The 71894-nt window shown below is 41.1% G+C and overlaps 1 protein-coding gene across 2 annotated transcripts; it reads left to right on the forward strand.

Moving 5' to 3' along the window:
- The first annotated feature begins 6119 nt into the window (after nt 1-6119).
- Nucleotides 6120-42665, forward strand: GPBP1 (GC-rich promoter binding protein 1). 2 transcript variants are annotated; one of them, XM_051643290.1, is made up of 12 exons: nt 6120-6816; nt 7569-7640; nt 17065-17184; nt 26408-26525; nt 27008-27231; nt 27876-27942; nt 30647-30831; nt 31619-31759; nt 31987-32151; nt 36185-36369; nt 40965-41073; nt 42157-42665. In XM_051643290.1, exons 3-12 carry the CDS (start codon nt 17122-17124, stop codon nt 42313-42315), a joined length of 1416 nt encoding a protein of 471 aa, XP_051499250.1. In that variant the 5' UTR covers nt 6120-6816; nt 7569-7640; nt 17065-17121; the 3' UTR covers nt 42316-42665. The 2 variants fall into 2 exon arrangements, with proteins under 2 accessions (XP_051499250.1, XP_051499251.1); XM_051643291.1 differs by having other exon boundaries at nt 40965-41067.
- Nucleotides 42666-71894: the final 29229 nt, after the last annotated feature.

Here is a 71894-nt window from a genome sequence, read left to right on the forward strand (position 1 = left end):
TCTAAACTGCTTGTGAATAACAGTTGTTCTTCTGAGTTGTTTGTGAAAGTTACAAGAGGTTAGGGTAGAAGCTGAGTACATTTAGGATTTTCTTGTTTATTATTTCAGAGAAGGCATATCACATGACTTTATGCTTCACAGAATAAATATTATGTAGACAGCATTCATCTGGGACATATCTGAAGAACAGCTGCACCCTTTTAAACTCAATTCATTAGCTGGATAACTTACATGAAAGGAATACCATTCAATGGAGATAAACCATTAAAATACTTTTAAATAAGCCTTGGTTTAATACTGCCCAGTGTTTTTCAGATGCATTGTTAAAAGCTTGATTCTTAATAATCTTTTTACCTCCAATTAGCAGTAACAAAAGAACATCTTCTGAGTTCTTATCCTGGCTTTTCAGTAGTGTTACCAAGATTTTTATTCTTTTGGGTGTAAACAGTTGCTATCTTGAGAGATACAAAACTATGAATTGATTTCAATAATATAGGTCAAAATTGTACTTACATGTAATTCAAAATTAATACCTAGATTTTGCTTCAAATTATGTACTGTTACCAACAGATTTATTGAAGTCTTTGCCCAGAATGCTGCTCCTGTCAAACTAAATGCTAATTTGTTATCAAAGTTCTTAATAAAAGAATAAGTCAACAAGCACTTAGGTTTTAATTTTCAGACCTGTTTAGCACTTGCTAGGTGTATTAAAGAGCATTGGTCACGGAGATGCTCAAAACTCTTGAAAAATCTAAGAACTACGGGATATACATCCTATAATGCAAATAATAATTTACTATTCTTTAACATATAGTCAAATCCCATTGTCTTATTTGTGTAGACCCACTGAAATCCTGAAGCAATTTGGAAAGTTGTCTTACCTTCCTTTCCTGGAAGGGATAATAGACATAAATAGACAAGCACAGATACTTCATACTCCTGTTCATCATGCTACTGCAGATGATAACAACTAGGTGTTGCTATGCGCTTCTGTATAATGCTTCCTTTGTTTTAATTTTGTTATTTAAAATGTTACATACTGTGAACATCCAGGTGAAAGTTATTTAAAACTTTGGAACAAGAACTGTTTATTAGAACTATGTTTGTACTGAGGAATTATCATTCTGTTTGCTATCTCATTGTACAAATACTCCTCTGTTGAGAAGAATATACATTAGAATCTAGTTTTTAGTAGTAATATTTGGTGGCCATTTTCTTTGTAGTTTTTAAATATTGAGCTTACTGCTTCAGAATCTTTCTGGATCATATTTGTCTTAATCAGATTTTAAACCTATTAGATAAAAACTTTGTTTTTTTGCCTTCTGCCTGTGTCTTTGGTTCAGACTGATAATATATTGGGCACACTGGGTTTCTTGTACAACATTAAGTATTTTATACATCTTCATGGAATGACACAACATTTAATAGTAAGGAATTAAGTATATTGTAATATTTTTTCTTTAATATTTGCTTACTTAGCAATTTGAGTATGTAGTACACTGGTAGAAGTATCTTGTATTCTCCTCCTAAAAATCAGAAAGCCAGCATGTTTCAAGTGCCTGCCAAAATACACTTTTAACTTTTGGTCTCATACTTTACCCCAAGTTTGTGAAGAATAGAATTCAATTTTAACTTCATTACGAATTTTTAATATTGAAATGAGTCCTAAGAATTGTATTTAAATATGGATGGTTAGTATCTGGTGGGAGTTAGCATTTTTCTGGGTTCATTTCTTATACCTCAGCATTTCTTACACATTTTTCTTTCATTGTATTTATTCAATGATTCCATAGAACAATGTATATAGTTCCTGAATATGGAATAAGCTATCTCTCTTTAGTTATCTCGTGGTCTGTAGTCTGGTATACAGCAAACAAAACCTTAAATTACATGATGTTATTCAGAGTACTCAGTTTGGCTAAAAGTGCTAAGTGTGTTTTCAGTCTGCCTTCATCAAACTACCCAGAGGTATCTCAGTCATTTAAACCCAGTAATTCTTAGCTTTGTTATTATACCTCAACTTTTGCCTAAATTCTGCATGAGTTACCCTTTGCTTGTATCATGGTTCATTGAAATGGCTTTTAAAAACATGTGGGCATCTGTGGCAAAAATCTTTGTACACTTTTCCAAGTCTGCTTAACAAAAGAGAACTGCTCATGGATGCATCTTCCCCCCCCCCCCCCATATTAATTTCCAACATAAATATCAACATAAACTCTTACAGCAATTTTCCAAAACAGGCACATTCCGTTCAGCCTTCCTAGTTTCAGAAGCTGTTTCTGTTAAATTTTCGTCTTCTTAATGCTCGCACTCTTCTGTGTGTTATATACTTCTGAAGATCCAGGTACGGTTAGGATTCAGAATGCCAAGTAACATGATTTACAAGCAAAATATGCTATAAATATTGCTTCACAGATCTGCCATTCTGGCAATTTTCTGTCTTTTGTCTTGTTCTTCATGACAGACAGCTACTATGTTTCTGCTATGATTTCATCATCAGCAATGGAATACATTGGCTGTATCAGCATAGTTTAATTATTCCCCACATATGCAAACCAACTTATTAGAAACACTGTTTTTCTGGTGTAAACTCAGTGTATGCCAGGAGAATCAGCTGGTATAGCTAGGTTGTGCATGGCAGGGACCTCTTCACAAACCAAATTCACATGCCAGGAGGTTTGCATGCTCAGAATGGTCTTCTGACTTCACTGGAACTGCTTCAGTGCTTGTGACATGTAACCTCGAGTGCACTGTAGGAGGAGAGATTTTGATTTGAATTCAGTGTGAAGTTTGCCACTGGTTTTACAAAGTAAGGACAGCACCTTGGCTGTTTGCCAGGTTAAAGCCTCGCTTTTCATAAAGTGGAAATGGCATTAGACCTTCTTTTATGAAACAATTGAAGAGATACGAATCAAATGCATTTCCCATTGCTGCTTTAAAGCAATTTTCCCAATTAATATCACAGCTTTTCCTGTGGTTACTACAATTGATGTGGTTACTGTCACTGGAAGGAAATAGAAGGCTTATACATGAAGCAGCACAAACAGAAACCTATTGGGAGGTTTGATATGGATGAATTTATATTCTCCTGCTACTTACTGTGTTTCTCTTTTGATACTCGTGGTATATAATGTATTGCAAAGCCTGGAGGTGCTCCCAACAGCTGTGCAGCATAGGTGCTCTAGCCATAACTGAAATGAAAGTTTGTTTCAGGTCGTTAATTTTAGCATTATGTGTGTGTTGTCAAGGCAGCCTGGAGATGTGTTATTGACTCCAACATGCTGTTTTCATGGTGCTTTGGGTTCACTTCGTTTTCCTAGACGCTGTTACACACCCTATTTTATGATCCTATATGTTGTTTTGGGACTTGTATACAATTCCTTTGTTCCTTAATGTGTTTGAACCATGCAGCATACTAAGTTCTGGAGTCCTAGATGGTTTGGGGAGTTTTCCTGACAGAACAAACCTATTAGCTTCTAGCTACTGCTGCAGCATTTGTCTGATACAGGTTAAACCAATCAATGTGTAGTCTGTAAATTACTATTTTGAAGAGGACACTAGTCATGAAACTGGAGTGTGGGCAGTTTTGGTGCTATGGTCCGAGCGCCCGCAGGTGGACACATCAGACTTGGCTCCTTGGCTGTCACCGTGGCTCATAGTTGGCCCAGGTGCCTTTCCGGAATCTGTTTCCAGGCTGGTCAACAGCCTGTGAAAGCAACCGAGGGCCGGGGGGTGTGCTGCATCACCCTGCCTGGGAGGGAAGGCAAATAAAGGGACAATCAATTCCAGGATGAGGAGGAGAAGGGAAGTTGCAATGCGGTCCCTGTTGGAATGGGAACCTTCAGCTCAGCTGAGTGTCACCTCAGCAGTGCTGGAGATTCTATCAGCTTTTTAAAGATGAAACTCACATGTATTTCCCCCCTTTCTAAATTTCTCAGCTGTACCTTTTTTTTTTTTTTTTTTTAGTAGTTGTTGCTTTTTAGTAATTTCCAGTAATTTTATCAAATTATGAAAATGGATTATTCTGACAGCATCTATATGCCTGCTCAGTAGATTTTAAAATCCTAGAGTTTGTCAGGACTTTGAGACACTTTTGTAAAAAATGAGTGGTTTCAGTTCCTGCAATAACTCACATCTCAGAGGAAACTGCTGATGAGTGAAAATCCAGAATCAAACGCAAGCTCTGACAACACTTGCCAGTGCCCTTTTTAAAGATATTTAAACTTAATTATGCACATTTTTCACCTAATGAATCGCGAAACAACTCGACTTGCGTTGCAAAGGAGATGACATAACGGCAAAACGTTAATTCCAAGGCGTAGCTCCCAGCCTGCGAAGACTCATGAGGTCCCTTCCAGCGGGCCAGGCTGCGGCTTCGCGCAGCGCATTCCCCGCCTGCTCGTGAACTGACGCGACTCCTGCGGGCTCGGGGCAGGTGCTGCTTTCCGGCTGTTTGCTGGCGCGGCGGGGACGGGCTCCCAGCCCCGCCGAGCTGTGTTCGGCCTCGCTGCTGCGGGGGGACTCGGCTCCCCGCCCCGCCGGCAGCCGCGGGGGCCAGCGCTGCCACCCGCCACAGCTCCCGGGCTCCGGCGGGGCCGGGGCCGCGCTCCCGGGCCGTGCCCGCCCGTGCACGAGGCGCACGGACCCTCGGGCCCAGCTCGACCGACCCGCGGCGGCCGCCGCGCGTGACGGCGGCGCCGGGGACTCCCGGGGGCGGGGCGCGTGGCGGGGGCGGGGCGCGTGGCGGGGGCGGGGCGCGTGGCGGGGATTCCCTGGCCGCCCGGCGCCGAACGTTCGGGATCGTTCCGTGACGTCACGGCCGGGGCTCCCGCCGGCGGGGCGGGGCGGGGCCGCCCCTTGGGCCGCGGCCGGAAAGCCCCGCCCCGGGCTCCCTCGTGGCTCTCGCGAGGCTGGCGCGGGCGGAGCGCCGGGGCGCGCGGCGGCGCCATTTCGGGAGCGCGGCGAGCGGGGTGTGTGTGCGCGTGTGTCCGTGCGTGCGCGCGCGCGGGGGGTGCGCGCCGGCGGCGCTCTGCGCGCCCCGGGCCCCGCAGCTCCGGGCGGGGGCGGGCACGGAGCCCCCCTCGCCGCTCCCGGGCGGGGGGCCCTGCCGGGGTCTGCCGGGGCCGGAGGAGCCGGCGCGGAGGAGCGGGGCTGGCACGGGCGTGCGGGCCGCCCCCTCCCCTCCCCCGCCCGGCGGCCGGGCCCGCCCCCGGAGGGCAGGGAAGCGCTCCCGGGCCCCGGCGGGGCCCCCGCCGCACCCGCGGGCAGGCACGGCGAGCGCCCGGCGCGGGTGTCCGGGCTCGGCTCCGCGCCGGGCCCAGGGCGGGCGCCGGGGCTTCGTCAGGCGCTGCCCCGGGGGTTCCTCTCGCTCTTCTGACGCGGCTCTCCCGGCTGCGCTCTGCAGACCTGCTCACCCTTCCCAATAAAATGAGAAATGCCTTTTACTGGCTTTTTTTTTTTTTTTTTCCCCCCTTTTCTTTCCCCTTCCCGCCCCACCCCCGTCGGGAACGGGAGGCAGGAGAAGGTTTTCGCCGGCGCGCTGCGTTGCCCGGTCAGCATCCCTGCCGTGATTCCCCGGGATGAGAGCCAAGGTTACACCGGGGCTGCCGTGCTCGGGTCCGGATCCCCGCTTGCTCGTGTTCTTACTGGGGGAGATTCAGGTGTGTGTGTGTTTGTCCGACGCCGGTTCGCATTTCAAAAGGGAAACCTGATTGTTCTGGTTCTTTTTTTACCGTAGGCTGTTTGCGTTGCAGAGAAGCCGGGCTGTTGGCAGCCTTTCGCTTCAGCGGGTAGGGAGCAGACATTGCGGAGATCGACCTGCAGCAGTTGCTTCTTGTGAAATACCGGGCACTGTCCTGGCGTTATTTGGCCGAGTGCTTCGTCCTGAAAGGGCTTCTGAAACGCATCAGTAGGCATCCGAGGAGTGAACGGGAAGTCTGTGAAGTCGTGAGCTTTTTCTTCCAAGCATTGCTGCGCGCCTCACCCTTGGGCGCTTTTGTCCGCATGGCATGGATACAAGGCTAAATTTGTCGAGTTCCGAATACTTCATAGGCCAAAATAAAGTGCTTTCTTGCTTTTAGGTACTTTTAAAAAGTTGTGGGTTTTTTTTTTGTTTTTTTTTTTTTTTTCCGGTAGGCAACGTTCTGTCTGAGTCGTAGGCATAACCAGTTTTGTTAACTGGCTCCAGTTTAGGTGCTGCTTGAGTCACTGTGTAGACACTGCTGAACAGCTTCATGGCAGATATTTCCCCCCTTATTTTATTTTTTAGATTTTCTGGCATACCCTTGTCTGATTTTGCAGTGAGACCTATTTTCTAAATGAAGAATCTAATAGACATTTGTTTATCATTTTTTCTTTTATATTTTATGTAATGTTTTTGTTGAAAGATGTCATTACCAGTAAGCAGTATGGCGGTCTCCAGATAGCTGTTGTTTACAAATGCCTCTGTTACCTGAAGCTATGAAACGTTCCACAGTTCAGATGTGAAATTTGGATTCTCAGTTCGTGGTGTTAAAAGTATTTATTTCACCTGGAGCTGATGCTTCTTACAGTGATAGATAAATGGAATAGACAAGACAAGCAGCTGCCAGAGAATATAAAAAGCTTTTTAAGACAGAAAGTTGGCAAATTTTGGATAATAACCTGATGGAATCTCTCAGCAAGAAGGATGGGTAGCTGATTTCTGTGAGTTCAAATCTGTGTCAAACAGCTACAAATGTAGTATCAACAAGAACTCGGGATATTATCTCAAGGAAAACAAACTGGAAAAATATAAATCACGGAGTGCTAACACCTTGTGTGGTCCTGTTGGAGTAGGTAAGAGTTGTAGTGTTCATAAATCAATTTACAGTTGAATAAATATTTTATCAGTAGAATGGTTAAACCTGTAACATTTACTGCCTAGAGGTTTCTGGAGTTGTTTCAAGAACATTGATGTGAGCTTGCAGAATCTAATTTTTACTCGCTGGTTTTATTTAACAGTTTGTAGAATACATGTGCAAGGAAAGATGTGTAGCTAGCAGTGTGACTTTTCTGGAGATTAAAAAGTAGGTAAATCTAGGCTGGATCCGAGGGTAATGTAGCTTTCACCTTAATATTGTAGTCTCAGCAATGTATGATTATACTTCTTGAACAAACCTGCTGGATAACTTGTACATGTCAACCTATTTGCTTTAGATGCTTTTGCAGTATGAAGGTACTGATAATGTATCTTGATTAATTTCCTTCTGCTGTTCTTTATCTCTTAGGGAAACCAGCTTTTTTAACCAAAAATTATTTTACTGCCTATCCAAACTGGCTGTTTAATGTGTTGATATTTTAAGGTTGGGTTCCAAGTAATTTCCTATTCTGTAATTGGAATAAATGAGTCTGGTATAGTCTGCATGTTTAAGTTTACAAAAAACCTCCACCTTTTTGGAAGGATTAAAAACAAAATCTAGTGGTGAACTAGCTAATTTTACGTGTTATTTTTGCATATATTGCTGTCTCCTTCCTCCAATAGTGGTTAAATGTTTCTGAACATACAGTTTAAATGTTGAAATTAATATGTTTACAATAATTTGTTGTAGGCTTTCGTTCAGCTGAATTGCTACTGCTACAAAAAAAACGCACGAAGATGGACAGAACAACTTAATTCAAAAGTCAGTGGTAATTTTACTTAAGTTCTCTCCCTCCTACCCCATCTTGGTTATTTATAAAGCTTTAAATAGTTAAAATATTATTGGGTAGATGGTGAATTGAGTGTCTGGTAAAGGTGACACATTTACTTTAATTGCCACCTTTTAAATTTTTTTTTCAGAGCTTCTGCAATAGAGAAGTATTAGTGATAGGTAATGAAAACAATTGTTTTTTCGAATTACAGTGCAAAGATGTTTGGGATAATACTTTTTCGATAACCCCAAAGTTAAGCATGTGAAACTGTATCTAAAGGCTAGTACAGTAATTTTTCTCTGTAACTTATTTTGACTACAAATTAAGGAGTTGAATCTAAATAAGTTTTGTAAATTCTCAGACTCTTTGAGATATTTCTGTGTGTTGTCTTGTCAGTATCTGAAAGTTGATACAGCTTCAGCGTTTTGGTTTCTTTGGGTGGCCTTGCTGTTTTGTTAAAATCTATTTCAGTTTTTTTGTTTTGAAAACATAGACATTGTGGAACACGAATAGGAGGCTATTTCTGTAATCTCTTGTGCTAGTGGCTTGCAGCTTTTCTATCAGGATTCTCAGTGTGGCTGGAGATTGACTGAATGAAATGAGCCCCATGTTAAAAATTATTTTCTTCATCCCGTAGTTTGATTAATCTGTGCTTTGTTTGAAAGCATTTGGTAAATGGAAAGAGTTCAGCTGTGAGTGGCCATATAAATTCATTTTTGTCTGTTGTATGGTCATAAACAATTGCAATACAGGTACTTGCTTCTTAGTTCATAGGAAAAGTGGTGGGTCTCTCTTTTTCTTCCCGAGCTATCAACTTTCAGTGCTGTGAGGTAGTTTTCCCTGTTGACAAGAGATAGGCTCTTTGTTGAAGTCAATGAGAGGTGGCATCTTTATCCTGACTCTTTTCCTTGTGGATGTTTTAAAAAGTTTGCTTTTTAGCTTCATTAAATTAAGTCTGTTTTTACATATCTCAGTTTGCTGGTAGGGTAATGCTTTTTGTCTTCTCGCTATGTTTGCACCTGAGAAGTGCAGTTGTTCTTATTTGTATGCATATATGCTTTACAGCTGCGCCATTGCACGTCAAGCAAAATTCATATTTGAGTGAGGCCCATTGAGGAGAAAATGCCTAGCATGCTGGTCCACTTGAGTTCCTTCTTTATGTTTTTATTTGTACAGTTCTGACATTCTGTTAAATGGTTTGCAGACAGCTATAATAAGGTCCTTACCCCCAAGAGCTTATACTTTAAGCCTTGATGTAAGCATGACTTTTGTACTGGAATAGCTGTCAGCAGCTTGGGTATTTTACTGATGTGTTTATTCTGGCAGAATCCTAAAATGGGTACGTTGATGTTGATAAACAGCTGCTCTGCTGTGTGAAAAACCTGTTGGTGGAAGCTTTTAAAAGTAAAGAGTTTAAACTTGTAGCAAAGGTTATGTGGAATTACATCTGTAAATGATACTGGGAAATTATGTCGATATTTAGAATTGTTAGGATGTCACAAGTTAATGTACCTTACTCTCCTTTTTCTCCTTCCATTCTAATGAGTTTCCTCTGTTTAAAATGTGTGGATAAAACTCTGTTACAGTGAGAACTAGCTCATCAATAACTTCTGGGGAAGTTGCTTTTATATATATTTTTTAGTACTAGGAGTAAATTCTGTACTGCAAGGAGAATTATTTGCAGACCTTTTTATAAACGAATTTGAATGAGACTTGGCATGCTTTTTGTTTTAGTTTTTGTTCTGTGTGTGTTTGAGCAGTAGGATTACACAGTAACTGATGATAATGTCCTGTGTGGTGCTATCAATTCCTCAACAATCACCTCCTTTCATATTTTGGGTAAACGTAATCAGGGAAACATCTGAAGTATATAGAGTTGTTTTTCTTCATTAAGTGCTCAGGATTTGTGAAAACTGCTACCTTTTTCAGCTGCTGCTTCTTCAGAACCTTCTGAAGACTCCAAAATGTAAAAGACATCTTGGCGAATTTTTTATATAATGTGTGCTAAGTTGTGGGGGTGATGTTACTGCACCAACACTTCAACTTTTGAACTTTGAACATTATAAAAGGCAAGAAAGTAGCCTTTCTTTTCTGCTAACAGTATTGCAGTGTGTAGGGTTTCAAGCAGAAGGAACCTGGTTGTAGCTTACCTTCAAATATTAAGTTATTTTGTGTTACAAAATACTTTTTTAATTTACATTTTGGTACAGTGCAAGAAGGAACGACTTTTTTGTTAAAATGGATTATTATATTATTCAAAGCTCTCTCTAATAGCTTTGGCTGCTTCTAAAATAATTCATTAAAAAATTTCAATTGTTGTATCATGAATATTTGATTCACAGAAGTGATGTAAACTCTACTGCTCGTGAACCATATCTTTATATAGAAAGCAGACCAGGTATAAAGAGCAGTGGTTGGGATTTTTAGAACACTAGTCTCTCTCCAAGACTACAACATTCTAGTTCCTTATGCAAAACAAAATGTGCTTTAGTTGATTCATCCTCACATAAGGAACTTGAGCCTAGGTAGAAATGAAGGTGGGTTTCCCTTAGGTGGTGTGGGTGGTTTTTTTGTTTGTTTGTTTGTTTGTTTTTCCAATTAACTGTAAAGATACATTTTAGGGCTGTGGCTGTACTACAGAGTGGGTTGGCTCTAAAGGGTTAAAAAATTGACCGTTACAATTTATCTGCATACACTTTTCATACCGAGGAGTGTGATAAGATTTTAGAGGTGTTCAGATTCGACAGAGGATCTTGCTCCTTCCTTACTATTCTGCCGTAATCCTTAGTTTTTATGCTCTTTCTAAAAGACAAGAAGGTAAATTAAAAAAATAAGAAGTATGGATATTTTCTTTTATTCTGTCTTATTGACCAGTGCTAGAATACTCATCAGAACTGTTTGGTATTGGATGGTGGGGGTTGTGAGGCTACACCAGGAGATTTTACTTGCTCTGCAGTAGTAGCACATTTAAGAAAGAAGAGGCTTTAGCTGATTTGTTAGAACTTTTTAATGTGTGTGGAACCAGTGGGAGAGAAAATATTTGAAGATTCAGCTCCTCTTTTTATCTTTTTTTTTTTTTTTAATTGGAGATGAGTCATTGACACTACATTTTAGAGTACCAAAGAACTTGAGAGTCAATTACCGTATCCAAACTTAACCTTTTTTGTAAATTGTATGTCCGTAAACTGTCTTTCACATTGTGTCGTGGTTTGGGCCCAACACGACAACAAAGAAACAGAGCCCTGGTCGCTCACTCAATTCCCCCCCCGCACGCTCTGGGATCAGGAGGACAAAGCTCATGCGTTGAGACAAAGGACAAGGAGGGTTCTTCACTGATTAAGGTCCCTGGCAAAACAGAATCAACTTGGGGAAAAAATAATAATTTAATCTCACACTAATCAAACACACACAGGACACAGACACACACAGAGCAGGGCTTGCATATGTTACCCCACCCCTCCCTTCTTCCCGGGCCCAAATCACTTTGTTCCCGGTTTCTCTCCCTCCTTCCCCCCAGCAGCACAGGGGGACAGGGGATGGGGTTTAGAGTCAGTTCACAGGCTGGTGGTTCCTGCTGCTCTTTCCTCCTCAGGAAGAAGGATTCCTTACAGTCCTTCCCTGCTTCCCTATGGGGTCCCTCCCATGGGAGAGAGTCCTCCACGAACCTCTCCTTCATGAGTCCTTCCCACGGGGTCCGGAGCTGCTCCAGCCTGGGCTTCCCACAGAGTCACGGGCTCCTTTGGGAACAAACTCCCCTGGCACCGGGGTCTTTCAGAGCTGCCTCATCAGGGTCCGCAGACAGCAAATCCTCTGGCCACAAAATCCAAGTCCACTGGCCAAGTTCACCTCTCCTGGCACTTTCAGGGAATGTTCCACCACGTTCCTCCATGAATGCAGGGGGACAGCTGCCATCTCACCATGGGTTGCAGGGAAACTTCTGCTTGGGCACCTTCTTCCCCTTCTTCCTCACCAACCACCAGCACCGGTCTGCTTCCCCAGCACAGCTCTTCTCCTTGTAACTGCTTCTCTTCTCAGGTTTTATCTCGGTTCTTTCGTATGTTAATCGCTGAGGCGCATCTCTTGTCCCTCTAACGGCTGCTTGGCTGGGTTTGGAGCAGGGGGAGCTTCTCGGCTTCTTCTTGGAGCCACTCCTGTGGCCCTTCCCCCACTACCAAAAAAACCCACCAAACCAGAACCCATTGAAATGTAGTGGAGGGGGGTGGATGACATGCACACTTTCCCTTCAAAATGTTATAGAGTTGATTGTAAAGATTTAAGATTATTCTGTTATTGTGGCTGTGCATTTACACGCAGATAAAAGAAAGGAACTAATCTTTAGTTTGATTAAATAATCTGTAGTTAAAGTAGTTGTCATGCTTTTGCAACAATTTGTGATCAGTAGAAATGAAAAACTTTTGATGGAGTGGGTTAAGTTAAAGGTCTGATTAGTTTGTAAAAATTCTCAATATTCCTGGTTTTGAGGAAGAGAGACCGTGTAGTCTGATGGCTAGGGCACATGCATGTGGTTTCTTTGCTTAATTCAGGGAAAAGCTTCATAGTTTTTCTCTAGCTGATGCTAAGTAGGTGAAGCAAACATTTGAAGAACTAAAGGGTTAGTTTATTCTATTGCTTTGTTATAATGAGAACTCTGCCAGCTGCTGATACTTCCTGAGAAAATAAATAAATTAAACTTGGCAAATACCTGTCTCATTTTGTTGTCATGAGATGCAGTACAGTTTGTGTTTGGCATATCTCTGATAGTAAATGTTTAGTTTTAATTCTCTCATAAAAATTTGTATGCCTCTTTCCTTTCTTTTGAGATGGTTACTCTCTTTGAAGGCATCATAATAAGCCTGCTTTTTTCATCATCTGAAAGTCATAGATTTTCTTCTTGTCTTCCTGACTTAAGATTTGATGTACTTGCTGCAGCTCATTACCAAGGAAGCAAAGCAGCTGCAGTAGTAACAAACTTGAGACCCTGCATAATATATAATCTCTAAATTTCTCTACTGTCATAGCACTACATTGTACTTCAATTGATGGCTTACAACCTTCTTTTACCCCATTTATAAATATTATACTAAAAATCATGGTGACAAGGTGTGGGTGGGTTGTCAAACAAGTGTATAGCGGAGGGGTGTAGTTTCTGGTGTGCGGTACTTTCAAATCTGTACTTGGAATAATCTGTCAGGTAAAAAGATCATAGGTATGTGCCACTTAGATACTTGTATGTGCTAATTTTTGACTTTCATGAAAACTATGAATATGCATATATCCATGTGCTTTTAACATTTATTCTGTTCATGGGTTTCTCTATGCAAACCAATAGACTGAATTTCTAAATCAGTGCTCAGGGAATATCAAGAATTTTGGAATCTTATCTCCCTTCTAACTTTGGCAATGTGTGGCTTGAAGTTTCCTTATTTTTTTTTTCTCTGTTAATAACTTCGCTATTCCACTCAAAAAAGTCAATTATTCTTAGCTGTTTCAGTTTATATTGTTTTTTATTTTCATCATCTTATGATAATCTCTGAAATACCCAGTGTCATGGAAACTGCCAGCTGTAAAATTATAGATGCTATTCAGAGAGCATGAGAATTATAGCAGCTGAAAATGCAGAACTAGTATTTGTTGTCTCTAGCTTCTATTATACTGACCAGCCTTTCCTTTTTATAGTGATGTCACCACTTTTATCTGTTTCTTCACGCTAGGACATTATTAAAACACTGTTTTTATTTATTCTGGTAGTTCAGACAGTATTACCAAATATTTCTTGCCAATTGTAGTGAAACCCGTCTTAAATATTGAAGACAGCTTTCTGGGCTAGGAAAATATTTTTATTTTGCACACTTGAAAAGACCTCCCTGAAGCTGGATCTCTTCCAGTACTAGCGGTACTGCCTTTTCTCTGCTAGCTAAATATTGGTAAAACAAGCTAAACATGCCCTTAGCATTGGACAGGGACAGTGTCGAATCTCATGTCCTTGTCATCTTAAAGTTCTGCTCTGATTTTTTCTCCATCCTCAGTGGAGAAAAGGTGAAGTTAGGAACACTTAAATAGGCTATATGTATATCTGTAAGGCTTGACAGGATTCTCCCATGAGTGCAGAGGGAGCTGGCTGATGTCATTGCTAGGGCAATCCTTACCTTTGAGAGGTTGTGTGGTCATTGGTGTGGACTCTTGAGTACTAGAAGAGAGCAAGTGTCAATCCTGTCATGGGGAAGTGTAAGAAGGAAGATCCAGGGAACTACATGCACCTGTGCCCAATTTTGTCTGTAGTGACTGTACAGTTACCATCTCATTACAGTGTCTGTAATGAGTCTGGTATGTGAATGAACTGTATTCCCAATTTTGATGTGCTATGCAGAGATACAGACTGGACTAACAGATGCTTGCTAGGGTTCTGCACAATGTTTAGCCTGTAATGTTCTCACAGTTCACTAGTTAGAAACTACTGTCACATATTGCCAGTCAGCCTATTTGGTGAAATAGTTCAGGAGTGGAGGAGAGTGAAATCTGCAACTGACATGGTTGTGGTGGCTGAAGTGCCTAATTTAGGATAAATGGTAGGAGAAAGAGCAACCATTTTTTTTTATTATTTATTTTTCTTGGTGAACCAAAAGAAAAATACAGTAGTGCAGGAAAAATTGACTGTGCTGATTAAAATTTGGTTTCTTAATTTAATTTGGTAAGCATAAGCAGAACTCACTAAGCCTTAGCAGAACTAGTTGTTTTAGTTCCTTTTTTGTTGTTGTTTTTGTGGAGTTTTGGAAGTTGACTCTAGATGTTTTTTCTTTGCCTTTTCATAGAGGTCTTAATTCCTGACTTATGTAGTGGCTTGCTGCTTCTTTTTTCTCAGCAAGTTAGTTCTTTTTCTAAAGCAGAGGCAATGTATTTCATTTTCCCAAATGCTCTCCAGATGACATAAATAAGTTTGTTTTCAGCTGCTTTAAAATTGGTGAAAAATAGATTGTCACAGAAGGACCTTATTGACTCAAACATAAAAAAACCCCAGCACAATCTTTTTTGGATGTTGGTTAGTTATACTTGGTGCAGTGTTCTTATTTGAATGTTAATATGGCTCAGAATGGATGACTTGAGTTATATTTATGACAAATCTCTTCACATCATTTGGAACCAGCTTTTCATTATTCCTTGGCTTTCAGTGCCTTATTAATGAAGATCATACTTCACAAAACCATAGAAAGAAGTTTTATATAGTTGAATATTGGAATAATTAGTGCATGTTACCTGAAACAAAATGTTTTACAGACCTCTCTCAGATCCTTCACAAGAAGAAAAATACAAGAACGGTTTCTTTCCTTTGTAAACTTTTCTATATCCATAACCGAGCAAAACATAAATTTGTATAAGTTGATCCCCTCCCAGGGGGATCTCTCTCCTCCCAGGGAAGGAGAGAGAGAATGAGAGAGAGACTCTCTGGGTTGAGAACCAAACTGAACAGCTTTAATTAAACACAGTAAAAGAAAATATGTACAATTATATACAAATGAGTTCAGATATGTGCGAAAGCTTCTTGGCTCTCCTCACCCCCAGCAACTCCCACAGCATCTCCTTAGCTGGAACAGTCCCGAAAAGTCCCAGAGCTGCTGGAGAGAGCGCGGAGTGATGAGGGTCAGGAGAGCTTGAGCCTGGGGTTCAACAGTGATGGATTGATGGAGTCCTCCCCAGATGCTGGCCATGGATGGAAGAGAAGGGAAGAAGAAGCAGGAAGGAAGTTGTCTTCTGTGATCTCTGACCTTCCTCTGAGCTTATGTAGATATATGGAATGGAATATCTCTGGCCAATTTTGCTGTCTAACTCAGCCTCCTACAGGAGAGTCATAGGTCTTCTGATAGTGCCTGAGCTGGCAGGACAAAGACGTGACCTTGGAGTCTCATCAGTAACGTAAACATTCCACTGTCATCAGTCCAAGCTGGAACACTTACTGCTGTTAAAAGAGAGCTTACTGAAGGAAAAAAAAACCACAACAGATCAGTAAAAGGGAAATTGGTTTCATCCTGGCTCAAGCCAGGACAATTCTTCACTTATTTTTTACTAGTCTGATGTAATTAATAAAATTTCTCTGGAATTTTCCTTGAGGTTAATTTAGAAGAGAGTGTTGGATGACTTCAACAAGTTATTTGGGTGAGACATGGCTTTAAGCTTGTCTCTAATGAAAACAGATTTTGTGCATCTTGCCTTATGATTCAGCTCTGGGATTGGAGGTACCAAAAATCAAAGTATGAGCTCATGGCATAAAAAAGACTTTGTAGCTCAACTAGGTGCACTTTAACACTTACAGATCTGTTAAATTTAGAAACTAGAACATTCTCATCTGTCACTGGAAATCTGCAATAGCCTGGTTCGGGCCAGAATACAACAATAATTGTCAGTTACCCAGTTCAGATTCCATAGGTTTTATAAAATACTCATGTTAAAGCAGCCTCAGATTAAAGTGAGCTACATCTGTGCTTACTGACTAACAGATCTACAGTCTGTGCAGAGAACTGGAATACACAGTTATTTGAGTCTCCCTATGAAATGCATGTGGGTGTTTTTAATGTTTTCACTAGCTGAATTTCTAGTACAGTGTATATCATACTTAAAAGTATTTTTGAGTCATTGACATTTTTGCAGTGTCTAGCTGCAGAGCATGATTCAGATACCCTTGAAATTCAGCCAGTATTTCATCAATTTCTTTCCTTTCTGTGCTGTAGTTCAGCTTCAGGTAACATAGTTCATGTTACCTTGCATTCTCTTGCTTATTTAGAGGTGTTTTCCTACCTGTGGGAAGAGTGTGGGATAGAAAAAGTATTTTTGGTTTTTAATCTTAAGCATTACTTTCTCTTGCCCACTTTCAAACCAGAGAATTGTTGCTGGGTTTTGACACTGTTTCTAGACATTCAGACTCTCTTTCTGTGGACTTTAGAGATAATAGGGGGTGGTCTTGAGCATGTGTTTTTTTTTTTTTTTCACAAGGAACTTTAATGTGGTCTTTGAGACTAATGTTTTGGGACTAATTAAAAAAATATCTTCTAGGAAGCTAATGAAATAACTCGTGTAATCCATTCTAGATAGTACCAGAAAGTATTTCAACAAGCTAATTTTGCCACAGCTTTCTGGATAAGACCTTACACAAGATGCTTCATCCCATTTATAAGAGGAAATAAGGAAGGAATGTTACAGTTGTATTTTTATGATACCTGTGATCTGTTTGTGCTTTTATTACCAAAGTGTCACATTAATTGAACATGATGCTATGAATGAGTGTAGTTAAGATTCTAAACCAGATGTCTGTGAGAAAATAAAACTCGAAACCAGAAAGGAAAAACTGATCAAGACACCCCAAGTGTAATACTCTTGTAACATGAGCATCTGAAAAGTACACATATCTTGGTTTTCCAATTACAGGGACTTGCCATGAGGTGCTGAAGCCTTGTTTCATTGATTCGGAGAGACTGGACCTAAATGGCGCACCATGACTTTGCTCCAGCCTGGCTTAATTTTCCTACTCTTCCATCATCAACAAAAGTATGTTTTTTGTTGTTCTTTTGAACAGGCACCTGCATATTAGAGAATTCTAATTATCATAAACTCAATCATAATAAAAATGCAAATTTTTATGAATAGGGTGATAACAGGTGATATCTAGCAAGTAGCGTTGTCATGAAACAGTTGTTGGAAATGGGAAATAGCAATCTCAATTATTAGGATTTGAAAGTATTCTAGGAAGTCATGAGTATGTCTGACTCAAATGTTTCATTTTTCTGGCTTATTCTTCTACACTTTCTTAAGTAGTACAAATGCAGAAGCAGAGGTGGCACTGGGTATTCCAGTTCCTGCCTTCCTGTTCGCTATTTGTAGACCTGTCTTTTTCATTAGTCTTTTGAATGCATTATACATATTTGCAGATGAGAGTGGCATTGCATTTCTTTCATGTGTTGATGTTAGTTTCTTTTGTCCATGGAAAAATATTTTTTCTTTATAAACTTATGGAAATAGACTGATGTTCTTGTTAAATGCAATTAGCTGTCAGTATTAGTTGTGTTCCCGTTACTTTGCTTATATATGTCTACACATGTACATGCATGCTTTTTTAAAATCAGGTCATTGAAAGTCCTTATATTACTCTATTTATCTTTTACACTGAGATAGCTAGCTTCTTTGTTTAGTATAATCTATCAGCAACTCTCACTTGCTGTTCTGGGAACATTAGGCCAGTCTGCTCCAGGATGGTTCCTGTGACCTCTTTGTTTTCGTTCAACTCTTTTTATCTGCTTTTTCAAGTTTAATAAAATTTTAATTGGAAAAGTAATCAGAGCTTAGTTTAATATGGTGTCATAACTGCAAAACAATCTTCATGTACTTCAAGAATTTGCTGGAAGAGCTTTACCTACATGTTGAAAGAGACAATACAGCATGATAAAAGTAAACTCCAGAGCTGCTCCAGTACCAGTCAAATATATTTAAAGTATAGGTTGTATTTGTGACCTTTTCTGAATTGGGAGAAGTTCAATGGCAAGCCTATATTGGCCTGTCTTCAGCTGGGATAGAGTTATTTTTCTTCTTAGTGGCTGGAATAGAGTGTTTTGGATTTAGTGTGAGATCTGGTATGAGAAAAATGTTGATAATGTACTCATGGTTTTAGTTGTTGAGAAGAAATCAAGGGCTTTTCAATTTCCCATGCTTTGCTATTGTACAGGTGCACAAGAAGCTGGGTGAGAGCATAGTTGGAGCAATGGCAAATAGGATATTCCATATAATGCAACATCCCTGCTCAGAAGAGGGTAGGGGATAAAATCCTGGGACGTGAGCCTGGGGTCAGCAAGAGGATGAGAGTTACCAAAGCTCATCCAGAGAGCTTTAAATCAGATTTGAAGTTGGATGGGGATACAACTGGGCTTGCTAGAGAGGTACCTGTGTGTTATGGCTTAGCACTCATGGGGCAGCATGCTACTGTTTTTCCCTCTTAGCAATGCTTACACACTAATGCTGCAGCATGGGGAGTAAACAGGAAGAACTAAAGATCTGTGTGTGGCCGCATGGCTATGATCTCATTGCAGTCACTGAGATGGTGGGGCAGCTCAGATGATTGGAGTGCTGTCACGGATGGCTATGTACTGTTTGGGAAAGATAGGTCATCAAAGTGAGGTGGCAGAGTGGCTCTCTATATGAGAGAGCACCTGAAGTGTACCGAACTCTGGCCAGGGGAGAAGAAAGAATGTGTTGAGAGCTTATGGTCAACATGAATGACACTGTTGTGGATGTCTACTGTAGGCCATCTGATCAGGATGAAGAAGTTGATGGGGCCTTTTAAAGGCAGCTGAAAGTAGCCTCACAATCACAGGCCTTGGTTCTCATGGGGGATTTCAATCACCCAGATGTTTGCTGGGAAGGCAACGCAGCCAGGCATGCACAGCCCAGAAGATTCCCGCAGAGTGTTGATAACAACTTTCTGATGCAGGTGGTTGAGGAATCTCTGAGGGGCAGTGCGCTGCTAGATCTTACAAACAAAGAAGGCCTTTTTGGGGATGTGAAGGTGTCACTGTTTGACTCAGGTTCAACAACAATGCTCTCGATCCCCTCCCCACCCAGGCAGGGAAGGGGAGAGAGGAAAAGAGAGAGACTTGGCTGGATTGAAAACTAAACTACACAGCTTTACTTAAATACCAATGATAAAAGAAAACATACACAATTATATACAAATATGTTCAGGTATGTTCAAAAGCCTCTTACCTCCTCCCACTCCCAGCAACTCCCACAGCATCTCCTGAGCTGCGAACAGTCCCAAAGAATCCTGGAGCTGCTGCTGGAGAAAGCGCAGAGTGATAAGGGTCAGGAGATCTCGAGCCTGGGGGTCGATGGTGATGGATGGATGGAGTCCTCCCCAGATGCTGGCCATGGATGGAAGAGAAGGGAAGAAAAAGAGGGAAGGAAGTTGTCTTCTGTGATCTCTGACCTTCCTCTGAGCTTATGTAGATATATGGAATGGAATATCTCTGGCCAGTTTTGCTGTCTGTCTAACTCAGCCTCCTACAGGGGGGTCACAGATCTCCCCATAGTGTCTGAGCCAGCAGAGTAAAGATGTGACCTTGAAAAAGCCAGCAATTGCAAAAACATTCCATTTGTATCAGCCTTAGTTAGAACACACTGTGACTAGTTAAAAGAAAGCTTGCTGAAGAAAAAAAAAATCAGTAAAAGGGAAATTGGCTTCATCCTGGCTTAAACCAGGACAGAAGGTTAAAGGCAAACTTGGCTGTAGTAACCACGAAATGGTAGAATTTACTAATTTGCATGGAAGTAGGAGAGAACTGAGCAAGACTACAAATCTGGATTTCAGGAATGCATTTAACCTGTTGAAAGATCTACTTGCTGGAATACCATGGGTTAAGGCTCTGGAAGGTATGGATGTCCATGAAAGCTGGGCAGCTTTCAAACACCACTTGCTCCAAGCTCAAAACTGGTGCATCCCAATGAGAAAGAAACCAAGTAGAGCAGGTAGAAGACCTGCATGGATGAGTAGGGGTGTCTTCTGGATAAAATTAAAGGAAAGAAGGAAATTGACAGAATGTGGAAAACAGGTCTGGCCACAGGAATACAGGAATACTGTAAAAGAATGGAGGGATGCAATGAGGAAAGCTAAGGCCCACCTGGAACTAAAGCTGGCGAGGAGCATCAAGGACAACAAGAAAAGTTTCTTCTAGTACATCAACAAAAAAAGGAACAATAGGGAAATGTAGGCCTGCTGACGAATGAGGCAGGTGTCCCTTGTGACTGATGACACAGGGAAGGTGGAGTTACTGAATGCCTTCATTGCTCCAGTCTTCACTGCAAAAGCCAGCCCTCTTAAATCCCAGACCCTGGAGATAAGAGATAAGGTCTGGAGAAAGGAGGACTTTCCCTCGGTAGAGGAGGACCAGGTTAGAGACCACTTAGCCAAACTGGACACCCATAAATTCATGGGCCCTGATGGGATGCATCCATGAGTTCTGAGAGAGCTGGCAGATGTTACTGCTAAGCCACTCTCCATCATCTTTGAGAGGTCATGGAGAGCAGGAGAGGTGCCTGAAGACTGGAGGAGAGCTAATCTCACTCCACTCTTCAAGAAGGTCAAGAAGGAGGACCCAGGGAACTACAGGCCAGTCAGTCTTACCTCTGTCCCTGGGAAGGTGTTGGAAAAAATCATTCTGGACATCATCACAAAACATATGAAAGCAAAGAATGTCATTTGGCGAAGTCAGCATGCATTCACCCAAGGGAAATTATGCTTTACCAACCTGATTGCCTTCCATGACATCATTACTGGCTGGCTAGATGGGGGGAGAGCAGTGGATTGTATCTACCTTGACTTCAGCAAAGCTTTTAATACTGTCTCTCATAAGATCCTCAATAGGAAACTCAGGAAGTGTGGGTTTGATGAGTGGACAGTGAGGTAGATTTAGAGCTGGCTGTGTGACACATCTTGGAGGGTGATGACCAATGGATCAGGGTTGAGTTGGAGGCCAGTAACCAGCGGTGTTCCCCAGGGATAAATACTCAGTCCAGTCTTGTTCAATGTGTTCCATCAATGGTCTAGACAAGGGGACAGAGTGTGTCCTTAGCAAATTTGCTCATGATACCAAACTGGGAGGGGTTGCTGACACTCCAGAGGCCTGTGCTGCTGTTCAGCATGACCTGGACAAGCTGGAGAGCTGGGCAGAGAAAATCCTAGTGAGGTTCAATAAGAGCAAGTGTAGGGTCCAGCACCTGGGAAGAAAGAACCCCATGCACCAATATAGATTAGGGGTGGACCTGCTGGAAAGCAATTCCAAGGAGACAGATCTGGGAGTCCTGGTGGATAGTAAATTATCCCTGAACCAACAGTGTGCCTTTGTTGCCAAGAAAGCAAATGGAATCCTGGGATGCATTAAGAAGTGTGTGGCTGCTAGGTTGAGGGAGGTCATTCTTCCCCTCCACTCAGCCTGGTGAGTCCACATCTGGAATACGGCATCCAGTTCTGGCCTCCACAGTTCAAGAGAGACAGGAATCTACTGGAGAGAGTCCTGAGGAGGGTGATGAAGATGATAGGGGGATTGGAGAATCTCTTACGAAGAAAAGCTGAAGGAGTTAGGGCTCTTCAGCCTGGAGATGAGAAAGCTGAGAGGAGACCTTATTAATGTATATAAGCATCTAAGGGGTGAGTTCAAGGAAGTTGGAGACAGGCTCTTCTCCGTAGTTTCCAGTGTCAGAATGAGGACAACGGGTACAAGTTGGAACATAGGAAGTTCCATTTAAATATGAGGAAAAGCAACTTTACAGTGAGTGTGACGGAGCACTGGAATGGGCTGCCCAGGGAGGCTGTGGAGTCTCCATCTCTGGAGATACACAAAACCTGCCTGGTTACAGTCCTGTGTAAAGTGCTCTAGATTATTCTACTTCAGTGGGAGATAGTCTCTAGAGGTCCCTTCCAGCTCCAGCAATTCTGTGATTGTGTGATTTCCCATGATCTGGTATAATAGATGAGAGTGGGCTGGGACGTTGACACTCAGTTCTGGGATTGCTGTTTCAGGATTTCTTTCCTCCAGGATCGCTAGCCATGGATGGGCTGGACATTGGTCAGTGGGTGGTGATCAGTTGCACTGTCCATCACTTGGGTTTACATTCTATTATTTTTGTTGTTGCAAGTATTATTTTTTTTTAATCTCAACCCATTGTCTTTACCTTTCCTGTTCTCTTCCTCAGGCGCCAGGGAAGCAGGGGTAGAGTGAGTGAGAGGCTGTGTGGTATTTAGCTGTCTCCTGGCTTAAAACCATTGCGGGTACTGTTGTCTTCCACGATTCTTTGCCTCAAGGAGTTTAGACAGACTTTATTTCATGTCTTCCAAAAACTCCGTAGTTGAATTCTTTCTCTATTACAGTCTTCATGCTTCATGATTTCAAATGCAGCTTATTTCCTATGTTACCTTCTCCCTCAATTATCAGAATTCTGTTATGTACAGCACAATTGGATATTAAACACTTGAAAAGTCTTTTTGGTCCTATCCAATATGTAGTTTACAGAATAAGGCTTGTCCTGACATTTCTGTGCAAGACAGATGTCAAATGTGGGTCCCCCTCCACGCCATTTCCTGGTATAGACTTTTATTTCTGCTTCCCATATATCAGCAAAGCAGATGAAGGGAAGAGCAGATAAGAGGAATGGAGGTGAAGAGGAAGGATGTGGTGAGGAAGGCAAGGTGTCCCATGTTACTTTTAGAATGGAGCTGATGTGAGACTGTGGTATCAATGACATTTAGACTTGAGAAGGAGAAATTTAATTCTACCTGCTAAGTTTTCATTTCCCTGAAGTGGAACTTTTAGGAACTGAGTCTTAAGTGGCTTGGTTTCATCCCTTGATCCTGGGTAGCTGAGGCTTTTCCTTACATAAGTAAAGGCTGCCATTAGACATACCTGATGCCAGGAAGCTGAGGTTGTGAATGAGCATCCTTAATGTGACTGATAGTGATTACAGCTTGACTGAAGTCCATCTCACCAATTGCTGGTGATGTCATCTTAAGGATAAGCTTTTATATCATCTCCCTGTCAGTTACAGCAAAGTCCACCAAATAGCTGGGCATTCCTTGCTCAGCTTTTCTTCAGGTCTGGAACTACTGTACCCGCATCAGTGCAGAGTAGTAGTTGTGCAGATGGAAATGGGAAAGTGGTGTGAACAGTGAAGCTATCTTGGGATGTCAACAAAACTTTTCTGGAAGGGTTGCTGTAAACTGTATAGAGAGACTGCAGACAGAGTAGTAAACTCAGTTTTTGCAAGCTGCTTTTGCTTCTTGTTAAGCAATACTTACACTTCAGAAATCTCTGTTTCTTGCTTTCTTGGCTGGCTGAAGCTAGTCACATAGTTTCTTAGCTTCCAGAAATTGCCAGTAGATCTCCTGTTGATTACATGTTTACTGTAATCTCTGCCACTAGAGTCTTGATAGACTGATACCTCCATCATGTGGGGAAAATGCAAACTGCATGATCTTTGCACATGATTTAGACTTCACATTAATTACATAATGTACAACTCAAACACTATGTATAAAAGCTGTTGCACGTTTTAAGATTGTGATTGATCTTCAAAGTGGATACAAAAAGATTAAATGCCAAGGGCAATATTAGAAGGTTGTTGTATGTAAATGAACATATGAAGCTACCTTCTAAAATTTTATCTATGATCAACAGATCTGGAGCTTTTTGAAATTTTTAGCAGCTTAGTCAGAATTTGTTTATAAGGATTTTTTACTTAAATACTGAAATTAATTATGATAATCTTTTAACTACTTAGACCTTTTGGTAGTTTTGTGTGTTTTTTTTTCCTCTCTGTCCAAATTTGTCAAAGAAATAATTAACTTCTCAGGTCTCAAATTGAGAGGGCAGTCCCATTTCATTTGACTTCTGTGCAGTTTGGAAATCCGTGCTTTGTATTTTAAACATACCTGTTTCTTACTTGAGTTTAAATTTTCAGCAGTGAATTTTGAAAGGCACCTTGTGCTGTGCGAAGGCATTGTCAGTGGAACATGGATAACTTTTTTTTGTGTGTGTGATTCTCTATTGCAGGTATGGGGGGGGGTGAGAAAAAGAAAATTATTTTCTTTAGCATGTTGTCACCGTTTGACTCAGGTCCGACAACAATGCTCTCGATCCCCTCCCCCCCCCCCCCAGGTAGGGAAGGAGAGAGAGAAAAAGAGAGAGACTTGGCTGGATTGAAAACTAAACTACACAGCTTTAATTAAAACACTCATGAATCATATAAGAAAATATATACAATTATATACAGATATATTCAGATATGGGCAAAAACTTTTCGCCTCCCCCCACCCCCGGCAACTCCCACAGCACTCCCCTGAACTGGGAAGAGTCCCGAGAAATCCCGGAGCCGCTGCTGGAGAAAGCAGAGAGTTATGAGGGTCAGGAGAGCTCGAGCCTAAGGGTCGATGGTGATGGATGAGCAGAGTCCTCCCCGGACGCCGGCCATGGACGGATGAGAAGGCGAGAGGAAGAAGGAAGCTGTCTTCTATGATCTCTGTCCTTCCTTTGAGCTTACGTAGATATATGGAATGGAATATCTTTGGCCAATTTTGCTGTCTGTCTAACTCAGCCTCCCACGGGGGGGTCAGAGATCTCCCCATAGTGTCTGAGCCGGCGGAGTGAAGGTGTAACCTTGAAACCTCAGTAGTTAGAAAAACATTCCACTGTTTTATCAGCCTAGCAGAACACACAGTTGCTAGTTGAAAGAAAGCTTACTGAAGGAAAAAAAAATCAGTGAAAAGAAAAATTGGCTTAATCCTGGCTCAAACCAGGACACATGTCTTCTGCAGTAGTTAAACCTATTACTGTAATTTCCTTTTTTTTTTTACAGCTCACTTTGATCAGTGAAGTACTTAAATATTAATATAACTTCATTAGACATTAGCAGATAGTGACTGTTGAAGTAAACTTGGGGCTTTAATTTTCAGACATACACCATTACTTCTCTACTTTTTTCCCTGAACATTAATGAGTCTGGAGAGGGAGGGAGATTCAGGCAGAGAAGTTGATAGATTGTGTGCAATAAAGTTGATAATTCCTGGAATCACTAAGCTTAGTTTACTGACATAGTACGTTTCCACACAGCTGTTAATTTATGCATTTTTAGCTTTTATGACCCTGGGATGTGTTGGATCTCTTGTACACATGTGATACAGTGGACATATGTGCACAGTAAGTCTGCTGGGAGAGAAGGGGGCTTTGCTTCATCTGCATCAATGAGTGGCAGGAAGGTGCTGGGTAACACAGCCAGCTGCTGTTGTTGACTGGGAGACGTGTGGTGTAAACAGCAGTAAGGCCAAGCACTACTTCTGCAGAATTAGTTTTTTTTTTTCTTGAATTCTTAAGATGTAACAGCAAAAAAAATGTTAGTGTTAAAATAGTTAAGCCGCAGAGAAGTGATAGAGCTGAAAGACATGATCTTTTTGCTAAGCTCAAGTATGAGTTCTAGTCAGGGTGTGTTTTCATTTCTGAGGCTATTCTCAATATGAGGTTTTAGTTTATAAAGTACTTCCTACTATTAAAAATTTATTTACTTAAATTTTCTGCAGTGCCTACTTATAAGATGATAATTCAACGTGTGTGTGTAAATCTGTATCCTTTTAACTCTAGGTTTTATCTCTATTTCATAAGTAGTTGTGTTTGCTTTTTTAAGTTGAAATGACAAGGCTAGTAAATTGGGCCTTTGGGTGCAACTGCCCAGGTGGAAGCCACTGATTGCTTTTCTATAGAATGCACATGTGTAGTCTTTGACTGTCCAGATTAAGGTCCCAGACTTCTTTTCTGCCTTCCAAACTGTGATCTCCTGTTCTTTCTCACCATTTTAATTTTCCTTCTGCTGCAACACATGGCACTTGTGCTCTGTTCTGCTGCCAAAACAAAAGAGACACTTGTGTTTTTTACCCTGTGTCACAAGCATGATCTTCAGTCCAGTTTCAGTGTCCTGTAGGGGAAGATGTTGCTTCCACTTTCATAGCATGGGAGATGGTGACATAGCTCTGAACATATGCTTACTTGAGGACTACTGCATTGTCTGTCAATCAGAAGTCCTTTTAAAAATGCATATGCCATGAATAATGTGCATGTCTGCATTATCTGTCAATCAAAAATTCTAAAAAAAAAAAAAAAAAGTGCCATGAATAATGTGTATGTTACATTTCTAATAATTCAGTTTTGTTATTAGTAAGATAATCACTTTTGCTTCTTTACAGTCAACACTGAACTTTGAGAAACATTCTGAAAATTTTTCGTGGGCAGAGAATTGTTACGAAGCGAATTGCAGAAGATGCAGCTCTACAGATGGGTTTGATCCTGGTCGGTCTAATGGAGGTATAATTTAGTTTCGTGTAACATTTTGAATATGTTTACATAATTACTTTGTGGCACTCTACCTAGGAAAATAGTTCTCCTAATTAAAGTTTTTATTCTGTAGTAAAATAGAGGTAATAGAAAGACAAATCTTCCAAGAGATGATGTGATTACTGAGGGTTGGTTAAAGAAGTGTTACTCCAGGTCTATTTCTCTGCTAAAAGAAATAAGAGTGTTGAGTTAATATTCCAGCCAACAACATATAAATGAGCAGCCAAAAAAAGAGGTTGACTTGTCTTAAAGTTGGACTACTGTCCTCTTTCTCTGGCAATGTTTTGTAAGATTCTTGCCTGCTGCTTATGTGAACGAAAACTTAAGTTTGTTATGCTGTCATATCCCAGAGTGTAGAGATGCTGAATTAACATCTCTAACAGTTTTGCAAGAGTAGAATATTCTTTTACAACTGTTTGTAATTACATTTCTTTAAAATTTAAAAATCTAAGGGCATTTTGGGAGAAAAGAGAAGTATGGCTGGCGTTCACAAGGCAGAAGTGGTACAGAAAATATAAACCATCGTGGAGGATGCCATGGAGGAGGTTTCCGCACTCGTACCAGCGCTTTCCACTGGGGAAAAGGCCGAGGACTGCATGAAAACAGTGTTCCTGATAATGAAGCTGGCAAAAAGGAAGACAAAGAAATATCCAAACAGTTTAAGGCTGAGGATTTTGTAAGTTTATCATAGTTTTAATAAACAAGGTTTCATTGTTTCTTCAAGGGCCATTTTGTCCATTTGAAGCTACTTCATGAGTTCTCACCAATTTCAGATCATCATACACTGGAACACCCTTCCCATAGATAAGAACCCGTTAGTCATTTGTCCAATAACTTGTTTCTTCTTTTCTATCCAGTTTTTATAATTTTCTGGTTACTGTTATCATTTGAGTGTTTAAGTGAAACTACAATTGCGTTCCAGCTTACTGTGGTATATATATATATATAAAATTCTACAGTTACCTTACTGGAAATCTGAAGTACTATTAAAGTGGTCTTTCTGCCAATCACCCTTTGAGATCACATGCTTCAAACTAGAATTGCAGGATCTAAGATGAAGAGTGAGCTTACTCTTTGAATAATTATATGTGACTGTTTTTTGCTTTCTCTGGACAGTCCATGTAACGGTGTTGACTGCCTTATTGGAGAAGAGAAACGAGAGCATTAATCTATTTGGTTTGAAGTGGGAAATGTCTACTCTGTCTCAATCTAAAAATCTTCGACAACAGAAGTCATACTGCCAGATTATTGTGATTCTTAATTTTATTGGTCCCAGAATTCAAGACTTATTTTTAAAATAATGATAAAACTTTCTTTCAGCCGTCTTTGAACCCTAAATATGAGAAGGAACCAAACCAGAGTAAATCTTCAGCTGCAGGTGTGTGGGGTGAGTATTTTTGATGTTTTAAAATGTAAAAAAGTTGTATAGCTCTGAAGTTGTTTTATTTGAAACATAGGATTTTTTTAGAATTTCAGTTACAGATTTAAGTTACAAAGGTATAGATGGAAATTGAGGAAATTAAAATACTATTACTGTGTAAGGATCTTTTTTAGAGAATTAACACTTCTATTTGAATATCAACCTGTTGATCTGTAGATTCAGCCACAACTGGGATTCTTTCCCAGAACAAAAGTACGTATTTTTTGTAAGGATGTCAAGAATTTATCTTCATCTTTATTTTCAAGAGGAAGTGCAATCAAGGTGGGTGGCCTAAACTGATGAAATTATTTCTAGCTGAAGACTTGGTAAAATAATGCTTCTGACTGATGAGGTCTGTTGTAGGATTCTGTGTAGAAGCCTCGGAGGGCTGGGAAGAGCAGGTTAGCTTGCAGAGGTTTAAGGTCTCTCCCTGGAAGCACATGTCTTAAACTGTTGGTTGCACTTACGAACTACTTGTAAGAAATTGCATCCTGACACTGGACCTTGAACTAAACTGTAATCTGGGATTTTCTCATCTGTACCTGATGAAATTTGGCTACCACTGTCAGCTTTATGTAGTCATTTGTTCACTCTTAAGAGCTTTAGACTGCCCAGGTTTTAAAGTAATAAACCTACTCAAAATAAGAGCCTTTCACCTTATGAAGAAATAATTTTTGAAGAGTTCCTAATACTGAGATAATTGTTGCTCATTTAAAATGATACTTTGATTTGCTGATTCTTTTTCTGATGCTTCCCCTGTATGTTTTACACTCTTAGACAACATTAGGTGTAGGTCAGTCCCTCAGTATAAATGCCTAATTGCTAAGAAATTTTGCAGAAGCCTAAAAAATTGGACTGCTTTCCTGTTTTGTGTATTACACAGAATCATAGAGTGGTTTGGAAGGCACCTTAAAGATCATCTAGTCCCAACCCCTCTGCCATGGGCAGGGATACCTCCCACTAGCCCAGGTGGCTCAAAGCCCCATTCAGCCTGGCCTTGAACACTTCCAGGGAGGGGATGTCCATGACCCTGGGCAGCCTGTGCCAGTGTCTCACTGCCCTCACAGTGAAGAATTTTTTACTAATGTCTAGCCTAAATCTCCCCTCTTACAGTTTAAAGTAATTACCTCATGTCCTATTGCTACATGCCCTTATAAAAAGTCCCTCCGCAGCTTTCTTGTAGGCCACCTGCAGGTACAGGAAAGCCGCTATATGGTCCCTGTAAGATCTCCCAGAGCTGCCTTCTCCATCCTGATTAGCAGCTTTCATGTGCAAGTCAGGAAATACAATTCTCTTTCAATAGAAGAGCAACAGTAAATTATTTCCTAAACAAACTAGGAAAAATGCATGGCACTTTAAGTGGTTTACAGCTTTTGCAGCTCTGTGGCTCTGCACGATGTGCACATGATGTGGCTCAGCTGCATCTGAAGGGGGACAAGCTTTCCAGGTCACTCTTCATAGGCAAAGGAAGGAACAGTTTTGTTAGCTACATAAAGTCATAGAATCATTTAATTTGGAAGGGACCTTTGAAGGTCATCTAGTCCAACCTGTAACGTACAGTGAAGTGGCTTGTTATGGCTTCTATCTCAGTATCTTACCTTATTACAGCTCTGCTATTGCAAACTTTGGTTTGTAATGGAAAATTTGAAATTAAGGCTATTATTTTTACCCTTTAAAGGAAAAAATATTGAGGACAGGAGGAAAGTCACCATCCCTTTCTAATGCCTGTTAAAAGTGTATGCTTCTGTTAGATCCCATTTTACCTTGTGTATGTGTGATGGGAGCATGCGAGTATTATGAAGAATCTTCACAAAGTTTAACGAAATCCAGATATACAGTTATTGCAGATGTTTTTTAACATCTGCCTGCTAAACAGAGCTGGTCACTGATCCTTTTAAGATAGGTTTTTTAAATGTAGGATATGGTGCCACTGAAATATAAATGATTGGAGGGAGAGAAGATAATCTTGTAAAAGGCTGTTAATGCAGCATTCCAATGCACATGCAAAAAATAAAGCATTTTTCACTTTTAAAAAATTATAGGACTTTTTAATAGTTGTTACTTAAAACTGTTAAATTTCAGTTACTTAATATGACAGCTGTCTGTATGCCTCTTATTTAGGGCTCCCTTGAACATGGAAATACTGTAAACTTCAGTTGTTTTGTTTTGCCCGTCCAAGGCATGGAGATAGAGAAACTGGTCATTGCTGTTGTCTTGAGTAGTGCATGTCTCTTGTCTCATGTTTATATAGTCTCAATGTGGAGCATTTGGCTCTAAACTGAGCTGTTAAATAACATGTAAGTAGTTACTCTTTCAGTACCCTTAAAGGGAAATATGAAAACTGTAGTATCTTTCTGAAAATTCGGTAACTATCAACTATTTGCAAACAAGAACAGTGTAGCAGGCTTCTTTGAAGAATAGCTTCTTTCCAAAAGTAATATTCCTGCATTGCCAAGTGAGATACTTTACAAATGGTGGTTACAGAAAACTGAACAGAACTTATGTTTATCCAGGTTTGTACAGTTTGTTATTTGTGGAACTCATACTGGACTAAGTTCCTGATTTATGCCTGTTTGCTCTGGACTGTATGGCTATTCAGTACGTTATGAACTAGAAACTTAAGACAATATACATGCACACATATATACACACTTATTTTTTTTCTCTCCAGATTACCCTTTGAATCCTAAATCCAGGTCTCCAAGAATGCTGGTCTTTAAAAAGAGCAGTACAAAAGAACTGCAAACAACCAAATTTCCAGTAGTAGGAGGTCTTCATTCACAGCCAGTAAGGAAAGTAAATGGCACAAGTGTTTATAAAGGATCAGGCCCTAAACCTGTCACTCCACCCACAAAGGTGAGTCTTAGATACCAGTGGCATGAACAACATACTGAAAAAGCAATGCTGTAATTGCAAATGTGTTTACTTCTGCGAGTACTATTCCTAGAGTGTTTTGCAAAAGTGAGTGAAAGCAACTTCTTTTCATTTTTCTTTTTAAACTATACAGTAATTGGTTCTTTCTTTGTTTCTATTTTACCTTTTTTGAGAAGTGCAAGAACTGTCCAAATGAGAGTAAAAATGATGTTTTTTACTTAGGGAATAGCACTGCCTTTTGTATATATGATTTTAACAGAAAAATAAGTTTAGTGTACTGGTATAGTCAGCATAAAAATACCTTCAGAATTTATCCCAGCTATCGATAGAGGTGATGTTGCAACCTGTTAGTGTCATTCTGGTCCTTTTCCGATTGCAGCTCTCCATGTTCCGCTTGATTTCTGTGTCAGGAATTTATCTCTGCTCCTGAGAGCATATGATGCAGTAGCTGTTAAAATCTTGAAACACTCTTCTTAAATAACAATACTTTCAGCAGTTGGAGGCTCATATTTGGTACCTAAAATACATGGGTCTTAATTGTTTTGAAATGTGAGTCTTTATCTAAAAAGTATAAAAAGTATTTTTTGAGTGGATGAATTGCTCATGAGCAGTCACACAGTCACACACAGTTTCACAAGAAAACAGGTATTTGCACCAAGTTGTTGTTCTAGTTATGATTTGCTTTTGCTTAGTAACTTTTCTGAAAATTCCTCAAATTAATCCTGGTGTAGTTAATGACTTAAAATTTATCTTAAATTTTTTTTTTTAGCCTACACAGTGGAAACGCGAAGCAAAAGAAAACAATCTTGGGAATCCATTTCTTCGTGAATCTGCATATGGTGTTGGCAATTTCAGGCCTTTCAAATCAGCTGCCAAGGCATTTGCGGTATCACAAAATTCAGTGAAAGAGGTAAAGCAATGTCTAGATACCAAATCTGTAAAATGTTTAATTTGGGTAGATAAGGGAATCAGTAAGTTCCATGGAAAAGTCTATTAAAGAAATTTTTTTGGAAGGTAGTGTCGATACGTGTGAAACCTGAAACTGCAGGTGCCAAGGGAGTACTTTGATCTTTCATTCAGCATTTTCTAGATTAATAGACTTCTAATGCTCTTTCTTTTTCTGCCTCTGTACATTAGCGTGCTAGGTCAAATTCTTCATCTCCTGTTGACAAAGGTGGTCAGCCGAATGTAACAAAATTGACAAGATTGCGCACTGATAAGAAGAGTGAATTTTTGAAAGCATTGAAACAAGACAGAGTGGAAGAGGAACATGAAGACACGTATCATGCTGGGCAAGATAAGGTAGCTTCCTTTATACCTGTTGTAGATTCAACAGTAGTACTTTTCAGAGGGCCGTGAACTTTTTGTTTTGCTGTAAACAACTGTGAAGTCATGGTCTTGGATCTCTAAATGCTGGAAAGGAGTTAAATTTTAATTAAAAAGTTGTTCAAAGTACCACTCTTCTTCTATTGTTTCTCAGTAGTGTTTTTTTTTTCTTTCTGCAGCATCTATTCATACATGTTAACAACCTGAGGTACAGGTACAAATTAGGTACATGTGTGTCTTTAGAAAAATAAAAAGAATAAATACTAACCTAATTCTAGAATTAGAGTATCAGTTAGGTTGGAGGAGACCTTTAGGATCATCGAGTCCAGCCATTAACCTGACACTGCCAAATCCACCACTAAACCGTGGCTCTAATGACCATTCTTGAGGTTTTAAATACCTCCAGGGATGGTGACTCAACCAGCTTCCCTGGGCAGCCTGTTCTAGTGCCTGACAACCCTTCCTGTGAAGAATTTTTTCCTAATATCCAGTCTAAACCTGTCCTGGTGTAACTTGAGGCCATTTCCTGTGTTCTATTGCATGTTACTTGGGAGAAGGGACCAACCCCAATCTCGCTACAACCTCCTTTCAGGTAGCTGTAGGGAGCAATAACGTCTCTCCCTCAGCTTCCTTTTCTCCAGACTAAACAACCACAGTTCCCTCAGCTCATCCTTATATAATTTGTTCTCCAAACCCTTCATCAGCTTCATGGACCTTCTTTGGACGAACTCCAGAACCTCAGTGTTCTTGTAGTGAAAGGCTCAGAACTGAGCATGGTACTCAAGGTGCAGCCTCACCAGTGCAGAGTACAAGAGGATAATCACTTCGCTAGCCCTGCTGGCCACACCATTTCTGATACAAGCCAGGATGCGGTTGGGCTTCTTGGCCAGATGCGCACACTGCTGGCTCAGAGTCAGATGTCTGTCAGACCCACACCCCCAGGTCCTTTTCCTCTGGGCAACTTTCTAGCCACTCTTCTCCCAGCCTGTAGCATTGCATGGGCTTGTTGTGACCCATGTGCAGGACCCAGCACTTGGGCTTGTTGAACCTCATACAGTTGGCTCTGGCCAATTGATCCAGCCTCTCCAGATCTCTCTGCAGAGCCTTTCTACCCTCAAATCAGATCAACAGTCCTGCCCAGCTTGGTGTCATCTGCAGAGCTGCTGAGGATGCGCTCAATTCCTGTGTCCAGATTATTGATAAACTAAAAACAACTGGTCCCAACACTGAGCCCTGGGGAAAACCACTCATGACCAGCCACCAACTGGATTTAACTCCATTCACTGCAACTCTTTGACCCCATTCACCTACCCGTTTTTTTACATAGCAAAGAATATGCCTGTCCAAGCCATGACCAGCCAGTTTCTTCGGGAGACTGCTGTGGGAAATGGTGTTGAAGTACAGGTAGACAACATCACAGCCTTCATGCACGAAGTGGGTCACTTTGTCATAGAAGTTAGTCAAGCAGGACCTGCCTTTCATAAACCAATGTGGACTGGCCCTGATCAGCTCATTGTCCTCCTGTATATGCCATGGGATAACACTCAAGATGGTCTGCTCCGTAACCTTCCCTGGCACTGAGGTCAGACTAACAGACATTTGGTTCCCTGTATCCTTCTTTCAGCTCTTGTAGATGATGGGCATCAGTCAACTGGGACCTCCCTGGTTAGCCAGGACTGCTCATAGATGATGGAAAGCGGCTTGGTGAACACATCACCCCTTCTGTCAGTACCCTGGGATGGGTCCCATCTGAACCCATGGACTTGGAAGGCATTGTTTCAAACCTTGGCTGTTAGTTAATCTACAAAACAATGGAAAACCTGGTTCTGCATCTCAAACTTCCCTTTCTAATAGGAATTAGTGTTTAGATAGCCAGATGTTCTCTATTCTTGGTCTAGTCAGAGGAGGAATTGTCAGTTTATGTATATATAAAGGACTTGTTTTTACTTCCTAGTTGAGAACTTGGAGGCCTGCACTGTCTGTATATAACGCATCAGGTTTCTTTCAATCTGGATTGGTTTATGCAGGTCTCTGCTGACACCAAAAAATATTTGTGTCAGTGCTACCAGCCACAGGCAAGCCGTAAGCGTAGTTACTGTGGTGATTACAACAAGCCTCTTCTCTATAAACAAGTGCCTTAAAGTGTTTTAACAAAATAAAATAATAAATTACTAACCAGCTAGCTAAATGAGTGGTTCTGAGGAAGGCTTATTCAGATTCAGAGACATGAAAAAAGACACACTGTCAGTGTGCATTGCACATAAAAGTAAGATTGACTTTTCTGACCCTGTTCCAATATCAGGCAAAATAAAATTTGCTGTAATGGGACTCTATAACTTAACTGTATGTGTGAGGTAAGAAAGGTCTGCATCTTTCCATTAGGCATTCTGTGGCTGAGCATCCTGAGATGAATGTGGGGGGTAGTACTATTCCTGTGTTTTTAAGAAATGCACAAAGATTCTGATTTACAGTTAAAAAGATATTCGAAAAACACTGTCTTGAGCCTCGGAATTCTGTAAACAGTACATGAACTTGGTGGGGGTTTCTGTTCCTGAAATTGTTCAGAGTTCATATTATATATAGGTAAAATATATTTGGTTGTCTCAGTGTATACAGCGGATTTTCAGAAGCAAGTTTATGTAAAATTAAAAAGGCTTTTAATAGTGGAAGTTGTAATGTCATTAGACAGGTGTATGTATCACATACCCTGGGAGTAGTTGTTGGTAACTGCATGCTTCCTTTTCCCTGCCATTGCTGTTTCACTAAGAGATGTGAAAAGATACTAGACAAATCATGTACCTAACTAATAGCTGTGTTACTTCCAACATTCATTAGTGATCATCAGTAGAAGACATGATATTCAACTGAGTGGATGGGGAGATAACTGCATAACAGTCTTCTATAACAATCCTGTTGATCACCTCTGAAATAATGAGGCAAATCATACTCGGCAGAAATCAAGCCATTTTGCCCTATTTATTAAAATGGTGTAAAATATTAATGAATTCTGTTTGATAATCTGAGATGCATTATTCAGGCTTATGATTTAACAGCTGAATGTATGTTTACTGGGATACTTGTTCTTAATAAATCCTTGCTGAGTGTTTTAAATTTCTATAAACAGCACTGTGAGTGGGAAGAAAATAAGATTATGATGGTCTTAATCCTGGAAGCATGATTTCTTAAAAATGCAGAACTGGCTAATTGATTGCTTTCTGCTATGGATAATGCTCCTATGCCCAGTTTAGGGATTTTGTTGACAAAATGGTGTTGACTAGATAATGATCATAGTCTCCTCTTTCTTGGCATGCCTTCTGAGGCTATTTGGCTCATACTGAGTAAGATTACAGGTTGCTGAATGAAAATAATAAAAATAATAATCTCTTGTTTATGGACATTAAAGAGATCTTAATGTTTGAGTGAACCTGAACAGTCAACTTTCTGAGTTAACTTTCCTCCTAGTTCTTACTTCATGGCTAGTAAGTTACAGTTGCTGTTAACCATAGCCTGAGAAATTGTAATGAATGCTTGTGTGTAGGGCAGGTTGTCTGAATTTAAAGAGCAGTATCCATTCTTTATGACTCGTGGCAGATTGATTTGCTGGTTGAGGTATTGTGGCTGTGACATGTCCCTTACACTAAGTGAACTTTAGGGCTGTTATGCCTTCTCCTGATATATTGCTCTGATGCCTAATTAGGAACACTGTAAGTTCAACAGATAATGTTACTTCTGGAAGTATGAAAGTCAGCTTAAATAAGATATGTGTGAAACTTCATTGAAAAAAGTGCGAGGCAGAGCGTGGGAGTTGCTTTCTGCATTACTTGATCAGTGGCGTAATTTGAAGATTTCTGTCGTATCCAGGTATTGCAAACTCTAGAGGTACGAACACAGTTACCCCTGAAGTAGTAATGTTTCCATTTAAACTTAACCTGAATTGCAGCACTTGCAGACATGTACTTGTAAATAGAATTTACTTTTAAACATTGTAATATAACATTATTTTTAACAGAACGATGAGTCCTTTAACTTGAATAACAGCAACAGTCCTCATCATGAGCGAGATATAAACCAAAACTTTGAAACTGAAATTCTACAGGAGAATGGCAATACTTCAGTTACATCTCAACAGATCATTCCATCTTCAGCTTTCCCACAGGCAGATGTTCTTTCAAGCTCACTTGAGGCAGAGCTTAGGTATGTATTTTTATAATATGAAGAGTGTTCCTTCATGGTAAGTGAGCATATAATAAATTCTTACTAATTCAGAACACATAACGTTTTTAATGAGTACTGTCACAGGTTTAACTTCTAGATATGTACTAATTTTACATGGAATATACTTTGTTTCTACTAGACTTGTGTACTGACGTGAACTTGCTCTGCTAAAAATTTGATGTATTTCATTATAAAGAAGTAAAACAAACTGCGTAGTGACTTCATCCCTCTAGCTTTGGTCTGCATGTCTAGGAGGAACAATGCATATGGTTACTATTTGTATTAATAGTACTTTAAATACTGCGTTGTATGTAAAACTCCAGTGAGCTTTTCCTCATTGTTAAAGTAATTAATTATTTCTTTAGCTGACTAGTTGACGCTGTCAGTGATACCACAAGAAAATGCACTGGAAAGGGAGAAAGTAACTTCAAAAAAAGGATTGAAACAACTCTAATATCTCATAAAAGTAACTGCAGTAGCAACTAGTAGAGATGAGAATGATGCTGTTAGGCTCATCTCTGTTCCTGGTAAGGTGTTGGAACAAATCATTCTGGACATCATCTCAAAACATGTGAAAGCAAAGAAGGTCATTGGGAGAGGTCAGCATGACCAGGGGAAATCATTCTTGACCCGTCTGATTGCCTTCTGTGACATTGTAACTGGCTGGTTTGATGAGGGGAGTTACCTATCTTGACTTCAGCAAGGTTTTGACGCTCTCTCTGATAACATCCTCATTAGGAAACTCAGGAACTGAGTGGGCTTCATGAGTGGACAGTGAGGTGGATTGAGAGCTGGCTGTGTAACAGAACTCTGAGGGTTGTGATCAATGGAGCAGGGTTGAGTTGGAGGTCTGTAGCCAGCAGTGGCTCCCAGGGGTCAATATTTGGTCCGTTCTTGTTCAGCGTGTTCATCAATGACCTGGACGAGGGGATAGAGTGCATCCTCAGCAAGGTCACTGGTGATACCAAACTTGGGAGGGGTTGCTGACACTCCAGAGGCCTGTGCTGCCATTTAGCATGACCTGGATAGGCTGGAGAGCTAGGCAGAGAAGAGCCTCATGAGGTTCAATAAGAACCCAAGTGTAGGGTTCTGCACCTAGGAAGGAAGAACCCCATGCACCAATATAGATTAGGGGTGGACCTGCTGGAAAGCAATTCCAGGGAGACAGATCTGGGAGTCCTGGTGTTTAGTAAATTATCCATGAGCCAATAATTTGCCCTTGTCACCAAGAAGGCTGATGGAATTCTGGGGTGCATAAAGAAGTGTGTGGCTGGTAGATTGAGAGAGGTCATTCTCCCCTCTACTCTGCCCTGGTGAGTCCATGTATGGAATACTGCATCCAGTTCTGTACTCCCCAATTCAAGAGAGACGGGACTACTAGAGAGAGTTCTAGCGTAGGGCAGCACAGATGTTTGGAGGGTTGAAGCATCTATTTTAAAGGGAAAGGCTGAGAGAGCTGGGACTCTTTAGCCTGAAGAAAAAGAGGCTGAGTGAAGACCATATTAATGCCTCTAAGTATCTCAAGAGTGAGTGCAAGGAGGATGGAGCCAGACTTTTCAGTAGTTCCCAGTGACAGGACAACGGGCAACAGACACAAGCTCGAACACAGGAGGTTCCATTTAAACATGAGGAGAAACTTCTTTCTGGTGAGTGTGACAGAGCATTGGAACAGGCTGCCCAGGGAGGTGGTGGAGTCTTCATCTCTAGAGATATTCAAGACCCACCTGGATGCTATTCTGAGTAGTGTGCACTGAGCGATCTTGCTTTAGTGCGGGAGCTGGACTTGATGCTCTCTAGAGGTCCCTTCCAACTCTGACAACTCTGATCCATCATGATCTTGTCTTGAGCTCTGTCACATTTTTACTGTTTCTGGCAACTACAGAATTGCCATGATAGATAAGAGGTTTGTTTTTGTTTTTGTTTTTGTTTTTGTTATTATTATTATTATTATTATTATTATTATTATTATTATTATTATTATTATTATTATTATTATTATTGATAGGTTATATGCATATTTTCAACTGAAGAACTTTACCTTTTATAGTACCTGCAGAGGAACCTTTTATGACCTGTCCCTCATGAGTATGAAAAAAGAAACACACTGCTCTGCTGTGTGAACAGAAATCTTTGGCCACTAGAGGCTGCCAATGATGATTTTTTGACTAGATGATAGCCAAATCTATCTCTCATCTTTCCATTCAGATGACTTGGGATGACCTTTATAGTGTTCTGGCAAGTGTTTTTTCTTTGTGGTATCCCAGAGAGGCCATGTGTCCATAGTGTCCCAGCCCTTTGGCTGTGACCTCTGCACATGTGGAGGCAGATGTTATGTATCGTAAGCCTTTTTCTGGTAAATCATTCTTGAAGTGGCCAGCTTAACTCACAGGATACTTGTTCATACTGAAACAAAAAAAATTCGGAGCTTCCAAACCCCCTTGCTTTCTAACACTCCTCACCGCAGTGGGAGGCTAGGTGCGGCTGGGTAAGGATTCCGAGATCAAGACTCAATAACAACAAACAAGCTGTTATTGAGCAGGCATTCTTTATTGCAGCGCTGGGAAGCACTGGGGAATTATCCACCATGAGTGCTCCAACGAGTCAGTGAAACACCCTTACTAATATACACCAAAAACATGCATATTCAGTTCCATGTCAATGAGTTCCCAGAATTCTTCTACATAGTAATTTTATTTCCTGGAATTGGCTATCTTTGTAATTATGCATGCTCGAGGGTCTCCTGTGGGGTTCTTTGTTGATTCTAGTCCTTTGTCGTCTTTGTCCTGTCTCTGTCCTGGTCCTGTCTCCAGTCTCCCGCTGGTAGATTGCCCAGGTGGGTCAGAATCCACATCAGTGTGTCTGTAGGCGCCCAGGGTCTTAGAAGACTTGATGTTATCACAACCTACAGGATGCTTGGCATAGTTGACTGATAGTTTCACAAAGCACCTTGTTTTAAAATCAACGCTTAGTATAGAAATTCATTATTTTAGTAAACTTTTATTAGGCTATATTTCTATTGAATTTACTAACAAATATTCTATGATGTATCAATACCCAGTAATAGTATTGGCAGTCTTGGGCTTCCCTTTTGCTGAGGAAGTTTCCAACATGAAGCCATCCTGTTGGTGTCAACTTTGCTAATCTGAAGGTTGATTTTTAAATGTAGTTCACTCTTAGCCCTTCTAGAAGCCTGATGTTGCTTTAAAGGGGCAGTTGTCCTGCTAACTTGAGACAGTGTTGCTTAAAAGTTAATTAGCCTTTGACCTAAACTGTATTTACATCTTGCCTGCAGTAAAACTTTGTAACTCAAATTAGTGTTGCCAAAAATGTAACTGCTATTGAACTGCATTTGGCATTTTGAGTCTTTTTCTGTACATCTATACAAATGCACATGTTCTCTTAAAAGAGTTTGGAGGATTTGCATATTAGTTGTCCTTCTTCCTGAGGATTTAATTGTTCCTGGCTGTCACATTGTCCAGTACTACAGAGCATGTAATTTCCATTACTTTATTGTCCTGTTTATCCTTCTACAATTCCAGGCTCATTATCGTTTTAACAACAGTCGTTGGTGTCATTGGTCACCTGCAAGTTTACTGAGTGCACATCCATTGTATTGGGATCTGGGTTTTTTTGTGCAGAGGGATATGCTGAACTTCTTACTAGAGTACCTGGCACATGACATCAACTGTCTCTTTATGTTTTGTGAAATATCTTTAACCTTAACATTTAAGGTCAACAGGTGTGTGGTGTGCTTGGAAAAGGTGCTAATCCTTTTGGCAAAAACCTTGCAGTGAGAGAAATTACTGCTTTCATTGTTAATTGTTACAGTGTCTTCACCCTCAGATGACCCCTATTTACACAGCATCTTCACATGTAAAACCACTTTCTTCCTGCTCAGATGCTGAAGTCCCACTTTTGGCAGTAGCTAAAAGACATTGATGGTTGCATCACTGGATATCTCAAGCTCAGTCACGAGGAATTTTTCATTTCTTTTCCTCCCCTCATCCCAAAACTCACTCCTAGTTGTAGTCTATCTGTGCTAAAATATCAGCATCTGCTAGTGGGTGAGACTTAATTGCAAAGAAACCTCTAGCCTCTCCTGCCTCTGACCTGTAGCATGTGCTAGAAAAGGGAACTATATGAGGCTGTCACATCCTGAACTGGTTCCTGTGGAAGGACACTGCAGTATTTTTCCCTGCTGGCCTGTTGTCCAGGAATACTGCTTATTCCCTCAGTGTGAGTCTTCATCTCTTTCTACGGGGTGCACCTCTTCTCCACCAGAGCAGTTATGCAAAGGAAATACATTCTTACTTTTCCACCTGACACAGACTTTTTGCCTTAAAATGAAGGTACAGTTTTTACCCCATGTATTGGTAGAATAGAGTTACTTGTGAACTTCTTAATTTCTATGCTTTATATGTCTAAGGCTTTGAACTTACTTTTATGTGTTTGTTTTTAAAAATAACAATAAACTGATCAATCCATTTGTTACAGATCTTCACACACATATGTAGACAAAGCTTGAAATGTCTGTGTGTAGCAAATTCCTTAATGTTGTCCTTTTTAATTTTAAGGTTGTTAAAGGAGATGGGCTGGCAGGAATACAGTGAAAATGATGAAACATGTGCTCCACTAACAGAGGATGAGATGAGAGAGTTCAGAGTCATTAGAGAACAGGTAGCAGTAAGTTGATGTTTTGTTACGAACTTGTAGTTGGCTGCCCTAAATGCCTACCTTCATGAGGATCTGCAGTAATTTTGATGGTTTGGGATGCTGCTGTTTCAGTACCATTTCAGTATTACTTTTTTTGAAGAACAGTGGCTTTAAAAAGATGAGGATCAGTGCTTATTGTAGGTAAAGGCCTATTCTCAAAATATCAAGGAAAGGGTAAGAGAATGCTTCTGAGTATTTTCAGCATTGCTTGCAGTAGAATTGCACAGACTTTCCAGCTCCTTGTTTTAGCCTGAGGAAAGGGAACTTTCTTTCAAGGCTTTTATGCAGTTCCCAAGATCTGACTTTTCTCTGTTGGAAATTCAGACACATTTAATTCACCAGTAACAAAGTCTGCAAAGGCAATCTAGAATCGATTTTGTTAAATTTTATTTTAAATTAGTGTTATTTAGACCTGATGGAGTCAGTGAGGAGGAGCTGGAAAGGAAAACCTTGTGCGTTGTTAAATATGAGCATTTTTTATTTCTGTAAGTCTAGCCATACATGTATGAATTAGAGCATTTGGAATTTTAAACCCTTACATGTGTGTCTCATTGACAAGCTTCTGCACTGTGTGTGAAAATGCAGTAATTCCTTCCTTGCTCTAGAATCAGTTGTTCCCTTTCTCTAAAGTGTGTTTGACTTCACAGCTGCAACGGGTGGGCATAATGGGATACCCATTTCTCACTGCTGCTTCTCCTCTTCTGGGCCTCTTCCATATTGCAGACCCTGCCCTTCTTAGCACAGTTTTTTGCAGCACTGTGGAAAAGGGGACTGGATCACAGGAGAGGCCATGTGGGAGGAGGGATCACTAGGGCAAGACATCTGAGGAAGTGGGTGAGAAGAGGGTAAGCACAGTTGGAAGAGCTTGGATACAGGTTGGCTAGCCTTAAAATGCAGGCTTTTGGGAGAGTTTTTCTTTGTGTTTATGTATGACAGGGTAGTGCTGTGAATCTAGTGTAGACCAGAGAGGAAAATGTAGAGAGTGTTGAAATGTGGCAGATTGTTGTGTTTACCTTTTTCTTTACCTAAATACATATTGTTTTCTCATTGCAGTTACAAAAAAATGGCCTTCGGAAAACCAGCATTTTGAAAAACGGCCTGATTTGTGGTTTTAAATTTAGCCCCTGGAAAAACAGCACTTTCAGACCTGCTGTGGAGAAGGAGGATTCCGAGACGAGCAGCAGTGATACATCAGATGATGATGATGTGTGAAGACTTCTGAAACATCTATTGGAGACTGTTTTGATCTTTTTTGACTATTTTGCCTATTTTGAAATTGGGGATGTGTTGTTAAAAAATATTTTGACTATGTAGTAATGTACCCACTAGAAGAAGAACCATGCGATTTTTAACTGAAGAAAGCAAAGGATGTTGTGTTGGACATCACTGTAATTTCTTTGTAAGTGAATGTTGTAGAATGAGGGCTTGAATTGACACAGCATTGACTTTCTTCATCACTGAAGCGTTTCTGACTAGCAACATGACAATGTAATAAATCAGATTTTCTCATTTACTAATAAAAACAAAGAATTGTGTAATATCTTGCAAAGCTTCTATCTTAAAATGCCCAGCTCCGTAAGGAAAAAAGGGAGCTTGACACAGCATTTTGTCTTCATCTAGCTTGTATCTGGGGCTAGCCTGGAGCAATTTCTGTCTCTCCTGATGGCCCCTTCCCAGCCAAGGAGGAGAATCAGGAAGTAGAGAAGCCCCATGGGCTGAAAAACATATTTAATGAAATAAATCTAATACAAACACCAAGTATAAAAGCTTATGCTCAGCCTGGTCCTCAGGGTTGCGGAGGGAACAGCAGGCCAAGAGGGAGGAGCCTCAGGAAGCAGAACTGCCTCCCTCAGCCCAGCTCCCCCTTTATAACCAGCATGAAGTGAGTGGTGTGGGACCCTCCTGTGAGGGGTCGGGGTGACAGCTGCCCTGGCTGGAGTTACTGGCTGACTAGGGGTGACTAATGAATGTCCTGCCTGTCACAGCTGGCCTGTGGGGCTGTCCCACTGAAACCAGGACCTACGCAAAAGGCAATGTAGCATGTTGGCTAAAAAGGGTAAAGTGCACTAAAATGCTTTACTGTAGTTGAGCTGTTGTGTTGTTACACTTCTTGCAGACATAACTGCTGTTGAGCCATTTGTAGCACAGTCATTGCTATTAACAGACCTTGATGTTACTTACAGAACCAAATTTCTAGAACTGATGTTTAAATTGGAAGCTTTATTGGGGTATTGCAAGACCTGGTACTCTCACAGTGTGGGAAAATAAGCACTTTGGTTTTACTATTCACATGCAGAAAAATAGTTAGCCTGACTGGATTTGTCCAAATCAGGGAAAAAAAAAAACAACCCTGAATAAGAGAGTATCATCCCACTGCATAGCATTGAAGGGTATTGTTTAAAATGTAGTGAGTTTTGTTTGCATTTATGTTAATGTACTCTGGCAGCAGTGACTGCCTTTTGGAATGAGGTAAAAGTATTTTCATCGCTAGATTATATCAGCAGAATATCTATGCAATAAGCACCTGTTTTGCTTACTTAGTGTTAAACTTTTTCTTTTTGATCACACTTAAAAAATAGTGTATTACAGTTTCATTTATTTTAGTTCTTTCAATATTTTCCAGAGGGTTGTACAAACTATGGGGCATTAATTCATAAGCACAGGTACTCTTGGTGTTGTCCCGTACATTTATGTTATAGTTTATGTATGTATTTAGGTACTCCCCCTTCAATATATTTTTGATTTTACTTTCTTACAGTAACTAATTTGCCATTTAGAACTCTAAAGAAAAAATATTTATAAGGCTGGGATTTTGACCATATTTAACTTCTTAAGGAAAAAATATTTTTAATAAGATGGCATCTGTTGATTTTGGGCCAAAGATGATTGATTGATTGATTTTTTTTTTTTTTCCCCAACTAGTTTAAACAGAGACTTTAAGAGATCACTTTTTGTCTTGGAACAAGCATGCAAATGTTGACATAGTTAATTTTGTTGTAATTAATTGAAACAAGCCATTTTCTTGTCTAAATTTAGGAGGCTAAAAATGTTTCTTTTTAGTAAAGAAAAAGCTGTTCTGTCAGTAATGAAGTCTTTCCTGACTGTATACCTTACACACCTTTCTCCTTCCTCTTTCCTCCTTTGGTTCTCTTTACTAACTTTTAAGACCTTGGTGTAATCTACTCCACATCCAACCAACAGGATCTTCTGCCTGTCATAATTAGTGGTATGTGAATCCTAAATTTCTATTACTAAGTTAATTTTTTTTGCCTTGGTATTTCTTCAAGTGGGATGTAGACTTTTTTTCCTCTGCTTTATTCAGTGTAGTAACAAGTGTTGCCTCTGTAATTAACCTTTTGGGGAGATACTGCACTTACAGAATAATTGTGGTATGCTATGTGTGTAGATGCGGGAAACACAGAGGTTGTAATTAAGAAAATTCTCTTTAGAGAAAGTAGAATTACCAGGAATACTTGGTACTTCTGTTTTGCTAGTTTATGCCTTGAAAGTGGTAGCAGAAGCACCGTTATAGTGAGCTGTTATTGTAGAAGGTAACAGGAATTTAGCAGTTTTTTTGCTTTGTGGAATGAAATGCTTTTATAGCCTTTGTAAGTTCTTAAAAGTGTGTGGCTTCACTTGTGTCTGCTTTGTTGTCTGTCCTGGCTCTCTTCATGTGACAGAATTACTCTGTATTCCTACTACACTGTATTTGCCTTTCTGAAGCCTGGTGTGTTTGATACTGTGATTTCATGTTATGCAGGCCCGTAGCCTTAGCCAACTGATGCCTGTGGATTCAGTTGTAGTCCTACACAGAGATCCGCTCTGCTAGTTCAGAGACGTGTCAGTCTGTGTAGCCCTAGGTTAAATGGTTATCTGCTGCTGTTAGTTCAGTTTTGTCCTTCACTGCAGTATGGAAGTGGAGAAACTTTGATATTTCCACTGAGGAACTGGATTGCCGTATCTTGTATTTACTTACAGCAAAGCTGAGTGGAGCGTTGGCCCTTTGCCCTCACCCCTTAAGAAACTCTTTAATCACTTAATGAAGAACTCAGTTTTCTGTTGAAGTTTTGGGTTTTATTTTCCTGGGAAATGTCACTTGAAAGAAAGTTAGGTTTTCATATTTTACTTCCATAAATTGTATTAAAACAGTATCTTATGCTATCCCTCTCCTCTCCCTTTTGTTCAGTACTTGAGGCTGTAAAGCAGAACGAAATGCGGTTCTCTAGTATGCAACAATGTGACTTTTTCCATCTTTGTCTGTCATCTAGAGTGACCAGAAGCCTTCCTCACTGTCTTCTACAGGGCCTTTTTCTCTCTTAACTGCTAAGAGAAGCTAGTTAGCTCTCCTGAAAGAGTGTTAATTACAGTAAAGTTGTCCTTTGATGCATATTGGACCCAGTCAAGATTCTGAAGTAGATTTTTGCTGCTTGTCATCTTTGAGAAGTGTTACAAAGTGTGAAGGAAATAGATGTTTCTTGTCCTAGGCAACTGCCTGGAGGGGAGGCAGTAGTCAGCTTTAGTTATCATAGGGACTTCAACTATTATGTTTCTTCTTTAAAGGATACTTGTCCTTCAGTAGATACATTTAAACTGTTGGCTGCCAGAAACTGGAAGGAGAGTTTAGTAAAGGATGTCTTTGTTTTTCTCTGTTTTGTGTTTGCTGCTAGGCAGTGGCTGAAGCAGTTTACTCAGCTGCAGGAAACTTTTGGTCTGATTAAGGATTATTGCTGTTATACACTAAGAATTACTGGTTCATTAAGATGATAAATGTGCTGGCTAGGTGGTCAGCTTTCCTCATGTCATTATTCATAGCCATCAGTGACTGGTATTGCACACTGAGGTTTGTTTAATTCCCTGGATCTCTCTCCAGCCTTCACTGGAGGTAGCTGGCAATGCGTTTACTAACCCAGCACTGGCAGCCGTTTGCAAGGCAGTCTTGCACTGTGTGAGGCATGGGTGTGCAATAGAAACTCTCTTCTGTCTCTACAGGTTTGCACTTGCTCAGAGGTTTTTAAGTGATTTCTGGAGTCTGTGCCTTAGTGTGTTGCCATCTGGGAAAGAACTTCAGACAGACTGAAGAAAAATTCCTATCTTCAGCAAGTTGGTCAGCAGAGTGTACTGCTCTGCTACTGAATTCAGTGCCTACCAAAGCCTGCTTCCATTGCAGTTTCTTATGCAGATCTGATAATCTGATGGAGATGTGAGATCACACTGGGTCTGTAGTGGCATGCACTTCTTAAATCCCTACAAAGATACCTGAGAGTATGTTGCTATCTAGGCTTCATTCTGCATTCATCTTCCTTGGACACATTCTTAGTATGCAGACATTTATTCCCCTTGTAATAGGATGATTGTTACAAATTACGTTCCACACTTGATGGCAAATACTTATTTACTTTCCTATCCTATCCAGGTCAAAGATACACCTTGGAATGGGAGGGAGTAATTTCGGCAATTGGTATGACTGGTCATGTCCAGAGAAGCATCAGCACATGAGGTTGAGAGAGCTTGGGTCAGTGTGAGAGAACCCAGGTTCCCCTTAGGAAGTGTGGGGAGCTGAATGGTTGTGGTGGTGCTGAGCGAGGTGTTGGGAAACTAAGGAGAGCAAACTCCTTCCTCTCCACCAGAAAGCAGTCTGACTTGAGAACTGCTGCAAGCAATTCCAAACACTTGAAAGATGAGCTCGAAGCTGCCTTGTGGCCTGAGCTATTGGTTTTGCTGGATTACCTGACTGGCTATGTGTTGTCATAGAATTGTAGAATGTGTTGGGTTGGAAGTTACTGTCTTCTAAGCATATAGATCCTGAAGCAGGCTTCTTTGCATCTGATACCAACAGACAGCTCCTGGTCTGCACTGAAGCCAGACAGTATTCTCTGTTGCCTTAGTGTTCTCACAGTTGGGGTGGCAGAAAGGGATGAAGCTTTTCCTCCTATCTATTAGTCATTGTCACCGTTTGACTCAGGTCCAACAACAATGCTCTTGATTCCCTCCCCCCCCACCCAGGTAGGGAAGGAGAGAGAGAAAAAGAGACTTGGCTGGATTGAAAACTAAACCACACAGCTTTAATTAAACACTAATGATTTAAGAAAATATATACAATTATATACAGATATGTTCAGGTATGTACAAGAGCCTCTCACCTCCCCCCACCCCCAGCAACTTCTACAGAACTCCCCTGAGCTGAAACAGTTCCGAGAAATCCTGGAGCTGCTGCTGGAGAAAGCGGAGAGTGATGAGGGTCAGGAGAGCTTGAGCCTGGGGGTCGATGGTGATGGATGGACGGAGTCCTGCCTGGACACCGGCCATGGACGGGAGAGAAGGGAAGAAGAAGAAAAAGGTGGGAAGTTGTCTTCTGTGATCTCTGACCTTCCTCTGAGCTTATGTAGATACATGGAATGGAATATCTCTGGCCAATTTTGCTGTCTGTCTGACTCAGCCTCCTGCGGGGGGGGGGGTCATAGATCTCCCCGTAGTGTCTGAGCTGGCAGAGTGAAGGTGTGAGCCTGAAGACCCAGCAGTTACAAAAACATTCTTCTGTCTTTATCAGCTCTAGCTAGAGCACGTTGTTGCTAGTTAAAAGAAAGCTTACTGAAGGAAAAAAAAACAATAAAAAGGAAAATTGGCTTCATCCTGGCTCAAACCGGGACAGTCATACAGCCAATAGCATGACATGATGTGCAGCTCTGATCCTGCTCATTCTAGTATGGTGACTTTGGTACTGTGGCTTCCTCTCAGTTCTTACGTGTTGTTCTATGTGACAGCTTGATGTCTAGAAGCTCTGTGCTATTCTCTCTTTGCATCTTCCATCTCTAATCGATTCCTGTTGCAAGACTGCTGAAGTGGAACTATCCTTAGCAAGTTATTGAGCATCCTGTCTGAGCTTGAGTGATTGCACTGTGAGCAGATGAAAAATGATGGAGCTTTGAGTCATCTGGCATACATGTGCACATACACAATTTGAATGTGATAGAAGGGGACATTATAGCATTGTTAGCAGTAACTTGTTTTCTATGCTTGCCAATTGTACCAGTTGGTGTTCTTGGTGTCTCTTGAAATGAGTAGAATGTTCTTTCTTGCCCAGGATATACAGAACTGAATCAAGCCATTGTTTATGATAAACTGTAAGTACTTAGTCACCAAAAGCTGAGAAATACTTTGCATTGGAAAGCTGTTTCAAAAAAGAAGCTTGAGTATAAGTGTAAATTACACGGATATTTTATTAGGTCCTCACAGGAGCATTTGCATCAGATTTTTTTTCACTGTCCACCTTCAAAGTGAGCATGCACAAATAATCTTTGTACAGAATAAAAATACTTTCTTAGTTGAGGCTAAGGTCCCTTCCAACCCAAACCGTTCTATGAAATAGTTATTCTGAAAATGCCATGTGGAAATATCTTAGTATTCCAGTCAAACTGTAAATTAGAATAATTCAATTTTTAGTCTGTTGTTTGATGAAACTGCTGAAAAATGAACACATTTTTGCAGGTGGAACTGGTGATAACTGGCTGTGGTTATAGTAACTACCTTATGCTTTCACTGTAAGGATCTGTTCTCAGTTACTTAACTGCCAAATACTTAATTTTCTTGGACCAGTTTATTGTGGCTGACCAGGTCACTGGGGCTGCAGCTGTAGGGTGGCAGAACCCAGCAGGTAGGCTGAAGGCAGCTAAAACTGGGGAGAATTCAGTGGCAAATGAAGGGACAGAAATCCCAGTGGCAAGAATAAATGGGAGCAAACAGGAGGGGGCACAAGATTGTAATTCTGAAAATAATGTGTTTCTATCCAGATCATGTATCTGAAAGCCAGAGTCTTGTCTTCTCCTTCCAGTGAAGTGTTCCAGTCTCTGTGGCTTGTCTTGTGTTAGAAGATTACAGCCAACATTTGCTGTATGTGATAGTCTCAAATTATGCAGTTGCTTTGTAAGAAAGTAAAAATCTTAGATGGTTCATGTAGAGGTTTGATGTGGTTCCTTATTTCTTTTATCTGATTTTACATCTTTTGCTTTGTGTTGAGAGAACACAAAACTGGTTGGAACACAGTAGGTTTAACAATAATCAGGCAAGATGCTGATTTTCATGAATGCTTCTGAAAATTTTTATCTGAATCTTGCTAATTTATTTTCTTGAAAAAAAATGAACCATACTGTGGGGTAACCACAAAGATAGGAAAGTAGGTTCATGTTGGTGAAAGACTCTGTATCAGAGGCACACTTATGAGGAAGGGAGAAGTTCTGTATTTTGGGCACAGTGTGGATGATGTGTTAAACAGGTAAAAACAAAATACTGATTAAGGCAGGTGTCCTGCCAGATGAGTGGTATGTGCTTATGCAATTAAAGGCTAACAAGTTAATACATGTCTGCAAGGGTTTGAAGGTTGCATAGGCTTGTGTTTCCTAGCCAGGTTCTGTAGTTCTTATCTTGCAAGTGCTTGACCTTAATTTCATTTAAATACCTTTCTTTTGCTGCTTAACAAAGGTGGTCCTAATGTTAGAATAGTTTCCTGTTGTATGAATGGGAAAATTAAGATTTGAAAAGGGATTTAAAAAAAGCTGGAGCTTCTGTAAAATGTGTAAGAGATTTTAGGAGCAGACACAGTCCTGTGGGTGAGGATTAGGATATCTTTCAAGTAACCTGGAGTGTAGAAGTGCCCTGAGTTACACTGTGCTTCACTGCTGGAGTAGGGCAGGAGTGGGGAGGCTCTCCATGGAGGTATGTCTGATATTTACTGAAATACAAAAAAATATGCACAGCCTGGCTTAACTCATGCATTCATCACAGCTGAGTAGCTACAGTGTAGGTTTGGCACCTTTTGTGGTGCAAAAACTGTGAGCTAGTAGCAGAAATAGAGGCCCAGAAGCTGCCTCACTTGGGCTGAGGGAGCACGATGTACACCAAGAGACCAGACAGTAGAACTCCCTGGCTTCTCCCCCTAGATGCCCAGTGGCAGGTGGCAATTCCAGCTAGAGCGGGCTTCAAGGAATGAGGGTGGAGAGATAAGGCTGGAGCAGAAACTGGAAAAAAATTTCCAAGGACGTAGTAACAACAAAGGTTGAAGAGGACTTTTCAGAGGCATGGCTTTTGAGGCTGGGCAATAGAAAGGCTCAGTGTTTAGCAGAAACAGCTAAGTAAAATTAAGAATGGGCGGCTTGGCTCTGCTGAATACAGGAGCTTCAGCAGTGCTGCAGTCATGGATCAGGAGCGGCTCCTTTCCTCCCACGTGGCCCTGAGCTGTGTGGTGGGGCTGAGTGAGCAAATTGGCCTCTGGCGGAGAGCACTGAGGGTGGCCAGTGAGGTCTTGGTGCTGCACTGACTGCAGGAGCAATGGGTGCCATGTGGGTGGGTCTCAGCAGGGCTTGGGGGGCTCAGAAACATGCTAAGCTGGAGGGCTTCTTAGTGCAGTCAGTACTTGGTGCCAGCAGCAAAGACCTGCAAACTGGTAAGTTGGTGCTTTAATGGTGTTTAAGCCCTGTCAAGTAGTAAAATTGGAAGCAAGCAGTGGAAATGTGGGTGAAACAGCTCTGGCTGAATGGTGAGTTGCTGGGCAGTGTCTGAAGGATGTGTGTGGATGCAGGATGCATGGGAGGTGAGCAGAAAAGCCCAGTTCTGTAGCTGCTTCACTGTTAACTGTTAAAAAATTATAAAACCCCATCTCTGCTATGTGGAGCAACTGTGTTGGGATTTGCCAAACAAAGATGAGCAGACTTAATGAACTAATATGTAGAAGGGCTCAACAAAGAAGAAACATTTTTTATTGCTTTTGAAACAATGGCTGTTTTGGCAAAGCTGCAGGGTGTCAGGGGTCAAATACTGTCTTGGCTTTACTGGGAGGTGAGGGGGATGATCCAGGGTGGATGGTGAGCAGGACAAGCCTTTCTCTGCTTGGCATGCAGGGAGCCCTGTAGGTACAGCATGTGTGGACCAAGGAAGGCTATTCCATAACATCTGTCCATGTTAGTGGTGCCCAGCTGCAGCAGTGTTCTGGCTGCTGTCATCATCAGGTATCAATGTATGTGGAATTAATGGTTATGTTTGTGGCTGGCTTTCATGGTCTTTAATGGTGTGGTGAATAGCAGGTGGGCTCAGAGTGTGGGGAGGGCCTTGCTGCCTGGGTGTCCAGCTGTACTCGCTGCTCTTGAGTAAGTTATTGTTCCCAGGAACTTCTTCAGTATGAACTTGATCCTCATGCAAAACTCACCTGTGACTGGCACCTGGATGGTATCATCTCTGCTTCATGCAAGTTATGCTTGACGACACAGGGGTAGATAGGTCACATTATTTTTGGCTTAATTTGGCAAGGCTGTAGGTTAATATCAGTCCTTGGCCAGGCGAGGTGACCTTCCTCTCCAGCTGCTTGACCAGTGCCTCTGTATGGCTGTCCATCAAGGCTGTGTTCTGGGCCTTAGCTCTGTGCAAGATGATGCAAGTCTGGGCTTTGGGGCAGCTCTAGTGACCATGGTGTGTCCAGAGAGAACAGGGATGAGCTGCTGATGATTGTTTTTGAAATATCTGATCCCCAAGAGGAAGAAGCTGCCCAACATTGTGTGGCCCAGACCTCAAAGCTATTGACAGCAATGACCTGAAATACCAACATGACAGGAATAAAAGTGAATGGCAACACATGCTTTTCCAAGAGAACAAACTTCCCAATGAATGGCCTGATTTCCATTTTTTACTTTTAAATAATATCTTCTGACCATTTCATTCTTCACTTCCATTCCTAATTATTGGTATCTTGTGTTTCTCAATTTTTCACTATCTGTGGGTTCTCATAGCTGCTTGTAGCTTTTGCAGATCTTAACTGTAGAACATCTTTAAGGTATAACCTGTTCTGCTCATGTATCAAGATTCTTCACTGGTAATTTTCTCATCTACCCAGCTCTTGAGTCAGCAGCCTCATCTGTGGCCTCAGCACCATCCTGCCCCACCTGTCTCAGGGTGGTGATGCACAGGTTCTTCTCCCATCTTTGGTTTCTTCCAGGTATCTCCTTCTCCTGATTACATGAAACATGTTTTTGAGTGCCCTGCAATGTAGACACTCCCAATCAGTGCGACACTTTTCATTTGGCTTCAAGAGGACAGAACCTGTCTTTGGCCAGTGACGCTGGATTGTGTCACCCATGCAGTCAGATTTGAAAAAGGCATCCTTATACTGTCTTCCATTGCTGTCTCTGGAGGATGGTGAAATGTTGTTATAAACTTCCTTACTAGAGTTTTTGTCTGACCTGCTCTCCCCTTAACTTCCAAAGTGAAATGAAGGAAATGAAGAACCTTGGAAACTCGGAACTCTGATCTCTGCCTTGCTCTTGGATGGTATTGCATGTGAATTGTCTCTCCCATCCATCTTTTGTAAGCAGTTTTTCCCAGTGTCTGTGCATTGTGTGGTACCTTAAAGTTCTGGCACTGTATCTATGGCTTCTAAAAAGTACTGTAGTGCAAATTAAAAGATTTGCTCAGACTCATAGGAACACTAATCACAACATTCTTCCTGATTTTTTCAAAACAATAAGACGTCTTATGTTGTTCACTCTAGTGCTGCTGAGAGCTCTGGCATCCCATTAGCTCACATCTAGGTGAGTATTAGCTGTCTATCAACATCTTTCAAGCAGAAGGAAGGTTTCAAGCTGCGATCATGCCTGTGGGCTGTAGGAACCAGAAGAGGGTGCTGGAGATCTTTGGCTGTCTGATCTCTTCCTGCTGTACTCCCAGATTTTGTGCAACTATTATTAGTTAATCTGTTTCTCTAAAGTAGTGTAACTAAGTACTCTAGGTTTTCTTGACACTTTACTATACCGGCCCCTACATGCAGAGACAATTGTATTGTTCATAGAACTGCTCTATCTTGGTATATTTTGTGACTATACTAATGAAATGACTGAAATAACTGCCTGTCATAGGTTGGAGTTTAGCTGTACATGTTCATAAGCAGAACAGACTGCATATATAGGTATGCTGTAAATCAAAGAAGGAAAGACAGTTCTGTTGTACTTCTAGCTACATACTCAGTGCATACACAAACATTTCTTCAAAGAAAGATGGAGATAAGAACTCCCCTGGACTAAATCTCCTGTTTGAGGATTGTTGCTTGCATTCCTGGGCTTCAGTGATGCTGCCTGAAAACTTTGCAGTTGGGTTTGGGGAAGGCTGATGTTTCTCAATCAAAACTTGGCCTCTTTTCAGAAGTGACTCTATCAGTGTTCAGTGTTCACAATAGGGCAGACTTTGCTTTGCTTAAAAAACCCAGCAGTTAAAATGGACAACAGGAAAAGTCTCATTCTGATTCTGCCCATCACAGGAAGTTGACACTAGAGGAAGAAAAGGTTGAGGCATGTTCTCATTTACTTATTTGCAGCTAGACTGCTTCTTGTCAGAGTTGGGAAGAGATGCCTTTTTAAAGTCTGCAACATGCAGGTCACTTAAAAGGAGTTTTTTTTTTTCCACTGGGTATTTATAAGAAGTTTTCTTTCTCCTGCACTGCGGTTCTGATGCTGATGCATGCTTCTTGGAAATGAGCCATGAGCACTTATACCAAGTTTTGGTGGCTTTTGGACAAAATCTTCAAATCTAGGTAACTAAAGTGAAGCACCTTTATTTTGAGATGCAATTGCCTAATTTTTCAAAGATAGGTAGCAACTCCATTCCTCTTCATCAGTGAGAGTAACAGATGCTGTGGTTGAAAACAAAACTTCATGACTGGGTTTAAACTAGATTTTAGACTGGGCTTAGACTTAATTAACTAGAACTTTTTTTTTTTTTTTTTTTAAACTGTCCGGACCTAAAGGAATTAGTAAATAAAATGTGTTAACGTGCTAGCCTGTGTGTGGGATGTGAGGTGATACTCTGCTTCTCTTGCTCAGGTAAGAAGACAAGGCTTCTCAGTAGTTTCTTCTGCTGTCACACAAATTGGGTAAGAGATGCTGCAGGTGTTTTCATCCTGGGTTAAATGCTACCTATATCCTTGGTTCTGTGTTTGCCATTGTGGGCACATCCCCCTGTCTTAGGGAACAGAGATGTGTGGAGTTAGAAAGCTGCTTCAGGATTTTTATAAATAAAATTCAAAAGTCATGTATTTACACAGTACAGAGCTCTTTTACAGTAAGACAACTGAAGGAGAAGAGTCTAGCTTTTATGCTGGAACTGGTCCAAGTGAAATAAAGCTGCCTCCTGCTGTCTCCAGGTTCTTGGAAAACAACAGCAGTTGTTCATCCAATAGGGGAGAAATAAATCCACAGGTCTAATTCTTGTTACTTCTGTAGTACAGGAATTATTCCCGCATTTGCCCACACCTTGGCTTGAGCTAAGGTGGTAAGATGCTCATGAGTTTTTGTTATATCTCTCTTGCAAGCCTTCACTTTGTTCCCCATTTAAATCAGGGCCTGGATTTTCAGTCCTTTCAAAAAACCCACACAAAACACACCTTCAAATAGTCATTTAAAAGAAGCCCTATGCCCTCGTCTTTCACCAATCCTTCAATCAATCTTTTGCCTTCTAAGAAGGGTTTAGTTATTTCTGTTCTCCCTTCATTCTGTAGCAATGTCATGAAATGTTTCAAGGCTAAGGAATTCTCCTGATTGTGCCAGAGGCACAGCAGGTTCCATCTTTCACAGATTGGTGATTACAGCTGCACAAGATGGGGTGTGCATGCTGCTGTAAGAAGGCAGTAGCCAGCTCAAGTCAGAGCTGTGAGGCAGAAAAAAATCTGAGACGTCCAGTCCCATAAAATTATTTCCATTGCCTGTAACACAGACCCAAGTGATTCCTTTTTCCATGAATGCACATTTTGTAGCCTATCTTGCTCTACAGGTAAAAACAGAATACATAAAACATACCAAAATGTGAACATTCAGGCTGCAAGGGCAGTAAGTTTTTGAGTGAAGACACTGGGTGTACTCGTCACCCTTTTCTAGAGGAACTGGACAATTAAGCAAGCTGAAATGTAGAAGAACTGAGCCACCATCTCTTAAATGTCACCATATGACCTAACACCACGTGATACAGTATGTTTTGGAGATAAGAGTTTTAAGTAGGAAATGTACTTTTTTTTTTTCAGCTGAAGATTTGAGAATTTTTTGCTAAACATTTTTTAACATTCTGTTGGAGTTTGAAATCTATTAAAAAATCAAAACTGTAGATTGCAGGTTTGCTGATTTTAAATACTTACCTCAGAGAAAACTCTTTAAAACGAATGCATGTGTGTGTGTGCATATGCATATACCTTTAATTTTTAAGCTGTGTGAGAACTCCAAGAACAGATCTTGCTTTGGTCCTTAGTTTCTTTATGAACTCTCTCATTTTCTGTGGACTGTTTCATTTTTCCTACTTTCCCTGTTAAAGGACACACTGCTCAGAAGCTTACAGCTGTTGTTGTTATAGGCACTAAGGTCCAGGTATGCAAAGATACCCTGCAGTAACAATATATGCAGGTTTGCTGAAGGTGTCTGGTTTGGAAAAACATGAGGAAGGAGGTTCAGAGGAGCATCCAACTGCAGCATGTGCTGCCTTGTGTAAGCAGAACGTATCCTTGTCCTCCACCCAGGCTGGGGCTACTTCCAAGAGTTATAACAAGTTAGTTTCTGTGTTTGTTACTGATTGAAACCTTGCCTCAGCAAAGCAAAATATAAACTCTGCTGAGGCTTGAGTGCTCACAGGTTGCTTTTCAAATGTGGTAGGCAAGGACTGAATAAATCTGAGTGAGGACCTGGAAGAGCAAATTAGGGGTAACCATGCCGTCTCCGTCCTGTGCTGCCTCTTCAAGAACCCGAAGGTGGCACCTGTGCCAGTGGATAGCTCTTGTGCTGGTCACTGTAATTTTTCAGTATATACTAAACCACATTGTAACTTTTAAACTGTTCTCTGCCAAGTGATGAGGCCGGTCTCTCCCTCTTCCATGTTTTTCCCAGACATGAGGAGCACTACAGGGCATGAAGCTGTCACTGGGTGTCACTTGTGAGGTCACAGGATCACAGAATTGTTCCAGTTGGAAAAGATGTTTAAGAATGAGTCCAACCATTAACCTAATTCGACTGAGTCCAGTGCTAACCATATTCCTAAGCACCACATGTAAATGTCTTTTAAACACCACCAGGAATGGTGATTCAACCTGCACCCTGGACAGCCTATTTCCAAAGTATAATAACACTTTCAGTGAAGAAGTTTCTTCTAATATCCAATCCAAACCTCTCCTGTCACTACTTGAGACCTTGTCCTCTTATCCTCTTACTGGTTACTAGGGAATCACAGAATCAGAGAGGCTGGAAAAGACCCTTAAGATCATCAAGTCCAGCCTATGACCTAACACCACCGCATCAGCTAGACCATGGCACTAAATGCCACATCCAGTCTTTCCTTAAACACATCCAGGGATGGTGACTACACCACTTCCCTGGGCAGTACATTCCAATGCCTCATCACCCTTTCCATGAGGAAGTGCTTCCTAATATCCAGCCTAAATATCCCCTGGTGCAGCTTTAGGCCATGCCCTCTCATCCTGTCACTAGTTGCCTGGGAGAAGACCCTGACCCACACCTGACTATAACCTCCCTTCAGGTAGTTGAAGAGAGTGATAAAGTCCTCCCTGAGTCTCCTCTTCTCCAGGCTAAACAACCCCAGCTCCCTCAGCCTATCCCTACAAGACTTTCCCTTTACTCCTTTCCCCAGCCTTGTTGCTCTCCTCTGGACCTGCTCCAGCACCTCAATATCCTTCTTGAAGTGAGGGGCCCAGAACTGCACACAGTACTGGAGGTGAGGCCTCACCAGTGCTGTGCACAGGGGGAGAATTACATCCCTCCTCCTGCTGGCCACGCTATTCCTGATACAAGCCAGGATGCCATTGGCCTTCCAGGCCACCTGGGCACACTGCTGGCTCATGTTCAACTGGTTGTCAGCCAGCACTCCCAGGTCCCTCTCTGCTGAGCTGCTCTCCAGCCACTCTTCCCCCAGTCTGTAGTGCTGCCTGGGGTTATTCTGTCCAAAGTGCAGGACCCTGCACTTGGTCTTGTTGAATTTCATGCCCTTGGCCTCAGTCCATTGATGCAGCCTGTCCAGGTCCCTCTGCAGCTTCTTCCTGCCCTCTGGCAGATCGACACTCCCTCCCAGCTTGGTATCATCCATACATTTACTAAGGGTAAACTTGATCCCTTCATCCAGATTGTCAATAAAGATGTTAAATAGTACTGGGCTCTCTACTGATCCCTGGGGGACACCGCTGGTCACCAGACACCAGCTGGATGTAGCTCCATTCACCATCACTCTCTGGGCCTGGTCATCCAACCAGTTTTCAACCCAGCGACGGGGGCACCTGTCCAAGCTGTGGATTGCTGGCTTCTCCAGGAGGATGCTGTGGGAGACTGTGTCAGAGGCCTTGCTGAATTTGAGGGAGAAGATGAAATTGATCAGGCAGGACCTTCCTTTTCTAAACCCATGGTGGCTGGACCTGATCACCTGGTTGTCTTTTACATGCACTTGATGGCACTCAGGATGATCAGTTCCATAACCTTGCCAGGCACTGAGGTCAGGCTGACAGGCCTACGATTCCCTGGAAAGACCTTCTGGCCCTTCTTGTGGGTGCGCATCACACTGACCAAACTCCAGTCATCTGGGACCTCCCCAGTCAGCCAGGACTGGTGATAAATGATGGAGAGCATCTTGGCCACTTCTTCCACCAGCCTCCTCAGCACCGTAGGATGAATCCCATCTGGAACCATGGACTTGTTGGGATCTAAGTGACACAGCTAGTCCCTAACTACTTCCTCCTGGATTACAGGAGGGGGATTCTGCTCCCCATCCCTGTCAACCAACTCAGGAGACCAGTTGCCCTGAAGTTAACCAGTCTTTTTGCTAAAGTCTGAGGCAAAGAATGTGTTAAGTACCTCAGCCTTTTCCTTGTCCTCTGTTACTATGTTCCCTCTCATCTAATAAAGAATGGAGATTTTCCCTGGCCCTCCTTTTATTATTAATGTATTTACAAAAGCTTTTTTATTGTCCTTTAACAGAAATAGTCAGATCAAGTTCTAACTAAGCTTTTGCATCTCTAATTCTCTTTCTGCTAGGGGCAAGAGACCGACCCCCACTGTCATGGTAGCCACATACATACAGTGCAGGACCAGTGGTTTCAATTTTCAGGACTTTTCAAAAAGGTCTTTTTTTTTTTTTCCTCCTGAAATATGTGATTTGTATTCATGTTTGAGGGTAATTTGGCTTACTATGCAAGGGAATCAGAGGCAGTCTTCCCAAATGTCTAAAAACCACAGTGTGTTATTAAGAAACAGAAAGCTCTACTCACACAGTGTTTGTACACACAGATTAATATATTCTGGGGTTAAAGTGAACACTTAGTTCAATAAACTCATCATGTTTGTTGGTTTTATAGACCTTGCAATGTGCATGATTTTACATTTGGGAAACAAAAGCAACAATCAGCAGCTCTTGGCTTTCATGTATCAAATGTTTTTAAATGGAATGCAAATACCCTTTTGTAATATTTAGCTTTGGGTTGACATTATTTATTGTATTATTTCCTAAACATCAATGCTGGTCACATCAATAAAATAAAGAGTAGGGACAAAATAATTTTTTTTTTTTTTAATCACTGTTGTTGTACCTGCAGCTGTTAAAACTTCAATTTCTTCCCTGTTTATTGGGCAATGAAAGTAACTCGCTTCATGTCTTACTGATTTTGAGCACTTTCATGTTCATATTTGAGCAATTTTCACTTTTGTTTCTGGATCACTCTAGTATTACTACAGATAGATTATGTAAACTGCAAAGCTCCTATGTGCCAGAGTAAAATTTGACTTTCAGTCATGCACAGGCAGCTTGATTAGGCCATTTTTCTTTTCAGCTCCTCAAGAAAATATTTCCATTCCTACTGGGATCTTTACTAAAACTATATTTGTATAGAAATTAAAGATTTTCTTGGACCCAACAGCAGCTGACAGTGTTTGTCTAAGTATGCTGAACTAAGTTTTCTGAGTTTTAAAATATTTTATTCTGGTTCTGTAATCCACAATAAGAGCAGTGGATGCACTTGGTCATGTTGTAATTTTTAGGAATTTTATAGGTAGCTGACCTAGAATTATACAAGTTATGCAAGTCTTCATGAGGAACTGACAGATTTTAAGATCCTACAGCATCACAGAATGGTGGTGGCTGGAAGGGACCTATGGAGTTCATCTTGTCCAACTTCCTTGCTCAAGCAGATTGCCCAGGATAATGTCCAGATGGCTAATGTGCATCTCCAAGTGTAGTCAGTGGGTTTAAATTAATCAAGATGACTGCTGCCTGCTGAGGTAACCTGAGCGTGGACTGCCATGGGATAGCTCCACCTTCTGCTGGAGAACCATCTCCAGGGCAGTGCCACCTGGGCTTCTCTCTGTGGTTGTTCCAGCCACTTGGGGCTGTGTGCTGTCACAGCCTGGGTGTGGATAATTTAAGCAGCTGTGTTGGAGCTGCGTGTGGCCCCAGCATTGTGTTGAGCTGTTGTACAGCCAGTGTGAACCATGCTATAGGATGCTGAAACCCACTGCACCCCAGCACCGAGCTCTGCTCTCAGAGCTGTCTCCCTGCAGAAGAGAGGTGATGTTTAGAGCTGTCAACCCATCCCACTACTTGGGAGATTTTCCCTCTTCTTGCTGCAGTAGGGACAGTGTGAAAGCACACACCTGCCCCAGTTATTATTGTACACAGAAGCCTGCAAAGCCTGGCTGTTGCTCTGCCAGAAAAAAAAGTGGTGCTGGGGAAGAGTTCATCCCTAACACTGGCTTGTACCAGTATCTGCGGCTGCCTCGCTGAGCCTTTGGGGCTTGGTAGTTGCTAAATAGCCACTGACAGCAGAGAGCTGCTCGTGTTCACTGCTGACTGTCCCCTGTTGTTATCACCAGCGTAAAAGCACACAGAACCGAGCAAGGGAAGCAAACTGGAAGTGAAATGGATAGGAAGGCAAAGAACAGGTTTTTCTTTGTCTTTCTTCAGGGTTTGTAGGAAAAGTTTTAAAAGGCCTGAATACCTGGCAACTGTCCACCACAGAGGTTGTCCTTTTGCAGATTAAACTGGCCTCCATGGTCTAGATACTGGATAATACTCTGTTGTCAGGAGTGTGAGAATTAATCTTTAGGGAGGAGTTAGTGGGGAGAGGGAGAGAAGGAGGAGAAATGATCCTTGGAAAGAACTAACCCATGTCCATAAAGACTGTTCCGTGTGCTGACGTGATCACTTTGAGATTATGGAGAAAAGATGGATGTCTCTTGGATTATTTCAGGTTCTCAGAAGTTTAACTCCAAATACTGCAATGTTTTTGGCAAGACAAATAAATGAGTGGATATTTAGGAAAGCAAATAAAATAAAAACAAAATCCTTCTGAAGTTTTGGAAGACGCCTATGAATAGTTGGAATCAGCAGCAGGTGAAAAACTGGTGTGTTAGTGGTAGTGTCAAAAGACCTGGTAATATCAAACACTCTTCAAAGAGGGGAGAGCTAATGCCCTCAAACAGCTTGCAATCAATTATTCAGAGCCTAACTCCTTTGCATTAAAAGCATAGAAGGATTTTGTGTGCAAGATGTGCCTTTGCTTGAAAGCAGCACTAATGTCTTACCTGAAGTACTGAATATTATACAAAGAATAGAAGTGCAAAGTAACTGGGAGGAGATACTGTGTGCTGTGTACTGCCCTGCTTTGCAGAGAGAGCTCCATCCTTGTGGCTGGCTTGTTGTACCATGAGCTGTTACTGAGGAATGTTGCCAGGTAAATTGGCCTGTGTACTCCTGTGTATTTATTATTCCTGCTGTTCCTGTTCCAATGGCTTTTAACTTGCTCAAATAGTAGTTCTAGCACCCTTCCTTCTGGTTTCCAGCATCACTCTGGCCAACAGCCCTGTGGTAACTCAGCTACATACTCTGGTTTATAAAGCTTATAAACCTTTTCACAATGCAGGTAAAATTGTGATAAAATATTTCTCCTTATTAAAACATACTCATAAGATTGAGCAGTTTTCATATTTTTCTAAGCAGTCCTTACTATAATGTTGACAGTTGCACAGTGGTAGATTAAATATCACTGTAAGATGGCTCTATTTTATATAGCAGTGGAATGGAGTGGAAAACAAGCAGCAAGTTATTTTCCCAGCCATGCGGTCCTTCCTCTCTGCTGCCATGCACTCCTTGAAAACAGGTCAGACTTTCCCGAATCACTACTTTTTGTGGACCTCTTTGCAATCTGGGTAGTCTTGCACAGAACTGCTAGTATTAATTAAGCCAGCAAGAAAAGGAAAGATCTGAGTTTCTAGGGGCTAAGGTGTAGAAGAGATGAAAAACAGACATGTGGCATTTTTTCTAATATACATGTATTTGATGCTCTGAGCACTCTGTAAGGGAACCAGCTCCCTGTGTAACTCTCTGCTGACTTCCTTCTATCACAGTAAATCAGATGTGCATGCAAACTAATGAGCCCTTTTTCAAAAAAGTCCTTAATCAGGAGCTGGTGCTGTAATAATTACATCCCAGTTCCTTGAGATTTTGTTGAAGTAGTTACTGATTTAAGGACAACTTTGGTTTGAAAGTGCGTATGTGAGGGAGTATTTAGAAAGCAGTAAGTAGCTCTAACCTTCTCAGAGGCCATGTTTATTTGATCATAATATAAATCATGTAGCACCGTAAGGTCAGACTCTTCCAACAGCTGGGAAAGATTGCTGTTCCTCATGTGTGTTATAGTATGGCAAGCTAAGTTTAGTGTTTGAAGAGGATACACCTTGGGAGGGCTTGCTATATTTAAGTGTCAGTGTCAACTTCTAAATCAATAGCTTATCTTGGAGCATGTGCACATATTTAATGAAGCGTGTTCCTGTGGAGACCGGTGACAAGGATTGCCCACACGTGTGGTTTTTGCTGGGACTTTGACTCTCTGTGAAGCCATACCATAAGAAGCTGTAAATAATTCATGTGAAAGGTAAAGCTCGGTGATTGGGGTGAATTATGAGGGTTTAAGCTAACACTAAGCATGAGGAAATCTAGCTCATCAGAAACTGATTAGCTCCTACTGTTCTGAATGTTTTCTGTATCTTAATGCTGAAGTTAAATGGCTGATCCTGCAGACCATCTGCTGTTTCATAGGACAACTGCTTTAGAATATTTGTTAATCTATAATTACATATGCAAACAATGGCAGAGCTCCCTCCAGCCTCATTTAAGAGAGAACAACAATGCACAGTGTGATTTCTTGTTCCTTCACCTTGCATGTCTGGCAATGGTGGTTTTGGGATCTGTGAGAGATGGCATATTAACAGTGTTCACTGGAAAATACAGTTTGCAGGCGGATTACAATTGTTGTACTCAAAGACAACCAACTTTATTTTGAAACATGGGAAGTGTTTTCCACACCTTAAATTAAAGAAGTTCCATCTACGTAAAACTCTTGATTTCCAGGAAAGATGAGGACTGTTCAGCAGGATTATATCAACAGTGGATTTGTTTTTAACCTAAACACTATCTGAGTAAATGCAAAAGCCCTAGCAGGAACTGCTGACCTTTTGCATGATTACAGCCTCTGTTGTAAATGAATCATCCTGCAGCAAAATGTAAACAGGATGCTGCCCTTCCATTGCTGCTTTATTTACCAACATGTGCTCATCCAAACTGCAATGACATTACATTAGGTGACAACAGCAAGTTTGGAGCAACACAAGGGTCTGGGGTCAGAGCTGTGGGGGTGGGTACTGCTCCACTTCTCCAACCCTTTCTTCCAAGCACAGACTGAAACAGAGGAGTTTTCATCCTTTTCTACCAGGTCTGAGCAATCTTGTTTGGAGACTGGTTAGGATAAAAGTTAACAATGGTGTCTGATGTAGTACATGGAGTGCATGATTTGGGGCTCTCTTCCATTTGTCCAGGTTTCACCTGGAACCACAAAATCCAGCTCAGTCTCAAAGCAAAATAATACTCATTGTCTCTCTCTTCTCCTGCCAGATTTCTTACCCACATGAAAGTGAAGCAGCAAGACACCAAAGTAAGTCTTAAGGGCTCAAAGAACATGAAACAGGGCAGACAATATAACTATCCTGGTTTAATTCACATCCGTGCACATTAGCTGTGACTCCACTGCCCTTCCCTGTGCTTTTTTATTTCTGCTAAGTGTTCGAGAAGCCATGGAAATCCAGCTTTGTCCTTTGTAGTCAGTGATAGCAATAGGAAAGCAACCAGAAAACCTGATGGTGGATTGAAGCAAAGCAAGTAACATCTGAGTTAAAATGGTTGGGAAGGCCTTGGGCAAATTAATGGAAGTAGAATGAATACACTAAACCTGATGGAAGAAAACCTGTAGGTACAAAATTTTGGAAGCTGAGGTAATGTCCCAAGGAATTTTTGCTATGGTGCCATGCTTATTGCACCCACACTTCTGTTTCTGGCTGCTGGGGGAGGCAGGGTGCTCAGGTGGACCTACTCCAAATGTGAAACTGTTCTTATGGGTAGATTTGGTGAGGTTTTTATTCATAACAGCAACTTCAGTTTTCTGTGTTGAGTTAACTCTCTGTTATTTTTGGTCTCTATCATGCTTGTGATTAGCATTACTGGGCTTTAGAAGGGGGGACTGTTTTTTATGCTCTGGGCATCCTGCCACTATTTCAAGGTCTGAGGTTCTTAAAATAGTCTGCTTGGAATGAAAGCCAGCATCAAGGCACAGGAAAATTGTAGTACAGTGTGAAGGCAAATAAAGAGGGGCAAGACCATTGAATCATATGGATTAAAATTATTTGGAGATGTATTAGAAGGCAAGAAATGGACACAGGAGACTTAAATTGTTCTTGTGTGAAGCACAGCATTGAGCTAGCTTGTGTAAGCCAGTGACATGTGCTTATGAGTTTTCTCCAATTCTGCCTGGTCATGTGTGTATTTGTTTAGTTATGGACTTCAGCTTGGTTCTTACAGCAGTCACACTGAAAGCTATCTGGTCTCTAAAGCTATTGCCAAATGAATGTAAACAGCCAGAAATCTTGGCTGTAGAGTTGTCATTTGCTCAAGAGACAGAAAACATGGGAGCATGAGCAGAGAAATGGATCTTTTCTCCTCTAGGTTTACACAAAAGAGCAAATTTCCACAGGAAACTTCAAGCTATCTATTTTTTTTTTTTTCCTCTTTCATCCTTCTTGGGATGGGAATGGGGGAGTTCTGTTTATTTTATTTTTCTTTTTTTTTATGTGGGTGGATTTTAGGGACAACCTTGGGTTCTTTGTAAAATATAATCTATGCTGAGGCTTGTATGTTATATGCAGAATGAAAGGAATGAATCTGAAGATTTTTCACTCAAATTACGTCTTTTTTCTACATTAGTTTTAAAAGTTTGCATGTTCATGTGAACACGTGTATGCTGTAGACTCCTGCTAGCAAGTGATGCTCTCACCTTTCATGAAGAGGAAGAGAATGTACCAAAAAAGCCCTAGGGTCATGTGACTTATAATGTTCAGCTGCAAAGCCCGCTTTTATCTTGAAGAGCTAAGGTCAAGCCTCATATGCCAATAAGAGGATAAATTTTAAGTTTTGGATTTGAAAACTTCAATGTCATGTTATGGGATCCTTTCCAAGGACTGATCAGTGTGTCCTAATTTCTGGAACAGTTGGAGTTGGAGAAGGAGGGTTTCACTTCACACAACTATAAAGTTACATTCAAGTGCAGTTACAAAGGGACATTTTCTCTTTTATGTTAATTTGAGAATTAATACTGTAATTTTCTCCCAAATAGGTCCTGTTGTGCACATCCAATGCTGCTTTGTGACATTGTGATTTCTGTTGTTTTTACTCCAGCCCTTTTAAACCGGAAAACAAGGAAGTGACCCTGATTTAAACAGTATATTACAGAGGGCCGTAAGGATTTGCAACCTGATGTTGATAATCATGCACATCACAGACACATTCAAATACTTACTGTCTGTTTGGTTTTGTCCCTTCATCATTATTTTTTAAAAAATAATATTTTGCTGAGAGACAGCAAGAATCTTCTTACCTATTGCTGTATGCCTCTGCTTTGTGACAGTGTTTGTTTTGAGGTTAACCTGTGTTAAATCCTAGCTCTGTGCTAACCCTTCTGCCTGGGAACTTCTGGTGCTGCATGATTAAGCATCCTCCTTGGTCAGTCAGACAATGCTTTTAGGAAGAAACCCCCGTATCTTCCATCTATTCACCGTCTATCTTTATCTTTGCTAGCCTGAGATTAAGATACACATCGGAGTGAAGTTCCATGGCACTGGCAGAGCCGATCTACTGGGTCATTGCTATCAGGAAAGGGTTTTACCTCTGGGGCAGTTACTGGCTTTGTGGTTGTCCATGCTTCAGTCCCCCTTGAGTTGGCTTGAATGTTCTTGACCCCTTGGTGAGCTGATTCAGCTCATTAAATTGGGGAAAAAACCCTAACCTTTTTGTTTTCTTTCTAGAGAAGAGTGGAACTGTGTCTTCTGGTGCTTGTGAGCTGTTTGCTTGGACATCTTGTAAAATATCTCCCTGGCTTTCAGACTCTCTGTTTACATGCAACTCCTGCCACACTATTTTTTTTTTTTTCCCAAGTTAGCATGACTTATTAGTGTAATATCTCATAAATCACCAATGTGATCTGAAACTGACTGAAACAGAAGGAAGCACACCAAGCACATATAGTGTGTTTGAAAATTGCATGGTTGATGGAAATAAAATGGGTTTCAGTGTGGATCTTATCCTGAAAGAGCTCACTGCTTGTTTGTTTTCTGCTGTTTTGAGCTAATGGGCTCAAACCCAGACTTTTAATTATTATGCAATGAAGTAGTAAAAAAACATTAAATAAAACAAAGTTTAACTTTTTTTATATGCTCTGTTTTCCTCTAAATCAGTCAGAGCCTCTTGCAATTTGTGCAAACAAGTTGATTAGGAAAAGCATGTGGTGGGAATACAGGACAACATAGGGGCATTTCTTAAATGTAACAGTTGTGTTTGTGAAGAGGGAGAAAATGCAGGTGAGAGCTTGCTGTACCAGTGGAATGGATCAAGATGCCTATGCTTGCTAGATTTTATTCAGGTTTTGATTTTCCATAGCTTTCCCATCAGATGCCTAGTTCAGTCAGTTGTTGAAGAGTGGTAGGGGATGGTTTTTCACTTCTGGCCTTGCTGAAGCTGTGCTCAGTAAGACGGGGAGCTGGACGGTGAAGGATGTGCAGGAGCCAGTACTAGCAAGAGGCTCTTTTCTAGGTTTAGGGTCTAAGTCCAGCTCTCCTGAAAACTGGTCATCTGAAAAGGAAAGCATCATCCTGCAAGCCCTCAGGTTAAGAAGTGAAAAAGAAGACTGGTGTTTTCCAAAAGGTTACCTTGTTTTGTAAATACCCTTTGCTCTTATCTCTTATTTTGCCCTGCTCCTGGTGCATACTAGGCTCAATGTGATGTGTTGATCTTGCTTTAAAGCTTTCATCCCTCTGATTCTCTACACTCATGATTATTTTTTTTTTCTTCTAACACATTATTCATGCTGTCCTAGCTATATTTTAATCTCAGCATACCATATTTGAGTGACTAAATTCACAACAATAATTTCCGTCACTACTTGATGGCTCTTAGTACACAACTGTGCACATGGGAAATGGTTTTCAAGCCTAACTCCAGGTGAACAAACCCTCTCTGAGTTTCATGGTTTTAGCAGATATACCAGGGTCTCAAAATTCCATGGCACACTTTTATTTTTGCAATGGTTGTTGACCTAGTACATGAAGTAAAGTAGGGTTTTTAGAGATGGCAAACTGTTTGTTTCAAATGTGCTTATAATACTCTCCTGAGGTAGAATAAAAAGGTGTGGGAATAAACAACTTCTGCACTTGCTTAACATTGTCTGTGTGTTTATCAGCACACAACCACGCAACTCTTTAATTAAATCAGATAACAACTAATAGCCCAGAGTAGTTATTTTTCATATCTCTCTCCCTGAGGACACATTTTAATGAACATAACAACAACAAGTTTTGAAGTTGTTGGAGCAGTTTGTTTCCTAGCTAGCACCAGGTCACCAGCCATGCTGAGGTGTGCCAACTGGATGCCCAGACAAGGGTGCCTGACAGGAGTCTAGCCCTTGCCAGATTCCAGAGCTTCCACCTAATTCCTGAGCATGGCCATCACATTTTATCAGGTGCCTGTAAGTTTCTTCTTGAGCAACTTGTGACATGTCAGGCTGCAGTCTGCCAGTGTCCCGCCATGCCAGGCATTGCAGTGCTTCTCCAGGTTTCTGTTTATCCCAGCCTTCCCCTTTGTGGACTGCCAGAGATGCCCTCTGGCTCTGGGCTCTTTTGGTGCCTGGCAGAAGAGATCCTGGGGAGCTACTTCTGGCATTGCTCTCACTTAAGTGGTCCCAGCTGTGGAAACTGAGCACCTCCAATGTGAGCTGCAGCTGTTATTCACCTTGGTTATGAAGAGCTTCTTCTGGGACACTTCTATCACTAAATGTTATACTAAAGATCACCTAACCCCTGTGTCAAGGTGCTAGTCCTGCATTTCTCCCCCCACCCCCACTTTTCTGCATGTCATTTGAAAGGAATATTAACTCCATGTGGGAGGACAGTAATGCTCTCTTACCTGTTCCACACACTGGGATGGGTTGACCTCTTGGGCAAAGCTAGAGAATTCAAAATGTGCCAGAGCTGGTGGGCAGCAGTTCAAGAGGCTTCTCTATTCCTGCTTGGCACATCTTCGCTCCATGCATATCTTCCTTCCCTTTCCACAAGAGCAGAATGATTTGCAGCTGCTGAACGTACAGGCAGGTTTGAAATAGGGAGTCTTTGATGTACTTAGGGCCATTGCTTTACATAATGCATCTCTGGGGTCTTTACCACCGATAACCTCTGCCTATGGTAATTCTTTGCTTTATAGGCTCATTTTAAATGAGAAGGAAACCTTCATCTTGCTGGGATGAAATAGAAGTTTGTTTATATATATGTAATAATAATGAGAAGTGCTGATATCACTTGCCATGACTTCTTGGGTCCCTGAGCTTGCTCTTGCAATGGCATGAAGAGTTTCTCCTCCATTGAGTAGAACAGACAGTCAGGCCTTGACCTGTTTTGGTGAGACCTGGTATTTGCCTAGAATGTGGGAAGGAACAGCAGAGACTAAAGGAGTGGGAAGAGGCACAATAGGCAGATGTGGGGAGGGAGGTAAAAGATGGGAAAATAGTGTCTAAGAAGGGGGTTTGTGTTCATGTTGTAGAAAGCTTGTCTTCTCCTTCAGCAGCAAAAATAATACATTATTTATTAAGGCTGCCATTAGAAGACTCTTTAGTTTCTTATTACTTTGACAGACTTTAACATCATGGACTGAAATTACAGGTATCAGGAGCCTGTCTCAAGCTGACTTGTGCATGTATTTATTTTTGAAGGGAGTCAGTAGAGCATGGAGAAGGTTTTGCCCATGACAGCCTGTGAATTGCAGGCAGGGAAAGTCAGATGGGAAGAGACAGGAGTGACTGGGACAGCAAACTAAGCAAGTGATGCTTACCTTGGGCTGGGAAATAAAAATACCCTTGTGATGAGCAGGGAGGTGGCTATAAAATGGTACTAAATAATAAGAAACAACTGGGGCAAGAATATGTTGAAAGTGGTGGAAAAGAAAGGGTCATGCTGGGCAAAGACAGGCAGAAAGGTCTGGGATACTCCTGCGGAGTCTGGGAAGAGGCAGTGTGGATGAGGAATGTCCAGCAGGAGAGTAACAATTACGTTGTCTGAGTGCAGTTTGAACAGTGGGCAGTAAATAAAACATGACGGTGTATCCTCCATGAGGAGAATAAGAAATGCTGATTGAGCAAAAGTATTTGTAGGGAAAAGGCTGGTATAACAACACTATTGTGTCAGATAGTTCTGGGTAAAACCTTCAAAATTTTCTAGAGTTGTCCGTTTTTTTCCTTTTCATTTAGAGATAAAGTTGTTTTTTTTTTTTAGTGTAAAATAATTTTTCACCCTAAAGATTTTTTTGTGTGTGAAATAATTTGTAAAATGAAAAGGGCAACATTAGAACAAAATGTTCTGAGAATATTAAAATAAATAAATTACTAAGGCAATAAATAATTTTTAGAATGTCAGCTTTTTACCTCAAATCAAGTGGGGAAGCAATTCCATCACATCAGGCTTGTCTTGACTAGGAAAAAACATTTATGTCCCACCTACATTGGAAATGGAATGCTACTACTGGTGTTATCTACCTTGTATGTACTGACTTCTTGGCCTTGGTAAGTCTTCTCCTGCAGCCTGACTATGAGGCTGGATACGCACTGCTCAGGCGGAGGTCTGGGGGCTGCAGTTCTGGCTGTGCTGAAATTGCAGGAATCTCCCTGTAGGATTTGCTCTGCTTTCCTCTGTGCATTGCCGTGTTTGGCTGTCTTGAGCTTTTCAAAGCAAAGGTCTGCATACCTCTTTTGCCTGTGAAAATGAGAAACAGAATGAAAACAACATGGAGTAGAGGTGGAAAGCCCTGTGTGGGAGACTCTGGTCCAGTCCAGGGCAGATGATAGATAACAGTGACTTGGCCCGGCCCTGATATTTGGCTAACAAGCTACTCCTGGAAGGGGCAGAGGGACCTGTGAGACTCCTGTGCTTTGCTTGCAGCCTGAGCTGAACAAGCAGGTGACTGTGTTCAGGGGTATCTGAGGACTGTGGTGTTGCCATCATTGCTGTACCGTAATAACTGGTAGCAAAAGCAGTTTCAACTAAACAGAGGCCAGCAAATGTATGCAATCCAACATTCAGCTTGCTTTGAGCATTTTCATGCAATACCTTCCCAGGCTGCCAAACTATTCCCTGCCATTAATAAAGTCTAAAGCAATAGGCCTGTGGCTTCTTTTATAAGCTTTTGTTTATATTTGCTCTCCTGAAAGACCTAGTCTTGACATATTTAATTAGTGGTAAGAACCCAGAATAAAGGTTTGAAAGTCTGAAGGATACATCAGTAAATATTTGCTCTCAGAAACTTACTGTGGTTGATTCTGGTTCAGATAATACTTTAGTGTATATGCTTTCATCTGCTGGGCTGCAGTCCCAGGAGGCCCTGACCAGGCATGCTTTTTTTAAGATCCTTATATATAATGATTGATTTTTGCTTAACTGTGATGCACTCTTTACTTGCTAGAAGTTTCACATGTCTTGGGCCAGTGCAGTATAGCTGCTTGTGTGTAATATGTGTACAAATCACTGCACCTAGTCATTCCTGTAATTGTGCACAGCAGCAGCTTAACCTTGTAGAGTAACATTAAATTTCAAATCAGCAGGTAAAAGGAAGAAAAATAATAAAACTTCAGGAATAGTTCTGAAGCAAGATATGCTAAATTTTTATCTTGTGTCATTCTAGTGCCTTAACTTTTATTTAAGAAAGGGATTTAATTTTCTTTGTGGTTTTTCTATTAAATGCATATCTAGGCTGAAGCAGCTGAGGTGCAATAAACCTAAATAACAAACAATCAACTTTTATGAAGTCACTTTTCAAGCTACAACCACATCTCTGAGAAAAATCTGTTGACATTCATATTTACCCAATCCATCTGGCAGTGTTGGCATGTCTTGTGGTAACTTTCAGCGGAGATCATTGTGAAATGTTTACTTTATTCTTTTTCTCTTTCTTTCCTCACATTCCTTCCTAACTCCCAGTCCCCCACCCTGACTTCACAACAAAGAGATTAACCACAAATACTCTGGTACAAAAAGAAAGGACATATTTTCTTTGTAAGAAGGCTGGTGATGATCCCTGGCTCTGATTTTGCAATTGTAGATGAATGTAGTTGGTTTCCTAGGCATTTTGTATGTATGAAGTTAAAAGAGCTACTCATGTGAGTAAAAATTAAATGCATACCTTGGTTTTCAGAACTGAGGCTGGGCTATGAGAAGTTTGGATGTCTGTTTGTTTTCAACAATTAAATTAAGAATGATGGAAAACTCCATTTAATGTGCCATTAGGCAAAAAGTCATTAGCATTGGTAATCTATAAAAAGCATTTAGGTCATGGATAATTTCCAGTCTGAAATTAATTCTGCAGCATTTTAATGACTGTCTCCATGGTGAGCTTTCTGGCAATTCCATTAATTCTATCAGGGTGTTCTTGTTTCCTTGTATTGCTGCTGCTGCTTCAGAAAAAGACTTCCAGGGTGATCACAGGTGACTCCAGTGTGGGAAAAGCTCTACTGACATGCTCTGTAGGTCACTGAGGTGACAGATAGCAAGCATATTTAATTTCTAATAATGGAATAATAAGCATGAGAACAAATACTTCCTACTTGGAAGCCTTGCATTTAACAGCTACTCTATCACTCTATTACATTAAAGATTTCTCTTATGGGAGGGCCAGGGGAGATAGATATGGTAAGATAAAAAAAACTTGTTCCCCTGAACTACTGCAGAAGAGGGAAAATGCGGAGTGCTTCCAGACTGCATGTATTAAGAACTGAGTGTGCTGGACTGTAAATCAGAGAAGACAGCATATGTCTAGAGGAGAGCTCAGCCACAGCACTTTTTTACAGATTGCTGCATTGCTTCTTATTGGCCTGTAACACAGTGACATGAACAGATGCATAGTCATGGCTGAACAATGTCATGTATGTCATGTATGTCTCTCTGACAAGAAAAAAAAGAATGTACAGTTGCCCTTTTATCTTTACCATATTTAGTACTCCTGTTATAGAGGGAAGCAGTCACCCTGTTGTGGGTTTGTTTTTTTTTTTAATGAAAAAATCTCTAAGTGATGAACTGAGATCCAATGAGAAGTTGCTAAGGCTTTCCTGTACTGGCCAGTGCTCATGCTAATGTAGATGCTGCAGAAGCACCAAA

The sequence above is a fragment of the Apus apus genome, chromosome Z (genome assembly GCF_020740795.1).
Source record: "Apus apus isolate bApuApu2 chromosome Z, bApuApu2.pri.cur, whole genome shotgun sequence".
In the NCBI taxonomy this organism is placed as follows: Eukaryota; Metazoa; Chordata; class Aves; order Apodiformes; family Apodidae; genus Apus; species Apus apus.

Coding starts and splice junctions, on each gene's coding strand:
- GPBP1 (XM_051643290.1), top strand. CDS start 17,122: ATGGCGCACCATGACTTTGCTCCAGCCTGGCTTAATTTTCCTACTCTT. Junction 31,760..31,986: donor CACAAAATTCAGTGAAAGAG/GTAAAGCAATGT, acceptor TCTGTACATTAG/CGTGCTAGGTCAAATTCTTC. Junction 41,074..42,156: donor TCATTAGAGAACAGGTAGCA/GTAAGTTGATGT, acceptor TTCTCATTGCAG/TTACAAAAAAATGGCCTTCG.